Source organism: Amphiura filiformis, chromosome 15 (assembly GCF_039555335.1).
Source record: "Amphiura filiformis chromosome 15, Afil_fr2py, whole genome shotgun sequence".
Lineage (NCBI taxonomy): Eukaryota > Metazoa > Echinodermata > Ophiuroidea > Amphilepidida > Amphiuridae > Amphiura > Amphiura filiformis.
The window spans coordinates 31,230,943-31,303,031 of record NC_092642.1 but is presented as its reverse complement, the minus strand read 5'-3'; the positions used below and the strand labels follow the sequence as shown (position 1 = coordinate 31,303,031).

At 36.5% G+C, this 72,089-nt stretch overlaps 1 protein-coding gene and 1 long non-coding RNA gene across 2 annotated transcripts; one reads left to right on the top strand and one right to left on the bottom strand.

Annotated features, from left to right (window-relative positions):
- Nucleotides 1–34,473: 34,473 nt before the first annotated feature.
- Nucleotides 34,474–38,940, bottom strand: LOC140171514 (uncharacterized). Its single transcript, XR_011861611.1, has 4 exons — nt 38,677–38,940; nt 36,806–36,928; nt 35,872–35,999; nt 34,474–34,820 (listed from the first exon to the last, which is right to left on the bottom strand). It is a non-coding gene; the product is annotated as an uncharacterized lncRNA (long non-coding RNA).
- Nucleotides 38,941–50,623: 11,683 nt separating this feature from the next.
- Nucleotides 50,624–61,229, top strand: LOC140170867 (uncharacterized). Its single transcript, XM_072194075.1, has 7 exons — nt 50,624–51,779; nt 53,186–53,280; nt 54,461–54,527; nt 56,917–57,020; nt 57,720–57,914; nt 59,653–59,800; nt 60,254–61,229. Exons 1-7 carry the CDS (start codon nt 50,624–50,626, stop codon nt 60,301–60,303), a joined length of 1,815 nt encoding a protein of 604 aa, XP_072050176.1. The 3' UTR covers nt 60,304–61,229.
- The last annotated feature ends 10,860 nt before the right edge of the window (nt 61,230–72,089 follow it).

The window sequence follows — 72,089 nt, the reverse complement described above, 5'->3', positions numbered from 1 at the left end:
CACAAGTTGATTAGGGATTCCATAGGCCTTGTGAATTTGCAGCATCTTTCCTCTATGAATGGTATCAAAGGCTTTCCTGAAGTCTATGAAGGTTATTATTGCAGGCAGGTTTTTAGCCTTCAGTCCTTCAATGATCCTCCTTAAGGCCAGTATGTGGCTTACTGTTGTTCGGCCAACCCTGAAGCCATTCTGGTTGATCCTAAGAACTTTGTCTACTTCAGGCCTGATCCTGTTGAGTATCATTTTGTTGAATATCTTGGCAACAACTGAGCTTAAGCTAATCCCTCGATAGTATCCATCACTCACAAAATGTACATTCTCAAGTATCCATTACTCACATAATGTAGATTCTCAAGTATCCATTACTCACATAATGTAGATCCTCAAGTATCCATTACTCACATAATGTAGATTCCCAAAAATCCATTACTTACATAATGTAGATTGTCAAGTATCCATTACCCACATAATATAGATTCTGAAGTATCCATTACTCACAAAATGTAGATTCTCAAGTATCCATTACTCACAAAATGTAGATTCTCAAGTATCCATTACTCACATAATGTAGATTCTCGAGTATCCATCACTCACATAATGTAGATTCTCAAGTATCCATTACTCACATAATGTAGATTCTGAAGTATCCATTACTCACAAAATGTAGACTCTCAAGTATCCATTACTAACAAAATGTAGACTATCAAGTATCCATTACTCACATAATGTAGATTCTGAAATATACATTACTCACAAAATGTAGATTCTTAAGTATCCATTACTCACATTATGTAGATTCTGAAGTATCCATTACTCACATAATGTAGATTCCCAAGTATCCATTACTCACAAAATGTAGATTCTCAAGTATCCATTACTCACATAATGTAGATTCTCAAGTATCCATTACTCACATAATGTAGATTCTCGAGTATCCATCACTCACATAATGTAGATTCTCAAGTATCCATTACTCACATAATGTAGATTCTGAAGTATCCATTACTCACAAAATGTAGACTCTCAAGTATCCATTACTAACAAAATGTAGACTATCAAGTATCCATTACTCACATAATGTAGATTCTGAAATATACATTACTCACAAAATGTAGATTCTCAAGTATCCATTACTCACATTATGTAGATTCTGAAGTATCCATTACTCACATAATGTAGATTCCCAAGTATCCATTACTCACATAATGTAGATTCTCAAGTATCCATTACTCACAAAATGTAGATTCTCAAGTATCTATTACTCACAAAATGTAGATTCTCAAGTATCCATTACTCATAAAATGTAGGCTCTCAAGTATCCATTACTCACAAAGTGTAGATTTTGATATATCCATTACAAACAAAATGTAGATTTTCAAGTATCCATTAATCACATAATATAGATTCCCAAGTATCCATTACTCACAAAATTTAGATTCTCAAGTATCCATTACATAATATAGGTCATCAAGTATCCATTGCCCACATAATGTAGATTATCAAGTATCCATTACTCACATAATGTAGATTCTCAAGTATCCATTGCTCACAAAATGTAGATTCTCAAGTATCCATTACATACATAATGTAGATTCTCAAGTACTCATTGTCCACATAATGTAAAATCTCAAGTATCCATAACTCACATAATGTAGATTCTCAAGTATCCATTACTCACATGATGTAGATTCTCAAGTTTTCATTACTCACAAAATGTAGATTATCAAGTATCCATTACTCACTTAATGTAGATTATCAAGTATCCATTACTCACATAATGTAGATTCTCAAGTATCCATTACTCACATAATGTAGATTCTCAAGTATCCATTACTCACAAAATGTAGACGCTCAAGTATCCATTACTAACAAAATGTAGATTATCAAGTATCCATTACTCACATAATGTAGATTCTGAAATATCCATTACTCACAAAATGTAGATTCTCAAGTATCCATTACTCACATTATGTAGATTCTGAAGTATCCATTACTCACATAATGTAGATTCTCAAGTATCCATTATTCACATAATGTAGATTCTGAAGTATCCATTACTCACAAAAAGTAGATTCTCAAGTACCCATAACTCATGTAATGTAGATTCTCAAGTATCCATTACTCACAAAATGTAGATTCTCAAATATCCATTACTAACAAAATGTAGATTCTCAAGTATCCATTACTCAGATAATGTAAATTGTCAAGTATTCATTGCCCACATAATTTAGATTATCAAGTATCCATTTTCCACATAATGTAGATTTCTAAGTATCCCTTACTCGCGAAATACATATTCTCAAGTATCCATTACTCACATATGTAGATTGTCAATTATCCATTACCCACATAATGTAGATTATCAAGTGTTAATTATCCACATAATGCAGATTCTGATGTATCCATTATCCACATAATGTATATTTCTAAGTATCCCTTACTCGCGAAATACATATTCTCAAGTATATATTACTCACATGATGTAAATTGTCAAATATCCGTTGGCCACATAATATAGATTCTCAAATATCCATTACTCACGTGATGTAAATGCTCACGTATCCATTACTCACATAATGTAGATTTTCAAGTATCAATTACTCACATAATGTAGATCCACAAGTATCCATTACTCACATAATGTAGATCCACAAGTATCCATTACTCACATAATGTAGATTTTCAAGTATCAATTACTCAAATAAAGTAGATTATCAAGTATCCATTACTTACATAATGTAGATTATCAAGTATCCATAACCAACAAAATGTGAATTCTCAAGTATCCATAACTCACATAAAGCAGATTCTCAAGTATCCATTACTCACGAAATGTAGATTCTCAAGTATCCATTACTTACATAATATAGATTCTCAAGTATCCATTACTCACAAAATGTAGATTCTCAAGTATCTATTATTCACAAAATGTAGATTGTCAAGTATCCATTACTCACATAATGTAGATTCTCAAGTATCCGTTACTCGCATTGTGTAGATTCTCAAGTATCCATTGCCCACATAATGTAGATTATCAAGTATCCATTATCCACATTTTGTAGAATCTCAAGTATCCCTTACTCACATAATGTGGATTCTGAAGTATCCATTACTCACATAACATAGATTCTCAAGTATCCATTACTCCCATAATATAGATTCTCAAGTATCAATTACTAACACAATGTAGATTCTTAATTATCAATTACTCACAAAATGTAGGTTCTCAGGTATCCATACCTATATACATCAAATGATTAAAAAATTCCATTTTGTCTTGTCTGAGTCACGTGAATTTTAATTAATACAAAATAGTGATGAGTAATTTGCGGTACATTCAAACAGGCCATGTAAAAACCCGCATACTCTCACACACCTACGCACCTATATCGACCGCTTTCGTAGCAATTTTAATACAGAGAGATAACAATTTGTGTTCTTTTATTTATTCCAAGGTTATGTTACTTTCTTGACTCTACCTATTGACGCAACCTATCTCCGTATAAAGAATACCAACAAACATACTTATATGAGTAAGTCAAATTTGTTCCTTATTCTTTTATTTTCTATCTTGAGTAGATTCACTTATCATCAGTGGGCCTTGCATCGCATATCAACAATGGTAGTGTTTGTTTGAACCATACATATTAACATAATTAAAGTTTATTTAAAACCACAATGTACGATCGACGTTCTTATATATATATATTTCAATATTTTCAATCCTGATTTTTGGTATCATAAAGTTGACACGTTTTGCAAATTACACGTAAATGGAATCAGCCAAATTGGCAGAGGCGGCGCTAAAGGGGGGGGAGGGGACATTTCCGCCAAATAATTTTCTTGTCCCCCCCCCCCACGGTTGTTTGATGGGATCATTTATTAGTTAAACAAAACATCAAGTACAACCAAATTTTAGGCTTAAACAGCTAAATGTGATACCATACTAATGTATACAGGTGCTTTTGAGTCATTCTCAACTTTAATTTCCCCTCTTTTACAAACTTATTCATTTTTATAGCATTTTTACAGCTTTTTCGGATATAAAATGTATCTATTAATGACAAAATTGGTGGCGCTATTTAGTTATTGGAAATTACTCTTTCAAGCTTTTAATACAAATAATTCCTTTTATTGTTTGATAAAATATGTTTATAATCAATCAATCAATCAAATTTCCTTGTTGCTTGTTTCACCTATTCCAGCTGTTTTAATGGCAGTATTAATCACCTACCCCATGCAAATAAAGAAATATGATTTAGGATAAAAAGCGCCATCTATAGTTTGCATTTAGTTAATAATGAAGCCAATTCTATATACATCAAACAACCGTGCCCCAGTTTGCACCCTCCCCCCACTTTTGAGGCAAAAAACGCCAAATTACGTAAATTTTCAGTTTTTCGGCAATTTTGCGCAAAACTTGTCGTTTTGCTCCCACCCTAAATTCGTTTCCACCCCAATGCCCCCGTAAAATAAATCCTGCTGCCGACACTGCTAATTGGCTGTGCTAAGTCAATAGAGCAGTCTTGTCATAATGTCATATTAATTATGATATTTGGTCCCACATTAAACTCCACGTTAAAAATGACAAAATAGAAATTGTACATTACGGCAAACAATGCATCCACACCAAAATTATACCAATAATGTCACGCTAGTTTATGCTGCTCATATCAGCTGTTTCTAGCCTGAAAATAGGATGGAGTGCCCAATCTCTGCTGGTGGTGGTATTTTAAAAATATATCTCCGAGGGAAGCGCGACGGTTGGGATCCCTTAAAATTGGTTTAACCCACCAGAATCTGATCCTACGTCCAGAGACCTCAGAGAATTGTTTAATGCCTACCGAAGACAAGAGATATGCAGCTCAAGAAATACTTCTCGAGACCCTTTCAAAGAGGCATTATAATGGAGTGCACATCTGAATAAGGCTTCGAAGGTGACTGCGCTGGCAGGGGTGTAGATTTCTTTTTGACATAAGAAACTCATATGATACAGGCGTCAACATTGGGGCAGGGTGACTGTATGGACCAACCCAATAGCAAAATACTGAGGGGATATATCCTTCATCCCCCGGGATCTAAGCCTATGTGCGCTAGTAATCTACCAATGAATTACTTCTTTTTCCCCATTCATTTTTGCGAAAATGATGCGTCCCAACAACAACAAAAAAAGCGCTACGAGCTTGTCATAAGGAACAACGCATCAAAGGTTTTCTGTTATGTTATGTTATGTTATGTTATGTTATGTTATGTTATGTTATGTTATGTTATGTTATGTTATGTTATGTTATGTTTTAAGTATAATTTGATTTATAATTACTCTACCCTCATACTTATATTATTTTTCGTTTGTGTAGTGGCAAAAGTGAATGACAATCGTGTTTTAATGGGCGATCCTTTAGTAGTGGCTTCAGGTTGGCCTTTCATTGATCGGTATAGTGCTGGTGACATGATCATACGCTACAGCATAAACAATTTGGAGGAAACTATAGCCGTAGATGGGCCAACTACAGAACTTGTTGAATTTGAAGTTTATCTCCGGTATGACCCTAACAAATATGGCAACGTGAACCCTATGATACAGTATCAGTATTACGTACCGCAAACAGGTAATGCCCTTATTGTATATACTTCTGAATTGAACCGTTATTATAAAAGACCATGAAAAGATGAAATGGCTATATTTATTACAATGATCACAAAGACGTCGTTGGCTGGTTCAGTTCTTTTCCTAACATGGTTCTATTTACCTGAATGATTGCATGAAGCTTCAAGTCATGTGATATATCATAGTGTTAGTACAAGATGACCCTATCTGGCAGCTATATTTCAGATAGAGTCTCTTGCACTAACCTTCGACACATGTCATGCAGGAAGTTACATCGATTCTATCAATCTGGAAGACATTGATTAAAGAACAACATATGTGACCGTACAGCACGAATGAGCCGTAAATGTCCTCAATTGTATTCCGAGTTATAGTGTAAAATGGGCATGAAGGTCATATTCATAGGTATTTCAATTTGGTGCTACGTGTATCTCATTAAATGAGGTACACGTAGCACCAAATTGAGGTACCAATGAATACGACATTCATGCCCATTTTACACTGTAACTCGGAATACAATTGAGGACATTTACGGCTCATTCGTGCTGTACGGTCACATATTCAGAACAAGTATCCTAACCCCATAAGTGTGGGATATCGGATTAGTGTTTTTAAAAAGCACAGTGATTTATAGTACGCTAGGCACAGGCACAGATTGTTGCTGACCACTATTAAAGACCTGGATCGTAATTCTATAGATTATTCATATGATACTGATAAGAGCGGTATTTTATTCAATCTATGCTTGCAGACAAACACAGGTTATGAGTGCAAGTGCAGGGTGATATATTAAAAAAATTGTATTCACCTATTGCTATGGTAGTTAATCCTGTTACATCATCACTTCTACAGCGAATTTGAGATTTGTATTATAACACAGTGCAGTGTCCGTCAAAACCCAAGTGTTTCTAGAATGCTTTTGGAATAAAGTATATTTTAATGCTAATTTACTGGAAATGCTAAGGAAGCCTGATTACTTTTTTGAAATAGCCGGGTGCGAGGGTTTTCAATGAAATATTTTTGTGTAGAAACTGATGCATCCTATGTATAATAGAATATATGAATATTAAACGTACATCATATATAACGATTCGTGATACCAACTCGTGGTATAGTTGATATGGTTTTTTAAAAGTATTATACGCCAAACTTTTTTTTATTTTTGTGAAAAATTAAGGCTATAAAGATGGTGAAAAATCTATACATTAGATTTGTGAAGAATGAAGGCTATAAAGATGGTGAAAAATCTATGTAAAATTACATTAGACTGCCAAAGATTATTGTTTCGTCTAATCTTTTATTTTCTGAAATAAATTTTGGGGGTCTATAATGTGGACGCAATTTAATGTTATAGCAAGGCGAATGTGGTAAATCTGTTGAAAACTTCCTATCCAAGCACATATTTTGACCAAAATGTAAGTTTTCAAAGTCAAAACCTCAGATGTCCCTTACAATATTTTTCAAATTTTATGTCATTAAATGAGAAAGCACACTTATATTGTCCATATACTAGCGTCACTAGAATTAGCAATGGCCAATTCTCTTTAAATTGCAAATCTTGTGCAAAAAGTTACTATTTTCGCCTGTTATGTCATACGGCGGTAAATTCAATGAACTGTGAATTTGCTAAAATAGCGCTTTCAAATTGATTTGATATGTTCCAATTTCAAAATGGCTACACATAAGTCAGGTGGTGGACAGGTCTAGCGCGCTGAAAGTATAGTGTCGCCATGATAGCAGCTAGCTGCGTCGTGGGTTCGAGGCCCACTACTGCCAAACTAAATTTCCTTTTTCTAATTTCGTATTTGGGAAATAGGGCTATAGACGAATTTATGTATGGCGTAGGGTGGTGTGGTATTATAATTGACTGTATTGGCGATTTAAAATCGAAAAGTATTATGTTCGCTGTAGAAGTGATGATGCAACAAGATTAACTATAACAATAGGTTCAAACAATTTTTGAGTATATCGCACTGTATCAGTACGTCCCAAAATCACTGAAAAGGTACCCCAAAACAATGGCACACCCCTGTATACCTGCAACCATAGAGAACCCCCTCCGAGATCTTAGCCATATTGTGTTCAAGTTGAAAGCCAATCATTTCCCCCTTTTTAATTATTCTTGCTCCTAAATGTCAATATGAAAAATGATTGATAAGTTAAAACATTAATTATTGGGTTATGAACCTAACATTCCTAAATTATTCTCAAGTATTTTTTACTTTGTTTAATTGAATAGTGCCAGTGCCAGTAAGCTGTGATGGGATGTCGACAGAAGTAGAAGGAATAATTACTCGACTTGAACCCACACCCAACGGTCGCATATGCAGATGGGCGATTGTAGCACCCCCTGGAAAGGATATTGTCTTCGAATTTACTTTGATCAATGTGAATTGCTTACCACAAGGTATGTCATATGACGAACTCGACACTCTCATTTTCTGGCACATTCTACTATTAGTTTTACATTTTGTATTGATATGTGTGCATGTCATTAATATTTAAATTGTATATCCAATAGACATGGACATTTGGCCATATAATTTTTGTTTTTCACTATTTTTTTCATGTGCATTGGGTGCGCGATTTTTAGTGTAGGCCCTAAGCTTGTACCTTTCATACTTTTTTCTTTTTGTTCTTTTTAGTAAATTGCCTAAGTTGTAACTTTAGGCCGAGGACATTACGCCTCGCGCTCTGAGTTTAGCAGTGTCCTCATCCATCATATTGCTTATTAACGTTTTTCATAAAATTGTGTGCTCAATTTATTGTATATACAAAACAAGAATTTGTCTTAAAAAAAAACAAGTTCACGGATCAGGTGTATAGTCCATGTACTTTGAGCTACTTTGATCTAACATTTAATATTCATATCTAACCTACTCTGCACTTATTTGACAATAAATAAGTGATATGAGGCTTAATAATGATACCTGTGTCTTGACTCTGGAAAACAATATTTTTTAAAAACCTCATTTTGCATTTAGTTTTTAAGCCACCTCGAGAGCCACCTACAGGATCTCATTTTGCATTTAGGTTTTTATTGTGTTGCAAAGTAGCAAAACTTTCTTTATATATGGCCCAATTCGTGCCTGTAAAAGGCTATTCCCTCTTACAACCTCCCTCTTACGACGTCGCGACAGGTCTAAAATCTATAATGAGGTGTCACCGGGTTTACAAGAGATGATAATACCAAATCTAAACACCACATTCACCACATCAGGACCAAGCTCACATTGGGCGCCCATTCCTTTTTTAAAGGAATTTTATTAACTCTTGCTAGCTTTTGTCAGGGTCAGTGATATTTGTCTTTGTCAATATTATACAGGTTTATACACACGGGTTACTACAAGAGTCAATAAACATTCAATTAACTATAGATAATGGACTTAGTTTTGGGCAATGTAGTAATTGAACTTTATCTGAAATAAATCACCTGCTACACAGTTTTCTATACAGAATAATATGTTTACTTTGTGATGAGGCCTGATCTAACCCCTGCTAGTTTTGATTAACCAATCAGTTATGTGTATTGCCAGCATGTGATGGCCATAGGCCAATTGCAAACATGTTTCTAAAAAAGGCTAAAAAATTCCTACGCTGGACAGACTCTTGGACAGGTTAAGTGTTAAATAGTAAGTTGTCAGTGGGGCAAGATTAGATAAAGGCATACAAACTAAGGTATGAGATATTAGGAATTATTTCCTAGCCTCTTAACCACAGGGTGGTGTGCTATGTAGCTATTCAAGACACAGGATATGTAAGGGATAAACTGTGCATTTGAGATATGGGTGCAAGTGGCATCATTTCACTGCCGTGAAATTACATTTAAATTTAATTTTTCATTAATTGTAACTATATAATTAATATTGTATATAATATTATCACATGCTGAATATCAATTTCTAAGCGCTCGTTTAACAAAGTCATAGTTCATTGAATTTACAACCGTATGACAAAACGGACGAAAATAGTAACTTTTTGCACAAGAGTTACAATTTATAGAGCCATATCGGCCATTGACTCTAGTGACTCTAGTATAATGGACAATATAAGTGTGCTCTTTCATTTAATGACATAAAATTTGCACACTATTTTAAGGTTCACCCGGGGTTTTAAAACACAGCTGTTATAATGTTACACACTCAACCGTGTAGTGTAAAAACAGACTGTGAAGACTGTGCTAGACTTGCTGTGCTTAGAAAAAATGTGTGTACTCAGGTGTGTCGAGGTGGAAACTGTGCGTACGTAGATGCATTTATAAGAGAATCGTTTTGCAGCCAAACCTTTCGATATGAATGGATAAATAAAATTAATTGATTGATTATAAATGGTAATGGTATTATTTGTACTGTGCGCGCGTAGCGCCCAAATATTTTGATTTTGACACTATTTTCGCTCATGATCAATGTGCGCACGCAGCGCGCAGAAATTTTGTATTTTACACTATTTTGACCCATGATCGGGGCATGATGCAGTCATGTCTACAGTAGAATTAACCATGACCTTTGCAGGACTTAACCCCCATTAAAAACTATTAAACCAAGATAACACTCATTGAAAACAGCTCAACTGATTAAATCAGATCTTCTCTGGTTAAATCCGAACTACACATGTTTCTGTTTTACCTGTGCAATGAGCAATGAGCTGGTATAATCGTTTCAGTTGGGTGAACGATTATATTAAAATTAGCTTAAAATTCAGGACATGTTACAAAACTATATTTTCTAGAGTTTCAGAGAATATACTTTAAATATTGGCCGGTTATTTTTTACACAGTGACGTTAACTAGGCAATGCCCTATTACCTATAACATACATTAAAACACCAAAGTGCGAATATTTCCAAACACCTAAATTAGCTAAAAGTTTAGGACATGTTACAAAACTATATTTTCTAGAATTTCAGAGAATACTTTAAATGTTGGCCGGTTATTTTTCACACAGTGACGTTAACTAGGCAATTGCCTATACTTCTAACATACATTACTTGTAGAGGTCACGCGTCAATTGTGAGAGCTCTGTGTATTGTGTATAGGAAAACGGACAGTAACTGGTGAATTTACGGACAGTAAATTGTGAATTTTGATGGAAAAGGGGCTCCTTGTCCCTTTTCTTTTCCTTCGCCCTCCAGATGTCCTCTTTCATTTTTTGTCAGAGGGGCCAGTCTGCCCCCCCCCCCCTCCTTGCCACCTCACTGGCTACGCTACTGCCTGGAGGATGATCAATGGCAGCAAAGGGACGTCCGTCCTGAAACTGTAGATGTTCACTGTTCGGCGACAAAAACAAGAAACTAATACTTTAATTGCAAGAACATTATATGTCCCCCTTATATGATGTGATCTTGAAAGGTTCTTGTTTGAAATAAGAGTACTGGGATGTGGAACAGATTTGGGGTGCACTTTTAGTCATATTAGTTTAGATTCGGGGTACATTTTGATTTACTTATGGCTCTCATTTTCATATGGTTTTAGAAAGGACGTTTCTCAAAAATTTATCCAGAATTTAACAAATCTACCTTAGAATTATTATAACAACATTTTGATATGGTGCGTCTTACATTGATTTTTAACAGAAAATTCCTTAAAGTGGTATAAATTTTAGGTTCTTTCGTCACGGTTAATTTCTGGGTAAGTTTTCTGAGACCTAGTCGTATACTAACCTACCCAATCAAAATTAGAGAACCCCTGCACTTGGGTATGTGGTGCAAGGAATGATGCACACCTTGACTTCTGATAGTTTGTTTGATAAACAATAACACATTTTTACGTTTTATTATGGAAGTCTCGTAGACCGAAAAAAAAATACCACGCATGCCTTTGGGAATGAATGGTGTTTTATTTTATCCGAAAGTTAGTCTGACATGGGGAAAGAAAATAAATAAAGTTGCAAGGAGACCTTTACATAACTTTCTTGCAGTTTAATTTTGTCGTTTGATTTATTTTAATCGTCGTTGCTTGATGATAAATATTAAGAGGAGAACTTCAACTTTCTAACTCACTTTCCCCCAAAACATCTGTACAGATTTCCGTACGATACGACGTCACTATGTGATGAGCCCGACGATTTCTGTCGGAAATCTGTGCATGATATCATCAAATTAATTTAAATTAATGTTTCTTTTTTCTTAAAAATACAAACGGTATAAAAGTTTAAACGCTTTCATCAAATTGATTATTATTACATTTATAAGTAACATTATATTTGTTTGTTTTTATCATTATTCCAGCTTGCGTTAATAACAACAATCATTGTGAATACTGGGCTAGTATTGGTGAATGCATCGCTAATCCAAACTATATGCTCAATAACTGTCAGAAAAGTTGCGGTGTATGCCAAGACCACGGTAGGTATTTAGGTTAGGTCATTATTGCTTTGATTAAAAGACATAGTGCAGTTTTGTGGTGAACTTGGTAATTATCTGCTGCCTCGGCTTGAATTGAGGCACCTGTGTTGATGAAAGAAATACAGTATATTCATCAATGGCAAATCCTTCGCCATTTTCAACTCGAGGGGAGGGGTAAAAAGTTACGAACGCTTTGTGCGTAAGTGAAAATGGCAAAAATTAAGGATAACCCCACAAGAAAACACATTTTGTCGACGGCTGTTGGCTCACACATATATGTTCATGTCCAAGTATAAGCATTCCATTAATATAGACATTAGGCCTATTATTTGACCCTGAATAACATTTGATGACCACTAATTTATTTCATGAAAGATTTGTATGCTAAGATTACAAATATTTCATTCATATTACAGAAACTGTACCTTGAAATAACCCCTGAAATAATCTTATATCAACCCTTGACAATAATTAGAGCTCTGTGACGACTAACCTCCATTTGGTCTAATACCATTTGGTCTAATATCCATTTTGTCTATATCCATTTAATCTAAACCCATTAAGTCTATATCCAGTACGTCCAATAATCATTTGGTCCTATAACCATTTGGTCCGATTATCATTTAGTCCGATAACCATTTGGTCTAATAACCAATAAGTCTAAAACCATTTGGGCTAACAACCATTTAGTCTAATACCCATTTGGTCTATAACCAAGAAGTCTAATAGCCATTTGGTCTAATACCCATTTGGTCTACAAACCATTTGGTCTAACATGCCAATTAGTCTACTTACCAATTGGTCTATTAAGTGATTGGTCTAATAGCATGCGTGAGGCTGCATAGGCGCAATAACGCTATTACACATACTGTGAGTGTGAGGTCATAGTCCAGGGTCACCGTGGTCTTAAAGAAGGACGTTTCATAAACAGTGTAACAGGTCTATAGGCCTACATGTATTATCTACACATAACTCCATATGCAAATGACAAAAACATGAAAACTTAATTTGTTTTAATGTTGGAATGGCAATACTGGTAAATGCCATACATCCGTGGCACCCCAGGTGATGCGTGATGCACCTGGTCTATTATCATATTAACCTTTAAAAAGATCGAGGAAAGGACAAATAGCCCGGCACAATGTCACTTTCACTCGACAGGAATATTATACAATACCTGCAGGCTACATGTATTAGTTTTCATTTTTTGGATATATCAATAAACAATAATAAATCTACTAAGAATGCATAAGATTTGATACACTTAGTATGTTTGTTTACATCATTATACATGTATTTTCAGCCCGTATTCAGTAGTAGACGAAATGGCAATTTTTTTAGACAAATTGGTAAATAGACGAAATGGTATTAGACTAAATGGTTATTAGACCATAGGAGTATTTGACCTAATGGTTATTAGACCAAATGGTTTTTAGACTAAATGGTCATCGAAAAAATATTAGACCAAATGGTTATTAGACTATATGGTTAGTAGACATACTGGGTATTAGACCAAACAATATTAAACTAATTGGATATTAGACTATATGATTATTAGACTAAATGGCAATTAGCCTTTCTGGTAATAGACCAATTGAATATAGACGAAACGGGAATTAGACCAAATGGTATTAGACCAAACGGCAATAGACCTCTGTGACCCCTGTGTGATATTTGACCCCACGATTGCCATGTGACAAAGCGTGGTCACGGGCAGTGATGCCTTGCACGTAAACTGCACACTTCAGTTTACTATTTCTCATTGCAAAATTATTTTGTACACATACAATGTAGGCCCATGGGTAGATTTACCATAGGGCAGAGTGGGCACAGGCCCAGATACCACGATACCAAAATCTGTGTACATTTGAGTGACCAAATTAATCTCATATTTGACCATTTTAGCTTTTTGCATAAATTAGTTATAATTTTAACAATATTTGACCATTCAAGCTTCAATATGGCCAGAGTTTTTGCGCTGTTCGCGCGCATTTGCACTATCATTATAGCCGCGAATCCAAATTATGCTGATGTGCCTCCAAATAAATCCTCTATTTCATTTATCTCTGTAAAATCAGATAAACACCCTGATTAAGTATAAAATGAAAATGTCCTTGTGCTTGTATTTCATGCGCCATTGTCCCATCACTGGAAACAACACTATTAAGTATGTTTGCTATACGATTATTGGGGGAGTCAAAAGTTTTGTCTGTCAAAGAGGGGGGGTCAAAAAGTTTTCGAGTGAAAATTTGACCAGCCCCCTACCAAAGTATTAATGAACACTCCCTTAAATACACAAAATGACATTTTTTCTTGACAAATCCAAGTGAATTTTTACTCACTACAATATTTCGTCCTTTTCATCGGAGGACTTTCCCATCAAACACAAAACGTTTTCGACATCATTCGCAAAAGGTTATAAAAGGTTGTCAGAAAACGTTTAAATGTCGGGTTATATAAAGGGTACATTAATGGTATAAAACGTTTTCATATTAACATTAAATACCATTTGTGGGTAATTTACTGCACAGCAAACACAAATGTTTTACAGAAAACATTTAAATGTCGGGTTATATAAAGGGTATAAAAACGTTTTAATAACATTCCAAAAACATTTTTGAAAACTTGGTACAAATCATTCTAAACAGACTGTTATTTTGGGGTTGAAAAAATATTTTGCACAAAATGTTTGCCCAAAATATTTTCAATAACGTTTTTAAAATGTTTTCACGACCTTTATATAACCCGACATTTAAATGTTTTTAAAACGTTTTGTAAAAAATATTTTAAGAACATTTCTGTTTTTGCTGGGTGCAAATATTTTATCATAATGTTATTTAAGTGTTGACAAAATATTTGGCCAAAAATGTTTGCAAAAAATAGTTTAAAATGACATTTCGAAAACATTTTTAAAATATTGTTGTAGTGTGTTTTTATACAAAACGTTTTAAAACGATTTTCATGACCTTTATATAACCCGACATTTTAATGTTAATAAAATGTTTTTACCTAAACCAAAACCCAAAATATAACTTATTTAAAACGTTTTAAAAACGTTTTTGTGTTTGCTGGGTTATCAGGTACGACTGATCTCGTCATCTGATCCACTTTCACGGGAGACTGTTTCCCGGTGTTGTTTATACTATTTTCCAGTCTTTAAAAGTGAGTCGTATACGTGACTTATGTGAAGTATGTGCCATCCCAAAAGGTAAACGTGAGAAAGAAAAAAACAGGTAATTGCATTACGAAATCGGATGCCAAAACAGTGATCAATCTTATGTTGGCAAAACATCTCGCATGTTTGGAATTAGAATGGCAGAACACAAAGCTGAAGTCAACAAGGCCACAAACAAAACATATACCCGTTCTGAACGCAAGGTTTCCAGGATCCTTGGGCGGGAGCACAATAAAAAATCTAGAGATGTTTGAGAAACCAGAGATAAAGAAGAAGGGGGAGCAGGACTTTAAATAGAGAGGAGGGCACATACATTCTAAGCGACGTATACGACCCACTGGAAAAGAGTCAAAACAACACCGGAAACCAGTCTCCTGGGAAAGTGGATGAGATGACCCTATCAGCCATACCTGATGAAGTCCTCCGATGAGAAAGACGAAATATTGTAGTGAGTAAAAATTCACTTGGTTTTGTCAAGCAAAAATGTCATTTTGTTGTGGGTTTTTTTTTTTTTTTTTACTTTTACTTGAAACATTTCCAGCAAGTGAATCCGTTTTCGTACGGGACTTTGACGATTACTACGATCCGTATATATACTGTGCCGATATTCCATCGCTGTGGCTACCCACTGAAATTTGGATACAGGATAAAGTCCTGTGGATTGAACACAATGCTACCGAGGCTGGTCATGGGTATGAAGCTAAATACCACTTCGTCGATTCGCAAGCGGATACCCCAGGTAAGGGTAAACAGTACAGATAATGTCAGGGATAAACTTTTCCTTTATATATTCAAACATCAGTAGTTCTCAGATACATATATCCACGTATTTACCTTGTTGTATTTATTACATTTGGCAAAAGCACAGGCAATACCCAATTGTGCTCAAAGATACTAAATTAAAGGGAAGCCCTACATACAAAGCGAACAAAAAATAAACTGAAAAGCAAAAAAAAGTTTAAAAAAGACAACTATTGGAGTGCTTTAACTACAGCCTTGAAAGCGGACAATGTGGGACAACATACAACATTTTCCGGTAGCTCATTCCATAACATAGGACCAAGGTAGAAGAAACTTCTGAGTGTGAGGCAGCTGAAAGGTGGGTAGAGAGTTCGGGAATAGTTGAATGAGGTGTGAATACATTAGGAACAGATGAAAGGCCGGCAATAATTTGAACACATGTCGCACCGTAAAGGAGTCGCGACGGGCCTCAAGAGATGGGAGGAATAGTTTGGGAAAGGAGGCTGTCATGATCCAGGTCCCAAGATTGTAATATGACCCGGCAGGCAAACCTACATATTCCAGGCGGTTGGTTTGGGTTTTGGTGAGTGGGTGCCAGGTTGAGCTGCTGTACTCAAGAGCTGGAATGACCAGAGAAGAATACAAGGTGCGACGAAGGTGTTGAGGAGCAAGGTGGAAGTTCCTGTGTATCATGCCAATCATCCGACGAGCCTTCTTACAAAGGACATCAATGTGGATGTTCCAATTTAATTTACTAGAAATGTGAATGCCAAGGAATGTGATGTCTGTCACTCTATCAATAGGTTGGTTGTCAAGTTGTAAAAGAAGGTCCGGGTAGGGGTAGTATTTGGTGGAGATGATCATGGCTTTGGTTTTCTTAGCATTGGCCTGAAGTAGATTGCAAGAAACCAAACGGAGATTTTGGTGATGTCCTCTTGAAAATCGTCCTGATGGTTTTTAATTGGATTGTACAAAGTGGTGTCATCCGCATATAGAACGAATTTGCTACCTGCAGTAAATGATGTAGTTTGCCAAAGTTTTGTTCACAGTTACTATTGACATGTTGTCTGATGAAAGGAAACTATGAAAAAAAACCCAGAATATTATCATCATGATTTTTTTTCTGTTACTTATTGGGGAGAAATTTTTCTTCTTGAAAATAAATGGTCATTATTCAAAGTGTAGTATTTTTCTATCATTCGTGTCTGTTATGTAGAATGTAACCAAATTTACACCGACCAAGAAGGGATCCTGGAGACCCCAAACTACCCCGACAAGTAGGGGAGAGCGGGGAGTGTTCGCCCTAGGGGTAGGTTCGCCCACCCCTTGTTTCTCAGCACTACGGCCATCGGGGAATTTGGTGATGGCAAAATTAAGTGACAAAGGTCATTATAAACTTCTCATGTTAGCTACATGACATATAGGGACGTGCTCATCGAACTGCAGCCAAAACAAAAAATTTACACCAAAACGTAACTTTTTCTTGCATTAATAATGTTGTATTATCATTGATACATAAATACAGATGGTTTTAATGGAAATCTGTATTGGGAACATATGGGATTTGTCAAAGATTAAATGCAGTTATAAACTCCTTATTCGATTTGTATTTTGCATACCCTTAAGAAAATACAAAAATGTGCACAAGGGGCACGTTCGCCCTTTTGAGGATGGGGCATGTTCGCCCTATATCTTCCCCGGGCGGACTTACCCCAAACTGGAGGGCGGACCTGCCCCATCCGCGTATCATGCAAAATATTGATAATTATACCATTAAACAAGGTAAAACAACTGAAAAGCATGTTTTTTAAAGTTATCTGGTATCAGTATTGCTCATACCACCGTTTATTTCCTAATCCATAATCTCCCCGAAGCTGTAAACATGATACGTTTAAACTCACTTTGGACCCCTACATTTTACCCTGACCCGACCCTGCAACAAATTTAGTGACTCCCCAGATGAGAATGAATGCCCTGTATACCCTTGCTAAATGTTTGCATTGAATATGTTATTGTTATGCAATGTTTAAACCTTTTTGGGGGATTAGGGTGAACTTACCCCACGATATGGGCGAACCTGCCCCAATATGGGGCAAGTTCGCCACTTTGCAAAACTTTTTTGTTTGCTCTATCCTGTTGCTATTGTAAGCCCTATAGTTCTGGGATTGTGGCCGTATATAGCTAAGACATAGGGCTTTCACATGGGCTAATCAGGTCATCCCTAACCTTAAAATTGACATCGCTAGGCTGGTCAGAAAAAAATAGGGCGAACACTCCCCGCTCTCCCCTACCCAGCAAATGCCCTATGTCAAACTATCATCGTTGCACCTCCTGGTAAAAAAGTCGAATTAAATTTTCGTGGATTTCGATTGGAAGATGGATTATCAGATGGTCGCTGTCCAAATGATAGTTTAGAGGTAAATGTACCATGAGTCCAACTTGAGTTAACAGTACACTCTTTAAAAGGTTTTTCACAGATCATTTCAGCACTAGCCGCGTGCACTGATACTGAGTACAATCAGTACATAAGCTATTCCACCAAACTTTACCAAAAAAAAAACACGAAAAAACAAAAAAAAACCAAAAAAACAACAACAACAACAAAAACAAAAACAAAAAACAAAAACAAAAACAAAAACAAAAACAAAAACAAAAACAAAAACAAAAACAACACAAAAGGGAAAAACACATTTTTTTTAATTCCGAGATTATCTTGTATCTAATGGATTACATTAAGGGGTATGGTCGTGTGCACAGTATTTTAGTGGTACATGAGAGCACCTCGGACATATCGAATTACATTCTGAATACGAAGAATGTCCTGATATAAAATAATTTAGATTTTTTGAAATTCGCGATATAATACACATTTTTCGTCCTCGAAGTAAACTTTCTAAATCTACTGATATGTACTTAAATTGTATGTAGCTGAGATGAAAAGCCGACGATCAAATTGAAAATTTTGACCTTTCGTATTGAAGAATTGGACTTTTTTTACCAAAACACCAACAAATGTAGGTCTTTTAGGGCAAAAAAATCGTCGGTTTTTCATCCCAGCTACATACACTTCAAGTACATAAAAGTTTACTTCGAGGACTGTTTTAATTTTTGATATTTAAAAATATCAAAAATTTAAAAAATATTAAAATTTAATTTTGTATTATATCGCAAATTTCAAAAGATCAACAATATTTGATATCAGAAGAACATTCCTCGTATTTAGAATGCAAATCGATAGGTCTGGTGTACTCTCAGCTCCCACAAAAAATACTGTGAAAACGCGTAACATTAATATCCAATCCCTTTTAAGGGATTGGATATTAATGTTACGCGTTTTTCGTGAATGTCCTTATATTGTGAGTATTGAATATATATATTCACGGTTGATATTGCAGGTCGTTGATTACATATCAGCCGACGGACCTAAGACCAAGAGCTACTGTGGCTTGCAGGAACAAATGAAATGGGAATCAGGAAGCAATGTGGTTCAACTCAATTTCGTTACCAATTCAAAAATCCAGTACAAGGGGTATAAAATTAAATACAAAATGATATAAAATATTTCGCACAGCTTTGTAAACGCAATTTCGCATCACCTTTTCTGCCAACATGTGTGTACTTTGTTGCAATTGTAAGGGATGCATAGTATAGCTAATTATGGTTAGAGCCTGTTTTAATTTGGTATAGTTAGGAGTGTAGTGGAGCAGATGAGAGTTAAGTCTTAAAATTTCGTAAATAATATTCAGGTTGAATTTTCCTTAAAAACTAATTCATCTTCATTATCATGATTATCATAATTATACCTCAGAACTGGAAGCACATAAAGTTTCACCTTTCCTATGAAACCACAAAGGTCAGTTTACATTTAAAGCCCGGGGTGCACTCCCTACATATAGGTGACGGGGATGTGCGGCCACATTGACCCCCATTTTCAAACCGCCTGTCACTGAATGACCCCCCCATGACCCCCATTTTTTAAAATGCCTTCTCACCGAATGACCCCCATTTAAAAAAATAAATGAACGCTCTCACTGAATGACAACCAGGTTCCAAGATAAATGCTCGAGCACTAAATAAACCCCATTTTCAGGAACCAAAAATGCTCTCACTGAATGGCCCCATTTTCAAAAATATGCTCTCAATAAAAGACCCCATTTTTAGGAATAAATGCTCTCACTGAATGCCCAAAGTTCAAAAGATGAATGCTCTCATCACTGAATGACCCCCTATTCCTACCCCTATTTTATCATCCTTACCAAATGACCCCCTATTTTTTTGTTCTCTCACTGAGAGACCCCTTTTTCTTTATTTAGTCTGTCACCGAAAGACCCTACTTTTGGAGTCGTGGATTACTGTTTCCTAAATTAACCGTAATGTTTAATGTATATAAAGATGGTGGGCAGACACATTGTGGGCCGTCGAAATTAAGCATCAACGAATGAAAAATGAAGAAATAACATTAATTTCTGTAACCGTTTAAGTTGTGTACAAGAGTTGACTGGTGTACTATGAAGGGAGAGGGTTACGAAGAGGATAATGCCTCAATGTGACGCAGCCATTGGGTTGTTCAGGTGTTGTACCAACCGGTGAATGTTACCCCTTAGCTCAAAATACCGGGACAAAATTGGCCAAACTTGCGATATGCTTCATCCTGTCCGCCTACTTGAGCCTAAAAATGTATGTACTTTTGTCCCTGTAAACTTATTCTGAGCGAGTCAGTGGGACATATTTGCAATGTTTCCCCTTGGAAATTTCGACCAGACGCCATTGATATACAAGGGGTGGTATGAAAGTTGTCCTTTACATTAATTACTTTCTTTATCACATGTATATCTGTTTTTCAAATGTGTTATTTTTGACAAAAACAAGGCCTTTCTCTTGTAATATTTTGATATTGCAATAAATGAAAGCAAAAGTTTAGATTTAAGAAGTCTCGCCAGTTCTGTTGATTGTAATTCCCAAACATTAAAAATGGAGATTCCCAAGAAAATATCCCGTTCATTTGAGATTGATATTATCAATAATCAATAATCAATATAAGTCACATAAATTATTAAATTTCTATTTGCATATACGTACAGTATTTTAGTCAAATTGTCATTTTCAACGATCGTTGTTTGATTCGTACCAATTATCACTAACCATATACCAGCTTATACACTTGAACAGTAATTTGTATAATTTTTAAAGTAATCAATGACATCATAAATTTTCGACAATTTTTAGAATGATGTTGCTTCCCTTCAGGTCCTAAAGGTGTTAAAGTTTAAAGACATCTCGTTACACCCAAGTTTAATGGCATGTCTCTGATTTTTCCAGTGGCAGACTTAATGTCCAAAACTAGATATTATTTACGACGTAGATTCTCTGTGAGATATTTTTAAACAACACATGCCTTCATTTCAATTCACAAAACCCGCCTGTTTTGCGTGATTTTGCAGTGTCTGTAAGCTATTGATAATTATTATGCTAATAACGTTGCGTAATCAAGTATGTGGAATGATGTATACATATGTGATTTGAAAGACAAAGGTACACTCTTTTGTGATTATTAAGAATATTTTATCAAAATAATCCATATGGGGGTCAAAGGTCGACTTTCATAATGACCATACCTCGTAATTATGACATTGTTGTGCACCTTCTTAAGTCACCAATAAGGAAAATGGTAAATTTGGTAAAAAGCTAATTATTCTAGTTTCCTTGATTTCCTTGCTTTTCAATCCTTGTTTTTGACAAAACTTCAAGCAAAGAAATTAATAAAGAACCCATATTTTCAATACAAGTATTTGTGTACAATGCAAATCACCTAGCGTTTACTATGTGAAATCAAAACGGTTAACAGATTGACAGATCTAGTGTGGTAACTCATTAAGTACTGTCAAGTAACTGTCTTGTAACATCTCAGTCGTTATAGGATGTACGGACAAAAGCATGGATGTAAGCATGAATGAAGGAGCTGTCAAGGACTATCTTTCGTTAATAAAACAATAATTATAGTAAATATGTTAAGTACGGTACTATCTTTCTTTTGTAATCCCTTTTGTCATTTCCCTAACAACTTTCCTGTGGGTATTTATTTTTCATTTTTAGGTCTATAAACGATTGTTGCACAAGACTTTTCTTTTCAATGATTATTTTGACTAATGTGTTTTTATTATTGTTTATTATGATGCTGTTATAGTATGTTTTCTTGCCATGAATTGCAGTTTCAAGGTTCTATGATGTGTAATATTAAGGTTGTTATACTGTTATATTAATATGTTTATTATGTTTTCTTGCCATGAACTGTAGTTTTAAGATCTATGATGTGTAATTTTAAGGTTTGATGTAATTATTTTTCTGTATTTATATGTTCAGCGCTCAGAGGCTTTTGTAATGTGCGCTATATAAATCCCTTGTTATTATTATTATTATTATTGCATCCTGGTTTAAAAATGAAGAAGCAAAACTGGCTTCATGGTGATCATAATGGTAGTTTGCTTTAGCAAGGAGCTAAATCTTCAGGGTCGGATTTTCCTTTTGCGGGGCCCCCTGGGCACCTTGATTAGCCCATGGCTCTCTGATCGAAGTGTTACACCCAACCCCAAAACCTAAGTTTTTCAATAATTTAAGTTGCTTTAGTGTACTCAATATCCCCATATTAGACAGGTAGCAGTACTTCATAGTTTGCTCCTATAGAAATTTACTAAACATTGTGGTTAAAAGCTGGCAATAGGTTTATATAATAATAACTTGTCAAGCGGGCAGATCCGCAACAAACGCTCGTGGCGCATACAGAGCAAAAACAAAATATACCAGCAGGAAAAATGGAAACAAGGAACAAATACAAGCAATAAACGAATATTTCAAGAATAACAATATACATGAAGCAAAAAATAACAACAAAAAAAGCGTAGGTCAAAGGTCATAATGATGTAGAATGTTAAAATTACTAAAATTGCTCCGATCATATTTTTGTAGTATGTATAGTTCAGGGGTTATTTAGAATGCAAATCGATAGGTCTGGTGTACTCTCAGCTCCCACAAAAAATACTGTGCAAACGCGTAACATTAATATCCAATCCCTTTTAAGGGATTGGATATTAATGTTACGCGTTTTTCGTGAATGTCCTTATATTGTGAGTATTGAATATATATATTCACGGTTGATATTGCAGGTCGTTGATTACATATCAGCCGACGGACCTAAGACCAAGAGCTACTGTGGCTTGCAGGAACAAATGAAATGGGAATCAGGAAGCAATGTGGTTCAACTCAATTTCGTTACCAATTCAAAAATCCAGTACAAGGGGTATAAAATTAAATACAAAATGATATAAAATATTTCGCACAGCTTTGTAAACGCAATTTCGCATCACCTTTTCTGCCAACATGTGTGTACTTTGTTGCAATTGTAAGGGATGCATAGTATAGCTAATTATGGTTAGAGCCTGTTTTAATTTGGTATAGTTAGGAGTGTAGTGGAGCAGATGAGAGTTAAGTCTTAAAATTTCGTAAATAATATTCAGGTTGAATTTTCCTTAAAAACTAATTCATCTTCATTATCATGATTATCATAATTATACCTCAGAACTGGAAGCACATAAAGTTTCACCTTTCCTATGAAACCACAAAGGTCAGTTTACATTTAAAGCCCGGGGTGCACTCCCTACATATAGGTGACGGGGATGTGCGGCCACATTGACCCCCATTTTCAAACCGCCTGTCACTGAATGACCCCCTTATGACCCCCATTTTTTAAAATGCCTTCTCACCGAATGACCCCCATTTAAAAAAATAAATGAACGCTCTCACTGAATGACAACCAGGTTCCAAGATAAATGCTCGAGCACTAAATAAACCCCATTTTCAGGAACCAAAAATGCTCTCACTGAATGGCCCCATTTTCAAAAATATGCTCTCAATAAAAGACCCCATTTTTAGGAATAAATGCTCTCACTGAATGCCCAAAGTTCAAAAGATGAATGCTCTCATCACTGAATGACCCCCTATTCCTACCCCTATTTTATCATCCTTACCAAATGACCCCCTATTTTTTTTGTTCTCTCACTGAGAGACCCCCTTTTTTCTTTATTTAGTCTGTCACCGAAAGACCCCTACTTTTGGAGTCGTGGATTACTGTTTCCTAAATTAACCGTAATGTTTAATGTATATAAAGATGGTGGGCAGACACATTGTGGGCCGTCGAAATTAAGCATCAACGAATGAAAAATGAAGAAATAACATTAATTTCTGTAACCGTTTAAGTTGTGTACAAGAGTTGACTGGTGTACTATGAAGGGGAGAGGGTTACGAAGAGGATAATGCCTCAATGTGACGCAGCCATTGGGTTGTTCAGGTGTTGTACCAACCGGTGAATGTTACCCCTTAGCTCAAAATACCGGGACAAAATTGGCCAAACTTGCGATATGCTTCATCCTGTCCGCCTACTTGAGCCTAAAAATGTATGTACTTTTGTCCCTGTAAACTTATTCTGAGCGAGTCAGTGGGACATATTTGCAATGTTTCCCCTTGGAAATTTCGACCAGACGCCATTGATATACAAGGGGTGGTATGAAAGTTGTCCTTTACATTAATTACTTTCTTTATCACATGTATATCTGTTTTTCAAATGTGTTATTTTTGACAAAAACAAGGCCTTTCTCTTGTAATATTTTGATATTGCAATAAATGAAAGCAAAAGTTTAGATTTAAGAAGTCTCGCCAGTTCTGTTGATTGTAATTCCCAAACATTAAAAATGGAGATTCCCAAGAAAATATCCCGTTCATTTGAGATTGATATTATCAATAATCAATAATCAATATAAGTCACATAAATTATTAAATTTCTATTTGCATATACGTACAGTATTTTAGTCAAATTGTCATTTTCAACGATCGTTGTTTGATTCGTACCAATTATCACTAACCATATACCAGCTTATACACTTGAACAGTAATTTGTATAATTTTTAAAGTAATCAATGACATCATAAATTTTCGACAATTTTTAGAATGATGTTGCTTCCTTCAGGTCCTAAAGGTGTTAAAGTTTAAAGACATCTCGTTACACCCAAGTTTAATGGCATGTCTCTGATTTTTCCAGTGGCAGACTTAATGTCCAAAACTAGATATTATTTACGACGTAGATTCTCTGTGAGATATTTTTTAAACAACACATGCCTTCATTTCAATTCACAAAACCCGCCTGTTTTGCGTGATTTTGCAGTGTCTGTAAGCTATTGATAATTATTATGCTAATAACGTTGCGTAATCAAGTATGTGGAATGATGTATACATATGTGATTTGAAAGACAAAGGTACACTCTTTTTGTGATTATTAAGAATATTTTATCAAAATAATCCATATGGGGGTCAAAGGTCGACTTTCATAATGACCATACCTCGTAATTATGACATTGTTGTGCACCTTCTTAAGTCACCAATAAGGGAAAATGGTAAATTTGGTAAAAAAGCTAATTATTCTAGTTTCCTTGATTTCCTTGCTTTCAATCCTTGTTTTTGACAAAACTTCAAGCAAAGAAATTAATAAAGAACCCATATTTTCAATACAAGTATTTGTGTACAATGCAAATCACCTAGCGTTTACTATGTGAAATCAAAACGGTTAACAGATTGACAGATCTAGTGTGGTAACTCATTAAGTACTGTCAAGTAACTGTCTTGTAACATCTCAGTCGTTATAGGATGTACGGACAAAAGCATGGATGTAAGCATGAATGAAGGAGCTGTCAAGGACTATCTTTCGTTAATAAAACAATAATTATAGTAAATATGTTAAGTACGGTACTATCTTTCTTTTGTAATCCCTTTTGTCATTTCCCTAACAACTTTCCTGTGGGTATTTATTTTTTCATTTTTAGGTCTATAAACGATTGTTGCACAAGACTTTTCTTTTCAATGATTATTTTGACTAATGTGTTTTTATTATTGTTTATTATGATGCTGTTATAGTATGTTTTCTTGCCATGAATTGCAGTTTCAAGGTTCTATGATGTGTAATATTAAGGTTGTTATACTGTTATATTAATATGTTTATTATGTTTTCTTGCCATGAACTGTAGTTTTAAGATCTATGATGTGTAATTTTAAGGTTTGATGTAATTATTTTTCTGTATTTATATGTTCAGCGCTCAGAGGCTTTTGTAATGTGCGCTATATAAATCCCTTGTTATTATTATTATTATTATTGCATCCTGGTTTAAAAATGAAGAAGCAAAACTGGCTTCATGGTGATCATAATGGTAGTTTGCTTTAGCAAGGAGCTAAATCTTCAGGGTCGGATTTTCCTTTTGCGGGGCCCCCTGGGCACCGTGATTAGCCCATGGCTCTCTGATCGAAGTGTTACACCCAACCCCAAAACCTAAGTTTTTCAATAATTTAAGTTGCTTTAGTGTACTCAATATCCCCATATTAGACAGGTAGCAGTACTTCATAGTTTGCTCCTATAGAAATTTACTAAACATTGTGGTTAAAAGCTGGCAATAGGTTTATATAATAATAACTTGTCAAGCGGGCAGATCCGCAACAAACGCTCGTGGCGCATACAGAGCAAAAAACAAAATATACCAGCAGGAAAAATGGAAACAAGGAACAAATACAAGCAATAAACGAATATTTCAAGAATAACAATATACATGAAGCAAAAAATAACAACAAAAAAAGCGTAGGTCAAAGGTCATAATGATGTAGAATGTTAAAATTACTAAAATTGCTCCGATCATATTTTTGTAGTATGTATAGTTCAGGGGTTATGACGTTAAATAGATCAAAGGTCAACGACCTTTTACATTATTTTCAAATTTTGAAAATGCTCGTCCAAAACTTGTCTCAGATTGTTTCAAATTATTCATTTAGACAAAAGAAACACGAAAACCTTACACATATTGATCATCCCATTTTCTGATTAAACAAATGATCAAAATGTAAACATGTGCATGCTCTATATAGTTAATGGATGCAAAGGCCTATAATGTGTACCTGACAATAAGAATCACACAAATTATGAAATTATTACTTGTCTGGATCATTAAAGCAATGATTTGAGACAAGTTTCGGGCCAATCGGAACATTTTTTAAATTTGAATATTATGTAAAAGGTCATTGACCTTTGGTTTATTTGACGTCATAATCCCTGAACTACGCATACTACAGAAATATGACAATCAATTTTTTTGTGTTCCTTATGCTGAGAGGAAGAGTTTGGGGGTATCACGCAGCATGATTGGAGCAACTTTAACAGTTTACATCATTATTACTGTCATGGCGCTATTTGCTTTCCATAGCTAATTTAAATATATCGCTCCATGGCTCCCTCTCCTCAATTACCCTCGTCTATTATTCTGGGTAGTTGACAGCCAGCCGCTGCCGAGGAAGGACCTGAGCATAATTATTCAATCATCTATATTATGTTGTGATCACTTTGTTGATAAGGAATTAAAGTTTATTTGTAAAGTTATATTTTGCTCTCCGTATATTTCTGTTTGAGTCTTTTCCCCGTCTCACTGGAAGATCCGTTGGCCATGTATCTGGTTTAATTTATATTAACCAAGTAACTGGTTAGTGGATCTTCACATCAGTTCTGAGTCATATCATTACCTTTGACCTGGTGAACATACAGGGGACATGATATTTCGGACATGGGTATTCTTATATACAAGCTTATACATCTATACAATGTATCTAAACATATGTTCAGCTTTTAATCAGTATTACAAGCACTCAGTTTATTTTTTGGAGTTGCTACCTTTCTATATGACTTCTTTACCGAAACCAAAGGGCAAAGCGCGCAAAACTTTTTGAGGCGTGGCGCAAGTGTCAAAATCACTGAGCACCAACACTTGCGCAACGCCTTGAAAACGTGTGGTTACAAATACTGGGCAATTGACAAGGCCCTAAATCGTGGTGAGAAAGACGCTAAACCAGCCAGCGAACCCACCGCGTCTTCTGGTACCAAGACTTTTGTCACCATTCCCTACCATAGGGATGTTTCAGAGAAATTAAAAAGGATCTACTGCGATCACGGCATCACTACACACTTCAAGCCAACCAATACCCTGCGGCAGTCGCTAGTACACCCAAAGGACAAGCAGACCAAATGCCGTTTAAGTGGTGTTGTGTATGTGTCCAGTGCGCTGAAGATCAGGGGTGCCAAGAACATTACATTGGTGAAACCGGCCAACCACTGCAGAGTCGCATGTCCCAACATAGACGCACCAGTTCAAGTGGCAACGATTCAGCTGTCTACAGACACCTTGAGATCAGTGGTCAAAGTTTTGACATTGACGACGTTGTCATTTTGGACCGTGAACCCCGTTGGTTTGAACGAGGAGTCAAAGAAGCAGTGCGGGTACGCACCGAACAACGGTCCCTCAACAGGAGCGGGGGCGTTAGAGTTAATCTGTCACATGGTTGGGATCAGGTCATCAAGCAACTTCCTCATCGATTGACCTCGGATAACCCTAAATCATCCACCCAGCTGGAGGCCAAAAGTTTTGGCCGCAACGTCGGTGATTCCATCTGACCAAAAGTGAGTTTTTCTGGTTGACCAGATTTAATTATCTACTAATTGATCAAATCCCTGATAACTGAAAGTATACACAGTGTTATACTGAGGTTAGCAGAACAATCTTTCAACATCTCAATTTTCCAGGCATACGCACCAACAAAAACCTCATCAGAACCAAGAAATGCTTTTACCAGCAACTTCGTGGCCTAGAAAAGCCCAAGGATCCCGACATTGCTATCTAATTTGAGGCTAAGATTGGAGGCAGATTTGCTCCATTTATAGCAGCCATCGCCAACTTCGATATCGAAAGTTTTAACAACCAGTTGAATACAACCTTCACTGACACAGCACAAGAGGTACTGGGCAAAGTAAGAAAGAAGAAACAAGCATGACATCGACCATACCAACTACAACAGAATTAACAGGAAAGTAAAGAAAGCAACTAACGAAGCAAACGAGCTGGGGATCCATAATCACTGTGATGCAATCAATACCATAACAACACTGCAGCAGTACGAATTTGCAATTTGCGAGCTGCTAGTAGTATTCCAAGGTGCTTTTGCGAGCTATCACATTGGTGATACCTTCCATCACTAAAATATCAATCTTAGACGTGTAAGAATTCTTAGGCGTGTAAAATCTTAGGCGTCTAAGATTTCATTGGTCAATAATTGAATACGCCTAAGATGATTGGTTGTTTGGGATTTCTGGTCCTGTGATACGTTGATTTAACTCTACCGGGAAATTCTTAGACGCCTAAGATTTCATCTTAGACGCCTAAGGTTAGGCATAATTATCTTAGGCGTATTTTGAAGGTATCCGCCATCTATATGCAACGGGTCAGTACAGACTGTACCATCTATGGATGGAAGAATGTTTGTAGGGAAGACAGAATAGAACATTATTAATTCACAATTAGCCTAACAGTTGAATAAAAAAATTCCCAGATGTGAGAAATTACTCACCTATATTCAGTTAGGGAAGAGAAGGAACAAGGAAAATAAGGAAAAGTACATGTAGATAGCAACCAGCAATTAATTTTCCCTACACCCCTGTAGTGACTACAAATTTCACTAAATTAAAAATATGCATCAAAAAGTAAATAAATAAAAAAAATAGTGACTACATGTACAAATTTCACTAAATCAAAAATATGCATCAAAAAGTCAATAAATCAAAACTTTAATAGTGACTACAAATTTCACTAAATTAAAAAATATGCATCAAAAAGTCAATAAATCAAAAAAAGGGGCAACAAATTTTACTATATCAAAAATATGCATCAAAAAGTGAACAAATCAAAATAGTGACTACAAATTTCACTAAATCAAAAAATATGCATCAAAAAGTCAATAAATCAAAAATAGGCACTTCTAATTTTACCAAATTATAAATGTGTTTCAAAAACTCAATAAATCAAAAATAGTGACTACAAATTTCACTTAATCAAAAATACGCATCAAAAAGTCAACAAATCAAAATAGTGACTACACATTTCACTAAAATAATATGCATCAAAAGTTAATAAACCAAAATCCATATCAAAATGATGCACTTGTCGACAGCTACATGTGTCTCTTTTACATAATAGCTAGGAATAAATACCAGACACATCTCAAATGGCAGTCAATTAAAATCATCATCAAGAAACATGGTTAAGGAATACAGAGAATATTCCTTAACAATGTGACTTGGGGATGATTGAAAGTGACCTCTGCTTGAGATGAGTCTGGTATTTATTACTAGCTATTATGTAAAATGAGGCACATGTAGCAGCCGACAAGTGCATCGTTTTGATATGGATGTACATATTTCACTAAATTGAAAATATGTATCAAAAAGTCAACAAATAAAAAATAGTGACTACAAATGTCACTAAATCAAAATATTCATCAAAAAGTCATTAAATCATGAATACTCAATGCAGACGCTCCAACGATCAGGTCTTGGAACATGATGATGACGATGATTTTCGACGGTGACGATGATGATGATGTTGTTGATGATGATGATGATGATGATGATAACTTGATGATGGTAAAATATTGGGGGGAATAAATCCCCCCATCCCCCGGGATCTACGCCTATGGTCAGGAGTAAGGCAGGAAAAAAAAGAAAGAGAAAGAGAAAAGTAGCCTCAATCAAATCATACAGTATGAACGTACCCATACATACCCCACCTGGATATCAACGACCAACTTCCAGTGATTGTCATTTAACAACCTCTTCTGATCAATGTCAAAAAATACCAACGAAAAGAAAAATAAACAAAAGGATCAGCATAGCCTGAATCCTTCCAGGCCCAGAATTGCGGCGTCTTTATATTACCCACAATCCTTCACGTTGCCTTATTCAGGGCCTGAATTCGTAACATGAAAAATTTTGGTGCACTTTTTTCGTCTGGAGCCAGAATTCTGGCTCCACGAGCGTGCGCAGTAGGAAACTTTTTCTCATAGTCTCCAACACCGCCAGTTTTGTTCCGCTCAAACCATTGCAGCTGAGGCCCGGGTTGAGGAGACTATGTCATGAATAAGTAATGAGCTTGCGTCATAGCTTGCATATTGTCGAAATCTGGACAATCATAACTACAGCCAGCGGTGTATAGACAGCATTAATTGATTTTTGCGGGGATTTTTGGAAAAGCAACAGTTTAAGTTTTTAAGTTTAATATTTTTGTTTTTAATTTACTTTCATTGCCACAAATCATTATCATTCTTATTCTTTAATATTCTTCTTATTACCATTATTAGTAGACCTTTTTCCAAGGGGGGGGGTTGTGAAAAGTGGACTTTCTTCCTAAAATTTGGACCCCGGATTTGGACCTTCTTATTTAGACCAAAAGTTAAAAACTTGAATTTTGGCTTGTTACGCTCACAAATTGTAATATTTGGGGACTTTCTTTTTTTTGCAAAATTATTTTTTTACTTTTTGGTTAAAAAGAAAACCAATCACAAAATGCCGTTCTCTCGACTTTCAATTTAACTGATTCCCCAAAAACCCAGAAAAAAAAATCACGCTGTAGTCCTAGTACTTTCAACCAGGGTCCAGGGATGTTGTTTCATATCAGTCTCTAAATATTTCAACAAAACTGATTGCAGAATTTTGCCCTATGCCTTCATTAAGATTTCTCAAAAGCAACCGCAAAAAAGTCGGGTTTATATAAAGGGCATTCAACGTTTTAATAAATAAATTCAACTTTGAACTTAAAAAAAAAATACAAATATTTTGACAACATTTAAAAATGTTTTTCTTTTTTGGCAGAGTTTTTCATGTAAACACGTCTTCATGACCTTATGTTCTTAGGGAGTGTTCATGACTTCTTTGGTGGGGGTGGGGGGGGATCAAAAAATATTGGGTTCTAAAAAGGGGAATAACAACCAGTCCTTAATAGCGGAGGCCGGGGTAACAAAATTGAGGGTAAAAGTCCGGGGTAAGATGTACCAGAAGGCATGCACATTTTAATTCTTTTAATGAAAAATTATGTTTCATTTTATAAATTCTAATATTTACAAGTTTGTGTTTTTTTACTGGAAACGTATCACCGAATACATCAAATATTGATTAGTCCTGAAAACACACAGATACCGGCACTTGTTATATTTCTTTTCATTTTATTTTTCTAACACATGACTGATACAAAAAGGATAACAACTTGATATGGTCAATATGATTTAAACAAACATCAATTTATTTTAATTGAAAAATACACTAAGAAAAGTTGCATTAACAAAAATCAATAAAAAATTGGAGGAAATAAAACTGCTTTTAATATGAAGTACCTGATATCCAGATTACTCAGTTTACTTATTTTTGAAAGTTGCCACGTCCCCAACTTTTGTCCAATCTGCAACCCTAATAAACTATGACCAAAGAGGCCTAGCCAATTCTGAACACCTTTTCATGAAATTGTACATCACTCATCACTGTCAGGGCCTAGATTTCAACGAGCATCACAGAATCGATTCTCGTAATGATTCTTGTAAGATTCGGGTGCGAAATCAAAATCTCTCATTGTATCATACAGTAAGTGCAGTGACTAGGATGGATTTTGATTCTTGCAAACCAAGGCGAAATCTAGGTTTCGACTGTGCTGATTTATACAGAGCCCTCGAAGTGACATGGAAGAAAAAAACGGGGTCTGAGATAGCCTTGAGATAGTAACTCGGGGTCCAAGATAGTAATTTGAGGCCCGACTTAGTAACTCGGGGTCTAAGATAGTAACTTGGGGCTCAACTTAGTAACTCGTGCCCAAGATAGTAACTCGTGCCCCAAATAGTAGCTTGGGGTCCCCAAACTACTAGTCAGGGCCCCAATTTACTATCTCGGACCCGAGTTACTCTTGGACCCGAGTTACTATCTTGGACCCAAGTTACTAAGCCGCACCTCGATTTTTTCTTCCATGTCACTTTGGGGGCTCCGTAGTCAGTGCAGTTGAAATTGCTCCTTTTGGAAGTAAGGCATTTTGTGATTGTGATCCACAGCATCATACCCCCCCACTTTTTCTCAAAAAAGATTTTTATACCACTGGAAACCTCTGGCAACATTATGTTTATGTACAAAGAATTTCTTGCAGATTAATTTGTTCAGCAGAAATATCATGAAATTTGAATTATGTTCTGGTACACCAGAACAAAATTACAACAAATAATCATGCATACCTCGCAAATGCAAAATCGGAATCAACTGCAATTTTAGGAATAACCTTTTTGGGAGATATCTACCTAAAAATGATATAAAAAGAGGATGCTAGGATCACTAAAATTGAAAATTAACATTATCTAATTATTGTCCACTGTTTAGTACATACAGGTACATGTATAACCTACACCACATCCCTCTCTTCTAGGTTATTTATTATTTATTTATTACTATAATTCATAGTCTGTAAAATGGGTACATACATGTACAAAAGTCATAATGAAGCTTAACAGGGTAAGGGGACAGTTATTGGCAAGTTAAAAATGGGCGAGTAAGAGCGAGAGAAAATGGCGAGTCAGATAAGTTTAATATCCCTGGTCCCTGCAGAGGTTAAAGATTGATCCCTGCTGAGAATACGGGAAGTCTCGCCATTGAGTTAAGATTTTTTGGCAGACGAGTTACGACAAGTCCCATCGATTAGTTAAAATTTACGGCAAGTCCCATCAGCAAGTTATGGCAAGTCTTATCAGCAAGTTAAGATTACAATTTGATTTAGGGTAAAATGGATTTTTTTCTCATCATCATGAACCTCAACTATAGAAAAATATTAAATTTGTGTACATCGTGGAACATTCAACTACGCTTGTTACTCCGCAACTAATCATGCTAACTACACGCGCATACAATGCTACTCTACGCGTCCATATTAGCAAGGCTATCTGCGTACAAATGCTTACTACGCACAGCCACGCAAAGAGTATATTCCACGATGTACACAAATTTGATAATTTTTCTATAGTGAAAGCCATTTTCCATTCATCATTACGGCATTCCTGTAACTCTCTTACAGGACTTGATAGCATTGCTGTAGCTCGCCGATTTGATCGTGTTGTCGTAAATCGCCATTTGGACTTGATGGCTTTGCCGTAACTCGCTGGTGGGACTTTGATGGCTTTGTCGTAACTCATCTTTAGCTTACTTTGTGGGGGTAATTGAAAAAAAAACACCCTAATCTCTGTTGGGGGGGGTTACTTGCCTTTTCTTTAACTCGCCTTTTTTTTTAACTCGCTTTTTTTAACTCGCCTAGTTACTAGGCCTGGCATTTTCGGGTAATTTTGTACCCGGGTACCCGCCGCAATTTTCGGGCGGGTAACCGGGTTTTTTTTTTAAGTTTTATATTTTTTCGGTTTTGTAGTGTCTCTGGACCTAGACCTAAATGCCAGGATCATTCATGGTTGACCTAAAAAAAAAAAAAAAAAAAAAAAAATTTCAAGATATTTTGTTATTTTTATATGAAAATTGATAATTTGTATTCATGTCATAGTCTATTAATGATTTCAAAATGTATTGAATTTGAATGGATTTTTTTAATTTCGGTACCCGGGAGGGTATTTCCTACCGGGTAATGTAATCTCGGCGGTACCTGCCATCCCGACCGAAATGCCAGCCTTACTAGTTACCACTGTGTCCAGTATTTGTTGACTTAATTGTAGTCCACATTATCATAATTATATATTATGAGTTCCACTGTGTGGTAAAACATGTTCCAAATTAACAGTGATGGCTAGTGGCTACCAGCTAGCTAGTCCACTAAACCTAATTGATAGGTAGGCGTAGGCCGTAACAGCCATATGTTGACAATGTCTTTTTCTGTCGATAGTTTTCCCCTCGAAGTTAAATTCGCTTGATTTTTAGTTGAAGTGCCGACATTCTATATGGCACAGGTGATTGCTATGGAGCATTTACCTGTCTCTTGCTTAAGCTTGTTGCTGCAGGTGGTTCCTTCCAAGAAGTTCATATTTCATCTGTAAAGAAAAATAACCAAAATATCAATTAAAATATTTAGATTTTAATATTGAACAACCTACAGATCCCCAAAAGTGACATAGAAAGAAAAAAAATATCTTTGGGCCTGAATTAGTAGCACGGGCCTGACCAGGGTTGTCACCATGACCCAAATAGTACTGGTTAAAATATTGAAGGCAAAGCGTGGCGAGCTTAAGCTCTCAAGCCTCGCACTATCTTTTAGGCCCCCTAAAAAAATTTTCTTCCTCTTTTTATGATGAAATATCATCATCCACTTCCGGAAATATAAAAAAAAAAAAAATGAAAAAAAAAACTTAAAAAAACCCCAATTTAGTGAGTGCCAGACAGCCCAGTCCAGCGTGGTGATAACCCTGGGCCTGACTATAAATAAGGGCCCATGCTACTAAGTCAGATACTATCTTGGGGCTTGAAGTTACTATCTTGGGGCCTGAGTTACTAAGCCAGGCCTTATGGCCTAATCCTTTCATCAACCAATATAGCAGTTACTCATGGATTGTCTTTTGAACTTGAAGGAGAGCAATAAATAGCTCTTCATGAGCCTTCAAGGAGAGCTGTTTCACATGTCAAACATCACTCTCCTATATCAGATTTAAGGGGTACTACACCCTGGCCAATTTGGTGCCTAATTTTGCATTTTTCTCAAAAATTATAGCACATTTGATACAAGTAAGATATGTATATTATAGGGGCAAGGAGTACAACTACTGCACTGAAAATTCAGCAACTCAAGGCAAGTAGTTATTGATTTATTGATCAAATACTGGTTTTCCTCATTTTTGACTGTAACTCCACAACTGTTGTTTGTGCTGAAATAAAATTTCCAGTGCAGTAGTTGTAGTCCTTGCCCCTATAATATACATATTTTACTTGTCACAAATGCACTATAATTTTTGAGAAAAATGCAAAAATATGCACAGAATTGGGCAGGGGTGTAGTTACTGTAGTACCCCCTTAAGGAGAGCAGTAGAGAGCAATGCTCTCACTCTCCTCAAAAGGCAGTCCCTGGTTAATCATAGTACATGTACATACCAGCTTTTTGTTGTACCAGTACTGTTGAGTTCATCACTATACATTCTGATTAAAAGCCACCACCTCCTGAAAACAGTTGCTGCAACGTAACTGTACAGTTCACATCAAGTTGGCATCACTGGTATCACCTAGTTGGGAAAATTCAAGAAACAAAATATTAAAATGGAGAAACGTTTTACAAGAACAAGCATGTTTCACTGTGCCTCCAGGTTTCTGAAATTGGGCTGCTCCATGCTGCAAGCCCCAGAGTTACATATATGGGAGGCCTAAGCACGGTACCAATTCAAAATATATTTATGGAAATTGTTTTACCATTTATTTGCACACAAAAGTACACTGCGGATTTACTGCGCACCTTTTAGATAAAAATTTGATCATTGCATCTGTGTGTGACTTGTATGGCATGCGAGTTGTGTTGGAGATCAATGGTGGTGCATCCGTAGTGTACGTAGCACACGTATTGCAATTTGGCATTTTGCCCATTCATGCCTAAAGGCTAAACTATGATCAGCTCATCATCATGTGTGAGATGGGAGTCAGGACTAACTATAAAAAAAAGCCCAACATTTTCCGCTTTACAAATGTCAAATTCCGCTTTTTTCCGCCTTGTAAATTTTGCGATAAAAAATTTTCACAAAAAAAGCCTTACGCCTTAACATTGGAGATTGTCAATTTCGCACAAATATCATTTGATTTAAGCATTGCTTATGACCACCTGCATGGCAGTGCGTGCATGCCATTCTACATACACATATATATCAATACCATGTTGTTGCTTGTTACAAGTCTTATTTGTTCCACCTTATAAACAAACGAACAAACTTAAGGTGCCCTCAAAGATCATGTTGTCCGCCTGGGGTTGTCTGCATCCCAATTTAAATGCATGAATGTCACTCTCCTCAAAAGGCAGTCCCTGGTTACTCATTGTACATACCAGCTTTTTGTTGCACCAGTAGTACTGTTGAGTTCATCACTATACATTCTCATTAAAAGCCACCATCTCCTGAAAGCAGTTGCTGCAACTGTACAGTTCACATCAAGTTGACATCAGTATCACCTAGTTGGGGAAATTAAAAAGAAATAATATCTTAAAATGGAGAAAAGTTTTACAAGAGGGGCCTCTAGACTTCTCGCAGAATTCACATAATCATCGCCAGTCCTGCATTTAATACACAACGCACAACTAGCGTAAAGCATTCATACACTCCTATCAAAGCAGCCAATCAGAAAAGTATGAAACATGCATTGATTGTGTATATTGTGCATTCTGCGTAGTCTACGGCAGTGTTTCATGCGTGTTCGTGTCACATAGGATTGATTCATTTTTCGGGCGGGTTTATATTTGGTTCTAATTTCCAACATTTTGAGTGATAATTTGTTACATAAAAAAGTTAAAATTATGTGTTTTTTCTTGTCGTGTATGACATGCGCTTATTTTGGGGGCTTTGGGGTGCCAGCCCCCAGGGTAAAATCAGGGGCAGCGAAATTGAAGGGGCTGCAAAAACAGGGGTGGCAAAAACAAAAACAAAGGGGGTGGCAAAAGAATTAATAAATAAAAAGGCAGAAAAATTTGATAAAGCATACAAATTTTTGAAAAATGTTGCTATACATCAAAATGTGTTGCTTTTAGGGTGCTAGCACCTGAAATCTTTTTTTTTTTTTTTGGCTCTTCACTTTTTCAAACAACCGGAAAAAAATGGGTCAACCTTTTCGGGCTGTTGAGGAAGGGGCAGCAAAATTTAATTTTCTTCAGCCCCCGGGTTGGGGCGCCACGGTAGGCCCTACGCCACTGTATGAAATAGATTAATAAACACATACTTAGGCCCTATTGCTCGAGAAATTAGGCAAAATAATGCACTTGCGCTGATGTCGATTCGCCTAATTTTGTCTTCCCCTTTGGGGCTCATGCATTAGACGATCAGCATCAGCGCATATGCATTATTTTTCGAGCAGCAGTAATGTACACGCATTCATAATTACCTATAATTATTGAACCCCAGGCCTTGTTGTTGACTTTTTTTTGGTGAGCGATCGCCGCCACCGCCGCCTCAAAAAAAAAAAAATTTCTAGTGAGCGATTTTCCACTCGCCATGGCAGGGGGCTATTTTAACGTGCCTCACCGTCACGCTCGTGCAATGAGATAAAAGTGTTGATGAAGTAGAGTGCGTTTCAAAAATAAAAAATTGACATTTTACCTGAATGTGACCGTAAGAAAGGCTCTACCATTGTCTACTATAAAGCATATCTACACGGATGGTTAATTGTCACTGCACAAATATTATATCTCGTCACGTTACGTGACAGTGAGGCACGTTAAAATAGCCCCTGCGCATGGACACTAAATATTACTCGCTGCGAATCTCACAAAATCAGCCAGCGAATTAAGTGTTAAAACGATTTAGAAAGGTACAAATATTAGTGCCTTTCGCGTGCATTTGAACGTGAATTTTAAAACCGAAACTCTTATTTGAATATACCCCAATAAGTGTATTGTGAAAATTCAACCATTCGCGTACCATCATTCGCGTACATCATCAACCACTCGGCTTTAAAATCTAGACAGCAATGCCTGGCGCTCAACTGCGTGCATGCCATATCAAATCGATTGTCATTGATACAGGCATTACAGGTTGTTTATGACTGATGTTTTTCGTGGCCTGATCCCGGCCTGGCCTAGCCTACAATATAAGAGTGAATCAGTCATGAGTCACGACACTGCTCTTGTTTACGGTGTAAAAGATGGCCTTATAAACCATGCACACTACACGTGAAAATAATTGAAATAACTTCAGCTTTTATACTTACATTGTTTACCACCAGTGCCACTGCACCGCACCGTGAACGCCGAGGCTGTGCATAGTCAGTGCATCCATGTCACTGTGGTCTGAGCGGGGTCTGTGGCGACGAACTTTCCTTCTCAAAATCAAGTTAAATATTGCGATCTGACGGTGTGCAATGGACTCAATATGTTACAAAACCACAAAAGTTTCACCATGATGACTAAAAATCGTGCAAAGTTGATTATTTTGGTTTTAAAATGGGAAAATTGTAAAAACTACTAATGGCGGACGCATCAGAAAATTTTTTTTAAACATCAGCTACCAAATTTCACGAAATTTGCTGGCAAAGAGGTTTATTCCCTGCATCGGTACTCAGCTGTTTGTTTTCAAGCTCGCTTTATGTGTAGCGAACAAAAGCTACCCAAATCAGCCAAATGTCGGGCTTTAATCAGGGCTCCGTTTGTCTTTATATTCCCATGGTAGCTTCATGAACGAAGAATGGGGCACAATAGTAGCTGAAAGCAATGACGTAATCAAAATCTACTAAATATTCATATTTTAGCATTTTTCACTGCACCAATATTGGATTGCTGAACGATTCAGTCCTCACCCACACCACTCCACGCCATACATAAATTCTCCCAGTCACATTTCCCCAATATGAAATTTTTAAAAAGTAAAATTTTAATTTTAATTCTTTTAAAGTTTGGCAGAGGCGGGGTTCGAACTCACGGCTCACCGCTTTGGCTAGTATCACGTATACCATACGTCCAGCGCCTTAGACCGCTCGACCACGAAGAACTTGATAGTGCCATCGTGAAAATTTATACATATAATATTAATAAATCGCAACTTCATTACTGCATCATATTTTGGAATTTTATCTGCTTAAAACATTAATGTGTATTATAATAAAGCTACCATTATTTATATTGTTGAATTCTCAAGCGCATAGGGACAATTAATACGAGGGTCCTATGAATAGGCCTACATACACAATACATAAAATCGATTTTGATATCGGCCATGTGCTCTGCTGTGCATGTGGTTTCCCGCAGTGGCGGAAGTTGTATAATTACGAAGTGCATCCGAACTCCATTTTGAAGCAAATGATTTTGACAAGGCATTGGATTGTTCCAGTTTGCATCCTAAATCCACATTAGACCCCTAATTTTATTTACAAAATCAAAAGATTAGATTATCATAACAACAAAACGGTAATCTTTTGTCGGGTCTAATGTGAAAATTACATTAAAAAAATGTAGTTTTTACAGAATTAATTTTCACTTAATTCCAAAAAAAATGGCGTATATAAGATTGAAATAAATTCTCTACCTTCTATACTAGATCAATTGTGATGCAAGTTGTTATCAAAAATTGTTGTGATAGATGTACAGTTAATATTCATATATTCCATTACCTATCTGATGGTACAGTTTTACACAGAAAATATTTATTTGAAAAACCTGCCACTCGGCTTTTTCCGGAAAGGTCACAGGGTCGCCGTGACCTGTGCAATAATTACAATTAAAAATTTTCTTATTCTAACAGCAAGCGTTTCTAGAATATATTATGGCGAAATGTGGTGTAGTCCTCACCATCAGCACAACCCGATGACCGTGCGTAGATGTTGATAGGACTGGAGGATTCAGTCTAGGATCAGCAGGTAAAAATGTCTTATTTCGGCGATCCTGACTTTTAGACCACCCGAGCTATATAAGGTACACATTGCAAATTTATCATATTAAACTTTCGCAACAAGGTTAAACATGTTTTCAACTGTACAAACATACCTTTTATTCCATCAAACAAGCTTTATTTTGTTCCAAAATTCACATTTTTATAGCTATTTTTGACGTAAAAGAGCTGGTTACAAAACCGGTGATGCCAGCTCCGAAGTTTTCGCGTAGCACAAGCGCTTGATGTACGCTCATTTTGACGGTAATTTACGCTCGCGTATCATGCATTTTCAAGCGCGTTTGACATTGTTTTACTGCATGACGCAATTCTGCATTTAAAAGATGGCGAATTTCTCGAAAAACGTGATGTATTTTACCCCGTAATTTCCCTCATTACTCAAAACCCTGCCCTCTTTCACAATATTTTAGCTTCTTGGATATCATCGGAAACATAGATTAGTAATATTAGGTAGGTCACTGTATTTTTAAAGATTGTTTAGATGGTTTTTACAATGAAAAAATTGATGTTAAAGCTTCTTTTCAAAAATTGGTTTTAGCTTGTTAAAAAACGGGTAAAAATCGTTTTAGCTTGTTGGATATTGTTGCTTAATAGTTTAAAGCTGGACTCCTTAGATGAAACTTTTAGTTTAAGCTTGTTACAATATTAAATCTTGATGAAATAGTAATATTTGAGCCCTATATAGCGAGGGTGGTCTAAAAGTCAGGATCGCCCTTATTTCTCTAAAATAAAAGAGCAGAGAAAGTCAAAGCTTCCGTCAAAGCTACACGAGGACAGTTTTCGACGTTCAAATCAACTTCGATTGTTGAAATATCATAATATGTACGTGGGCTATTTCATTATAAATGACAACATTGAGTCCCAAAAGGGGTCAAAATTCAAACTCATTTATTTCATGCAAATTCATTATCATTTCAAAGTTCAGATGGTGTGTCAATAATTCTCAAAATATTAGAGCGTCAAACCCTCAGGAACCATTAAAAAATTAAATTGAATTTTTGCTGTGTAAAAACATAGCTGCCGCCTGAGGGGACATTTTTTAAACAATTTAATACACAACTTTGAAAGAGTATATGTAACCAACATTGGGTTCATACTTATTCATATTTAGTCTGTAATAATTGTTGTATGTTCCTTTACACTTCAGTGTCTTAAATATGCCAGTTTCAATATAAAACAATTAGTAAATTGATACTAATCCAGATAAATGGTGCAAAATTACTACATATTTTAAGGATAAACTTTATCTTCACATGAAAAATTCATGAAATAGTCATTTTGTCCTGCCCAATAACTACACTGATGCATAAGTGAGTATTCTGCGTCAATCTGTTGTACTAGTCATGGAAAACCTAAAATAAAAGACTTCTCCTGTGTCATTTGTTCTGGATAGGACACATTTTTTAACACATAATAAAGCATACTTTAACTTTAGAAATAGCTGCATCAATATTATTGCATCAATATTATTGCATAAAAGATCCCCAGCATTTAAAATCCACTACAAACAGGGTTAATATTCTGGTTAAATTAGGAATATTGCAATTTTTAGCTAACCAAGTTCAATGCAGAATAATATCATATGTGTTCTCAACAACTGGACAATAATTTGAACACTAAAGTGGTTTGTAAGCATAATTTGCAATAAAATGCAAAAATTTCTTGTGGGTTTGGCTCTTTGAAATTTTTATTTTTTAGTTTGTTTACCAATTCATGGAAATGACATAATTGTGCTGGAGAGGACATTTGTTAAATTGCAAACAGAATCGTGGATACAGGCTTGCAAAATGCAACAAATACCAAATCATGTGCCACCTTGGTAGAAGGAAGACCACTCTTCCTCTACAAATTTCACATTCTATGATATAATCCTTCTTATTTCAACAATTAGTAATTAACTTCAGTTCTGGAGAGGACAAATTTTTAACGCTGAACTGTGGTATCAAGAACAAGTGGTCTACTGTATGTAAATAAATGAATTCCTCAATCAGTGCCCTGTCCCATCAATTGGTAATATAACACAGATTATACAGGTAGGGTAAGGGTTTATATTTCCTCTTTAATGTTAACAAAAATGGAGGCATGAATTGGAGAGGACACTCATTTTCTTATTTAACGCAAAATGCCAATTTTGCAATACTCTCCATAATTTTAACATTTTTGCACCAATTTTCACCATTCAACTTGCATGATGTTCCACACATATCATATTTTCATTGCAACAAGCACATTGCCATAGAATGTACCTAATTTTTCAAAGAATTAATTCAGAATACATGGGCAAAATGAAATGGGACTCCAAAATTGGGTTAAAATGTACCTTTTGGCAATTTTTTTTTATACAAAAATAGACAGAATTCTGTAAAATGCTCATGTAGCTTGTAGTTTGTGGCATACTTAGAATTAAGTTAATAACACTGCATTATCACCCTAATTATATCAACCAGATATGATAAAAGCCATTTTTGTGAACGTGTCATTTATAATGAAATAGCCCACGTGTACTTCACGATAGCTTTCAAGATCGAAAAGTGGGCGATCTTTTACTTTTTAGACCACACACACTCGCTATTTATGGTCGTGCGTCATGAATTGGGTTATAGGAAAAGGTGGAGGCGTTACATTTTTTCAGTTTATATGGGACGTTTTTGGAGAGGGGTACTGAGTTAGTTTTGGTCTCATTTTGTTGCTAATTTATCTAGCTAAAATTGTGGAAAGTAAAAACTTCACACTGTATATACTTTTTGAGATATTGCAATTCAAACGATGCAGAATCAGGGGTGGAGGTGCCTACGGTTGAGGTGCCTACGGTTGAGGCATGTGTTAAAGTATAGGGAATATTGATTTTTCAGGCCTCCCGAATTTATTTTTTACTGCAACTTTGTAACCCAGCAAGGTATTGAGATGGATTAGGTACCATTGTTTTGGTATTGATGTCTAGTTTACAATTTGACCAGTTTTACTCCAAGCTAGGATAATTTGTTGTAAGGGTGCTGCATTCTGTGTCATGGGTTCTAGGCTTTTCCTATAATGCTACTGTGTTAACTATTCATTTATGCTCCAAATGTTCTGAAGGTCATATTTCTTGAAGGAGTTACTCCACTGCTGTAAAAGTTTACATTTTTTGGATGGAAATTTGATGAGGAATTCAAATATGCCACTGGCTTTTGTGTGAGGCATGGAGGAAAAAAGTTTTGATTGAAAATGTAATAAAAATCATAAAAATTATGTACGACTTTTGAACACCCTGTATCTCAGTTAGGCAACATAACTCATCATTACAAGTTTGCTTTTTTTGAAAGCCTACAATGTTATTAGCACATCTAAAAGGTTTTAGCAGAACAGGTGTTTATGTTAGTAAATAAGAGAGGAACAAAATAGTATACTTTTTGAACCAAAATTCAACTTTTCCACCCTATATGACATTTGTGGCACCCTGTATATTGACCAATTGTTTGTATGTGTGCATTCCTGGTACTCTAAGCTTTACAGTGATATATAATTTTATAGGGTTTTGATGAACAGTTTGTGAATTAGATCAGTTTAAGTACAAAAACATGTAAATTGTTCATTTTTTTAGTATGTAACGCATTTGGCCCCCAATTCATGGCGCACAACCTTATACTAGTATTATATTTTTATAATGGACTAAATAATTAGTACCCAGTACATTACTTTTGCATCAAGGTTAAACAGGACGTTGATAAATGAGGGAAAATATGGTGTAAAAAACAAGGTTAAAACAACTTTTTGTAAACAAGTAAAAACAGCTATTCTGCTCATGTGCTAGTGCTAGGAAGTTTTTGTCTCAAAAGTGTTAAGATTAAGTGAAAGAATTTGTATATAATGCATGCATGTATTTGGGGAGGGGGGCTTTGGGGGCGCCAGCCTTCCGGGGTAAAAGTAGGGGGCGGCAAAAAGAAGGGGCGGCGGAAGATAAAGGGGCGGCAAAAAGAGTAACATTAAAAGAAAAAAGGGCGGTACTTAAGGGGCAGCAAGAATAAATATGAAAATAGAAGGGCGAAAAATTATTGAAAATTAATGAAAGTATACATTTTTGACTGTCAACACGGCGGCAGCTCTAAGATCTGTGTGTATTAGGGGGGGTGTAACACCTACAAAATGTAGCTTTTTGTAGATTTTTGAGAGCCGTCCTGGCTGAAAAATAAATTGGGTCAACCTTTTCGGGCTGTTGCTGCAAGGGGCGGCAAAATTTACATTTGCGTAGCCCCCTGGGGTAGGAGCGCCACGATACGCCACTGAAATGAGGGAATTTTTTAAAGAAAAATATTTCATGTTTTTCGAGAAATTCGCCATCTTGAATAAATGCAGAATTGCGTCACATAAATATAGTAAAAATCTGTTAAACGTGCTTGAAAATGCTTGATATGCGAGCGTAAATCATTGTCAAAATGAGCGAACATCAAAAGCTTGTACCGTACTACGCGAAGTGTTGGAGTTTGCATCATCGACATCGGTTTTGCATTCAGCTCTTTTACGTCAAAAATGCGATAAAAATTTGGATTTTGGAAGAAAATAAAGCTTATTCGATTAATGGTTGTTATGCTAAAAACATGTTTATAAACCTTGATGCAAAAGTTTAATTTGATAAATTCTTAATTTTAACCTAGCCCTGCCAGCATGCCTCCCTGTCCTTAATAACATACCGGTACTGACATGTACTGGCCTGTTCAATAACATCAAAATGTTAAATAAAGATGCTTAGTTACAGTTACTGGAACTAAATGTTAACCATACATGTAGCTCGGGTGGTCTAAAAGAAAAGATCATCGAAAAGTCTATCCTCAATCCAGGCCACTGCATGACTGGTAACCGACGATGGATATGAGGATAGAATGTGGAGCTATCTCAAAACGTGTCAGAATCAGTTAAGCATGACACCATGTAAAGCAATGGAAATTTGGAAGAAAACAGTGCCAATCACGATGGGTAAAGTGGCCGTAAAAGTTGCATAAATGACACGTCGGCGAATTGTTAGCAAAACATTAGCAAACTTTGCTTTGAAGATACATTGTAGCCTACAGTATAAGTCATCAAAATAAATTTCAGTAACATTAAACTTCACAAAGAATTGTTTTAATACATTTAAAAATTGGCGACGATTGAGTGACTGAAGCAGTTACAGTTCCTCTATCCACACAGTAACTACATGTATCGTGGATAGTTGATAGATTTCTCGATCAACACATAGCCTGACGGCGAGGATGAAGTACTCACACCCTCCATCACGTCCCCGGTGTTGTCACTTAACATTGACTATGTGTACGCATGATCGTTCCCAATTTCGCGAAAAAAGGGGTTATTTTCGCGAATATTTTGTGTTCGCGATGTTTAAAAAATAGGGTTGTTTTTGACGACGGTGTACTCGAAATTAAAAAATAGGGTATATTTTTGTGAATCATGATAATGTTGAAATCCCAAGAAATCTTACAATTTCTCGCTCAATTTACTCCCGGATTTCACTTTTGTGAAACTTTTTTGCCTAATTCCTAATATCCCGGCCTAAATATTCAGCAACACGCTCGACTCGGTTTTATTTGTTTCATGGTTTATTTACACCGATTACGTCACTGGGGACTTGCCCAGTTTGGCCGCTGATTCCATGGGACTTTTTTCATTGGCTTTATTAATGACGCGCCCGGCCTCCGGAGCCTTGACAAACTGGGTACCCACAAACCGGGCCACAAACTCTTCGAAATGGCACCTGATCATAAAGGAATCCTTCTGAAGTTATAGTCAGCAGGGCAAAAACTGCAAATCGCTAACTATTTGGTGACCGGCAAGCTAGAGGTTTTTCTTGAAAATATCTAAAGATGGGGCTGATATAGTGGTTTGAGTGAAGGAATTCGTGGCAAATGCCAGAGTTTGTAATTTTTGTCAGTCAGTTTATGTATTGGTCACATTCAAGTTTTATTTTGCACCAAAAAAAAAAAAAACGGAGGAAAGATTACATTGTTGTTAACTATCATAAAAACACATGATGCATCCTATTGGATGTATTTGTATATATTTTTCTGTTATTTTCCTCATTTATATAAAAGGACAACAGAGTTCTCCTCAGAAAAGACACTGAATCAGAACAAGTGTTTTTGTGTGTGTTCTTGAAATGTTAAAAAAGGGGTACTTTTGTAATTTTAAGTGTACTTGAAATGCAAAAAATAGGGGTATTTTTAAAGGCTAATTTGTACCTGTTTTCGTGTAAAATAGGGGTAAAAAATTACGAAAATGTTCTTGAAACCGCGCAAAATAGGGGAGTATTTTTGACTTAGGGAACGATCATGCGTTACGCCTTTGAATGTTAAGTGACGACACCGGGATCACGTCACTACGATTTCCACTGAATTTGCCTGATTCATGATTTTGACATTGACATTGGTCATTGCATTGACATGATTGGTACTAATATTGTAAGCTTTGCTTTGATAATGAGCTAGCTAGAAAGTCAAAGAGCTATAAGAAACTGCCACTTGTGAAAACAGGAAAGTAAAATCCCTTTTAAGCATGGTTCATTACATTTACATGCATCATCAATAGTAGATTGTGTGTGTTGTCCATCTCTAAAAATTGAAATACTGGGTTTTGTGGATATCTGACTTTATCAGCCATGCCAATGAATATCATTAAGTCAGATACCAGGTGCACAGAAACTATGTATATATCATTAACAGGATTGTTACTGTTAGCCACTTCTCCAGCAGGAGTTGCGCATTTTGGTTTCTTGTTTAATAGTAATAATCTTACTATAAATCTAGGCAAATGTTGTATCCATGTATCTACATGTACAGGGTTTGAATTCGTTTAAAAATTTTGTGTAGCAGTTTTTGGCTAATTCATCATAATCAGGATACTTCCATATATAATATACTAAAGCACTATAAAAGTGCTATACAAATGCAAAATTGGGTAGCAGTTACTTCAAAATGTGGAGCAAACTGCTATGCGATACAGCCGAATTCGAACCCTGTACATGTATCTATCTATCCATCTATCTATATCTATCTATCTATGTGAGTCCATCAAAGGCTCAGTCAGTTTTTATCCAAATGACGCGGGAGATTGAGGAATATACCGAGACGGCAGGACGAAATTTGGTACATAATGGTGCAAGAATTGGCCTTAAAATCTGTAATCGGGCAAATATATATAGGCCTCCTAGCAGCTGTTTGTTTATGGGCTATGGCAACCAACGTGTCCATATAGCTAGCAGAAAGCGTGCCGTCGTTAGCGCTTCGGTGTACACGCCGCACTCCACTTGACTCGCACGCATTGGTGCGCATAGACAATTTGTGCACAGGTTATGGTATACGGGATTAGGTCTACTAAATATCGTAAAGGTACGGAAGGAAGGAAGCAAACATAAAGAAAGAAAGAAAGAAGAAGAGAATGAAAGAGTGGTAGGGTGCATCAGATGCCCCTCATGTCAATGGCTTCATCTGTCCGTAGTCTTAAAATGTTCCTATTGTCACAAAACTAACATGTGCCAAGTTTAAATTAATTCGGAGATCGTCCTGGGGGGCCACCGAGAGCCTATAGTTACAATGTGTCGGGCAATGTGTGTTCCTATGTAGTAAAGTTTGTTGACCCCTGTACAATTCCAATTAGAAGCCGATCGAACAATTTAAAGTAGCTGCCATATCAAAACCGTTAGGACTTAAATAGAAGCTCAAATCTTTTGCGCTTATAGTACTGATAATCATCTTCGAATCTGTGATAAAAATTAATCACCAACAAAATGAGCATGTGTGGAATTGGCACAAGCGCCTCGATACAAAATTTCAGTGAAATAGGCATTTTGTGGTACTTTTTACCTCAAATTTTACAAATGTTGATGTCCTGGTTGTCATTACACTTTTACAAAGCAGATTTTCTGAACTTTAGATCAATATATAATACATATTAACAACTTTCAGTGTGAAATAAAGTATTATAGCACTTGGTTAAGACAGAAATTATAGATTTTCCCAAGAATATGGACTGTGGGGGCGCTTTTGACAATAAAACACACACGGTCATTTCTTTGGAGATGGATTTTCATCACAGATTCAAAGATGATTATCAGTACGCTTAGCTCCCAAGATTTGAGCTTCTAAATTTATCCAAACGGTTTTGATATGGCAGCTACGTTAAATTGTTCGATCGGCTTCTAATTGGAATTGTACAGGGGTCAACAAACTTTACTACATAGGAACGCACATTGTAACTTTAGGCTCTCGGTGGCCCCTCTGGACGACCTCCGAATTAATTCAAACTTGGCACATGTTAGTTTTGTGACAATAGGAACATTTTAAGACTAGGGACAGATGAATCCATTGACATGAGGGGCATCTGATGCACGAGCTGAAAAGGAAGTAAAGAATGGACAGATTATTAACCTTTTCAGTGAAGGACGATACATGGATCTTAGGGTTTACGGGGTACGGGGTTATGGTTTAGGTATTTACGCTTAAGGCAATTCGGCGTGGTATTAAACACCATTTATTAGGCCCTAGGCTTATAATATAGTCTCTATCATCATGAGGCCTAATCGCTCCTGTTTACTCAACTAGCGGAGGCCCGTGCGGAGCACCCGGGGCGGAGCACGGGCATTTTGCTAGTGATGTATAACACACCAGTATGAAAAAACATAGCTTTACTGCTCAAATCTGAGTTGATTCTCATTGGGTCTAATCTCTTTGTTCATAACAGATATAAGGAAAACATACCTATATAGTACCTTTATAGTGACCTGACACCTCATTTAAGTTTTCGGTCATTCCATACACTGTAAGAGGTAAATGGAATTGCATTCAAACAACCAATAAAAATTGACTGGGCGGCGACAGACCATAATAACAAAACAATATGGTTTTCGTAATCAAATTGGACGCAATAACTTTCAATAAGCCTTTATTAGGTATTATTGATATTACTATAGTATTACAAAGACATGTTTGTGCTTTGCTCCTTTGCTGATATATATTTATATTATATTTACCTATATTCACTCAGTTTGGGATATTTATTATAGGCCTATCACATTAAACAGTTATATTTTGGTCATGATGAAATTATTACAGTATCATATTTTGGTTGTCCTTTTGAATATTCCCACTTTTAAGTATGTTTAAAATCCACATAACAAACTTCTTTCAAGTGTAACCATAAAACCTATTCATACCCATTCAACTGATTCATACTGTTGTGTCATACTCATAAATGATAACAGCTATGGGATATATCCCAACATTCCTTGCCGTAAAAACAACAAAAGTGCTTGTTCCGCAGTAAATACATACAAAGTACTTCACATACAAAGTTTAATTAAATTACTTGATTTGTTTAAGGGCTGGGGTATGAATGTTTGGACAGTATTTATTTTGGGACATCAGAGCACATCAGACATATCGAATTGCATTCTGAATACGAAGAATGTCATTCTGATATCAAATAATTTTCATTTTTGAAATTCGCAATTTAATACACATTTTATGGCAAATCATTAAAATTGATATTTTTGATATTTAACAGGACTTGAAGTAAACTTTATAAATCTGATGATTTATACTTAAAGTGTATGTAGGTGGGATGAAAAGCCCGTCGATCAATTGAAAATTTTGACTTTTTCAGATTGAAGATATGGATTTTTTTCCCAAAACACCAAAAAAAAGGTATTTTTGGGAAAAAAATCCATATCTTCAATATGAAAGGTCAAAATTTTCAATTGACCGTCGGCTTTTCCTCCCTGCTACATACACTTTAAGAATATATCATTAGATTTATATAATTTACTTCGAGGACTGTTATATATCAAAATTTGAAAAATATCAAATTTTTATAATTTGTCATAAAATTTGTATTATATTGTGATTTTCAAAAATGAAAATTATTTGATATCAGAAAGACATGCTTCAGATTCAGAATGCAATTCGATAGGTCTGAGGTGCTCTCATGTCCTACAAAAAATACTGTCGAAACGCAATAAACGCTCATTTTAGATCCCTTAAAAAAGAAGCTCAATACTTTCATTAAGTTTTCAGAAGCTATCCACATGCCCCAATATCTGTGTGGTCTTAGTTATTTTCAGTTTTGTACATTTACTCTTCAGATCCACTGCAATGCATGCAGGGATAGTACTTATTGCTGAGAGGATCCTCATCCCCATCTGATTACAAATATATCCTACCTATCTCAATATGCAAGAGGTGTCAGGCTAATATAAAAAATGCTATAATAATAGAATGTTTTGTTCAATTTTCAGTGTGAAGTAGGTGAGCATGGAAGGTGATGATTCTATGATAGACCAAGAAGTCATGACATTTTCTTCAGCATCATTAATAGACACCAACATGCCAATATCAACCACGCCAACAAATATCAATGCCATCATCCTCAATAGTCAGATACCTGGTGCACAGAGACTATGTACAGTCGCAGACTCAGACACATCTCCTGCAACCACAAGTCTTTCCTTAACTCATCAGGCTGGTATTAGCATGACCAATCAAGGCCAGGCTGGTGTAAGCCATCAAGACCATACTGCTGTAGGTATCACTCACCAAAGCCAAACTGGTGTAGGCATCACCCATCAAGGCCAGGCTAGTATGATAGGTATCTCCCATCAAGGCCATGCTGGTATGGGTGTCACCCGTCAGGGCCAAACTGGTATACGTAGAAGCATCACTCAACAAGGACAGGCTCGTATAATAGGCGCTGTCCATCAAGGCCAGACTGGTGTAGGCATCCCTCATCAAGGCAAGGCTATGGTAGGTGTTGTCCATCAAGGCCAGACTGGGGTAGGCATCCCCCACCAAGGCAAGACTATGGTAGGTGTTGCCCATCAAGGACAAACTGGTGTTGTTGTCACCCATCATGGGCAAACTGGTGTTGTTGTCTCCCATCAAGACCAGTCTGGTGTAGTTGTCACTCATCAAGGACATGCTGGTATAGGCACCCATCAAGGCCAGGCTGCTATTGGTATCAGCCATCAAGGTCAAACTGGTATAGTAGATGTCACCCGTCAAGGCCAGTCAGGTGTAGTTGTCACCCATCAAGGACATGCTGGTATAGGTACCAATCAAGGTCAGGCTGCTATAGGCATCGGCCATCACGGTCAAACTGGTATAGTTGATGTCACCCGTCAAGGCCAGTCAGGTGTAGTTGTCACCCACAATGGCCAGTCCGGTGTAGTCGTCACCCATCAAGGCCAGTCTGGTGTAGTTGTCACTCATCAAAATCAACCTAGTGTAGGTATTTCTCAAGCTCAAATGCCAATCATCAGTACTGCTGGGACTACTTTGAGATTGCCACAAATTGTAGCTGTTGAAGGAGGTATCAAACCAGATATATCATTATGTTCCAGAGTTTTGAAATCTTTCAGTGATCAGGACCAAGCCAGCTCAGATTTGGAAGTGCAATCAGTTATGTTTCCCGGTAAGGTTCTAGATAATTAAGTAATATAATACCGTAAAAGCTCGATAGTTTGCATATGTGGTTACTATCGAAGCGCTTTTTAAAACATGCAAACATGAAGTGCACCATCCACAAAAGTGTAAATGGTTTTGAGCAAATCATCGATACACATAGTTATATACTGAACAAGTAACCCTGCAAATGTGTGTCTCAACCCGAGCGCCAGACTTTGATACAATTTCATGTTTTCAAAAGCGCCGATAGTAAGCACATGCTAACTATGGAGTTTTCACGGTAATACATTAGGTAGAGTATGTCACTTATTATATAACAAATTATGAGAAGGATAATATAGTCTGGGTCATCTGAAGATGTGTGATCCAACACCTGAATAAATAAATCACTATTCACCCAAGAAATTATTGAATCAGTCCAAGATCGCAAATCAGAATAACAGAAAACCTTGTTTAAAAATAGTGTCAGGCAAACCTATATGCCTAGTTTACAAAACCAGAGACATGTTTCACAGTAATGCCCACACCATACTAGCAAGATCACTGTACCATTTTCCGACCTGATGTGGTGTGGCACACAGTGGCATGGACGCCAGTGCGCAACTACTGCACATTATATTGGGATGCAGCCTCAAATGCGAGCATTTGCTTAAAACGCTATACAAATGCACGACCTTATAGTTGCTGCATAAATGCTTGAGCCAAACAGCTGCCTCAACACGTTGAAGTCAATGCCACATCAAAGTGAAAAATGGTAAAGTGATGAAATGCTAGTAGTGCTACAAGTACAATACTCCCAACCTAATACATTTCAGTTGTGGCTAATGCAGGAATGAGAATTTTTAGTTTTAAAACTGAATTCAGTTTTTTCTAAGTTAAAATTTCCCCAACTTTATTTAATTTCAGCCTGTTTTTGGTACTTTTTGCCCAATTTCACACAGATTTTCACTTTTTTCATTTTTTTTTGAGAGTGCAGTCTCATGCCTGCTAATGATATCATTATACTGAAGTGATCTGGTTATGGATGCTAGGGTATACTATAATCAAATAAAACTGGAACACTGCGAACGCTAGTGGCTCCGTGATAAACACATACGAATATAGGGCAGTTCAGAAGAAAGTATGCACACGCCTTACACTGCGTACACGCTTAGTACACTACATGGACGCAACACGCATGTTCCAGTTTGGCCAAGAAATACATATATGTACTTAATTTGATTATAGCAACTTCTGATGTGATATATGATATCAAGGAGCAACAGATGTAGATGGGAATAGGCCATACAAATGCTACACTCCTTGCGATGATCACAAGTGGGTCCAGCTTGGTATGTAAACTTGTGCCTCTTATTGTTGTGTATAAACCAATCTCATGTTTACATTGCTGCATATTATTATTTTTTATAACAGAAACCAGAGGTTTGCTGCCAACAGTGAAACGCATCTGTCCCAGTAGATCATCATCATCAAGTAAATCAAGTAAATCCAGCTACTCACCAATGAGGGTAGGTATGGCTTGTGAGGTCAGGGGTCACATGCACTGTAACCCAGTGCTGTACGGTGCAAAACCTGATTGAGCAGCCAATGGCTCCTAACTTTATAAATTTAGGCGCCCAAATTTTGCTCCCAGGTAAAAAATCTGAGGTGCCAACTGAACAGCCATGTGCGTTGAATGTTCATAGCTGCTGTACTCAATCTACATACAGCATGTAGCCTACTAGTGTAGGCCTATATGTTTTCCAGGAAGTCCCCATTGAGACATGATAAATGCATATATTCATAGCATACATTCATACTCTTGAATGCTACATTACATACGGTACATGTTTTGCATTTGCTGGCGATTAAAAGCTTCAATAGTTGGTCGCCATTGGCGCCAGGGATTGAATATTTAGTCGCCATTAGAAAAAATCTAGTCGCCAATGCGCCTAAAATGGTCGCACCGTACAGCACTGCTGTAACCTCACAAAATCATTAAGCTCTAATTCAATTTATAGACCCTTTTTCCGCACTTCACCAATTGGTATCAATTTTCTTTTTTAACCGAAGCACAAAACACAGTTTAATTTTGCAATTATAATGTAGATCAACATCATGTAGCCAGTCATTGTTTAAATTTGGCAAAATTTTATTAAATATATTTTGCATTTGTGTACACTTTTGATATAAATACAACAGATAGTAGACTATCACAGGTCATAGTCTAATTTCTCCATCACCAATAGTTGTGACTTTAACAATAGTGTACTTAGTCAGGCCTTGCCGTTTAGATTTTAAAGGCGAGTGGTTAATCACTCGCTGGCATGAAGCTAGGTGAGTGGTTGTATTTTCACAAATACCACTTATTTGGGTATAATAATGTTGAAATGGCTGATTTTGGGAGATTCGCAGCGAGTGATATTTAGTGTCTGTGGCGAGTGGAAAATTGCTCACTAGAAATCAAGTTTGGGCGAGCGGTGGCAAGTGAGAGCGATCACACACCTCAAATGACAAGGCCTGCTAAGGTCATGTTACTTTAGTCGATATATTGTTGAATCAATACTAGAATATGCAGTATGATACTTTGAACCTGGTTCTCATTCACTTTCATTCTGTCTTGCCACTAACTTCAGCTAAATATTTTATTACTAATATTAAGCTATTTGGCTACATAATTCATCTTTTGATATTTTTTGGTATTTTCAGCAACCAACAACACTCACAAATGCCAAAAGAGGGAATGTTCAAACAACAACCCCAACATTTTTACCAGGTGAGAGTTGCTTAGCATCCATTATGTTTACAATGATACATCCTTTAACACTTGAAAGTTGAACGGAACAAGTACAGTCAAATGCAGAAACATCCTAGGAACAAGCAATATGAAATAAATGAAAGGATAATGGGACCCTTCCGTGGAATCATTGGATGGGAAAATGTACTTTTCCCAACAAAGAAATGCATAACAAATCTTGGCAATTTTGTAATCTCTGTTTAAAATTTGCCTCAATTTCCAAGTAACTCCATGTGTGACATTCAAGGATGTGGGATGTTCATTTTAGTTGTCCCAGGTAAACAAATAGCACACTTGAATGGTCAGGTAAGAAACTACCTCTGAAGAGTCCCTCATCATCATCATCATCATCATCATCATCAGTCGGCTGCGGAGCAGGCGACTACAAGCTTTCTCCAACTAATGCGATCTTGGGCAAGCAAAACAATTTTGTTTGGCTGCAGCATCCTTCAGTATCTCCCAGGAGGTGATGGACATACTGTAAGTACAGTGTGCGCGTCCGTCCCGGTTTCCTCTTCCCATGTGGTGGAATATAAAGCGCATATTCTTTCACAGGCTCGCCATCTTCAAGACGCAGTATATGGCCGAGAAATTTGAGTTGATGAATCTTGACTCTGGCAACCAGTGGAGTGGTGTTGGTCAGGTTGTAGATGGTTTCGTTTGGAATCCAATCCACACACTTGAAGTTTAACATGACTCTGTAGCAAGATGTTGCAAATGCATTGATCTTGTTTTCCATGTCCTTGGTAATTACCCATGACTCGCACCCGTACAGAAAGACAGTAACACACGTTGTCTGAAACAGCTTGATTTTTGTTTCGATTGGCAGGGACGGGCTTCTCCAAAGGCGTTCCAGTTTCCAGAAAGCTGCCCAGGCTAGTGCTTTTCTTCTTTTTAAGCTCATCATGAGTGTGTGTCCTCCATATTCTACTTAAGCAAAGAAGTTGTAGGCGGGAAACTTAACCCTCACCCACCTGCAGCTTCTCCAGAACAAATGTGCCAGACTCATCTTCAGAGAGCTCAAATATACTCATACTTCTCCTTTGCCTCACCGTCTGCACTGGTTTCCAGTTGCTAAACGTGTCCAGTTCCACACTCTTGTCCATGTTTATAAGGTTCTTGCTTCATCTACACCTGAATACCTGTCCTCTTCCCTTCACACCCGTCATTCTGGATACTCATTGCGCCTACTGCTGCCACTTGCCTTTCCATTCCCAGATTCCACAAGTTAGCTGGTGACAGAGTATTTTCCATCATTGCCCCTGTTTCACAGAATGGATTGCCTTCCCACATTTGTGACTCTGCCAATGTCCAAACCTTCAAGAAGAACCTGAAAACTCACATATTCACCTGATGTTTCCTAGCTCGTGTATTTTTCCTTTTCTATAGCGCTTTGTTTCTTCATTTAAAAAGTGCTCTTGAAGTCTGTGTATTATTATTATTTATTATATGTGACACGATCTGGTCCATGCATGGGGCCAAAGAAGGCATTTTTGACAATTGAGTTACTGTAAGTATTTCATTAAACACACAATAGGCCATCATATACTAAAAACACCAAAGGTCTAGCTTAATTGGTTCTAAAGTTCTTAAGTTTTTTGTCTATTTTCTTATTTATTTTATTGTTTTTACTCCATATTTTTACGTACAATGTATATCTCAGTTTCAAATTTGCCGCCTTTGACCCACATGGACCAGATTGTATCACATATGTTGAGGAGTACGTATATGGTATACCCATCATTAAAAATCAATTTATAGTGCACAATGCCAATCCCAGAAGGTGCAATATTCTATAAATCATTTAGTGTCATTTAAAGCGCCAGGTAAAAATCTGGAAAATAACAAGTTAAGACTGCGCTTGGAACCATCATGATGACAAGTGATACTTGTTTGAGTAAATTTTGTGGTCACCTTGAGATAAATGCTACTCATAGGCAGTGTCAAGGGTTAGCAACTTTTGTTTCATCAGCTAGTTATTTTAACTACATACATTGTAAACCAGACACACATTCCATTTGGGGCGCACAACGATCTAGCCCTTTAAGAATGCAGCATTTACACAAATATAGGAGCATAACCTTAATTTCTTACATGTAGAAATACCATCACACCCTGGATCAGTTTTCTGAATTTTTGTATGAGTAAAGTTGGATAAGCAGATAGAAATCATGTGTTGAGGAGAAACTTGAGAGCCAACTTAATTTTTCCACTTGAGCAAACACACAAATTCTGTGGGCCTGAATACATGTACATTAACACACACACTATTGCTCCAAAATTGAGCACCTAATGGATAGAGCTAACTTGACAGTTGGTAGCACTGTCAAATGCCTTCCCACCTAATGAATTGGGGTTTTTTTTGCAGAGGATATGACCATCCATCAGTTAGCTGCTCAGGGAGAATTGTCATTACTAAGTGAAAGAATGGAGAGCTTGGAAATGGAAAAAGTTGACAAAACTGATGTTCAGGTAAGTCAAACAGTAAAACATATATATGACAGAGGTGGATCCACATAGGACAAAATCCAGTGCACCTCCTTAATCATAGGAAATTATGCTAAAAAAAAGAAAAATCATTCCAAATCAGCTCAATTCAGCCAATTCTAACCTCTGCACCCCTCCCCCATTGACAATCCTGGATGCGCACCTGTATGAATATAGCAAATACTTTTTATTTCTAATGTACCCAAATTCTGCCCAATAACATTGATATTTTTTTTAACAACCTTTTAAGCATTTTTTGTTAGAAAATTGATAAAATTGATAGTTTGTGTCATGAAATATATGCAGTGTACGCTCGTATGTCTGTCTTTGTATGATTTTGTTGCATATGAAAAAGACTGACTGACAACTTTTTTAATAATATGAATAATAAAAAAATAATTTTAATGAAATGTGTTATACTTGTCTGATTTTTGATCATTTTAGAGCGTAAATAATAGTTCTTCATGTATTTACTGAATTTTTTATACCCCAGTCAACTTAAAATTAAATGAAATATAAATTTGCTGAAAGTATCAAGTATCAAGTTCACACAAAGTTATAATGTTGAGGCTTCAAATAGATGAAAATTATGTAATTATATTTCCTTGTATTCAGATTTGTAGTCAGTACTACTGTAGTCTGTTGTCCTTCGATAAAGTAATTAAAACTTTTTTTATTGCATAGGGTTACACACCATTAATGTGGGCCTGCGCACACGACCAAATAGACATCATTGAATACTTGATACGGTATGGTGCCGACGCATCCAAAGTAAGCATAGAAGGAGAGTGCGCCCTCTCATTTGCGAGTAGTAATGGCAATGTGGATGTGGTACGCTTGTTATTAGCAGAGAATATAGATGTTAATAATTATGACTGGGTAAGTTTAATATATGTTTATTTTTGTGATTTTGTTTACAGGCTTTTACCTATTACTGTACAAGTGGTGATTTTCACTGGTGTAATTTTTTGCTTTTTACTGACTTTGACCTACTTTCCTTGTTTTTAAATTCACATTTTGAAGATCTGGAAAGTTTTTCTCAACTTTCGTGCAAAGACTTATATAAATGAAGAAACATATTTGTGTGTTTTAACTTTTATGGTAGCTGTCTGTGATGGGAGCAAAAAATGTGAACATTTATATGGTCCACAAAAATGTCCACTTTTACAGTATTGTATTGCTGTGTTGTTGATGAGGTTGAAATGTTAGCTAATTTATTCTTACAGCATTTATTAGCTGTAATAATATTAATATTCATGTTCATCAGCTTCATGTAAATACAGTGGCATAGTGTGGGTCATCATATGGGGGGGGCACCGCACTGACCAATGATTGTGGGGGCACCTGGTCTGATTGGGGGGGGACACAAGCAGTCATTTTCCTATGGGATTTTAAAAATTTCAGACCGATGGGGGACACACCCTTGCCCTATGATGCTATGCCACTGTGTAAATATTCATGTGCAACAGGTTTTATCTGGGCACAATCAATAATGTACTACTACATAGCGGGATATTTAACAGGGTTAATTTGTCATGATTTTATTTTTAGAGGAGTTTTGCCATTTCTTGTATTGGTGGTTGTAAACAGCTGTACATAAAAGTGTATGGGTCAAAAATACTTTTGTGGGGTTTTGAAGTCGCAATTTTGAAATTTACCACATAAAGAGTGAACATAAGAACCTCACAAAAGTAATAGTATGTACATTTCAAGACTTGTAGAAGAAGCAATTTTTCATGATATTTATAGCAATGTGTGGATCCTGGGTTTCTCTCCCAGAAGTCAGGTTGACTGAAATTCCCTCCTACAAATCAATATGCAGGGTGCTAACAGCGTGTTCATTGGCACCCCACACATACAATCAGCAAGCAGAGCGTACAGTGTGTATTCGTCATGCAATGCACGATACAGGTTGTTCCAGGAAACGCAATGACAAAGTAATTTTGATATAAAATTGGATCGATCGAGCCTATATTTATTGGTCGAGCTACGAGTTTTCAAATATTGGACAAGACGTTGTCGAGTCCAATATTTGAAAACTCATAGCGAGACCAATAAATATTGGGTGTAAAGCATCCAATTTTATCATTATTATGTGTTGGATCCAATATTTTCACACATTTCGATTCATCAAAACATAATAATGGTTAAACTTGCTTCCGGTGCAAAACCCCAGGATCCATGTATACAATTTGATCATTGCTTTGTTTAGTCTTGGACAAGCATGCAAATACATTGATCATGCAGGTGTGTAGTTTAAAATAATCAGACTGGCATGTTAAGATTTGGTGAAGAAAATTCATGAACCCATCTTGAACCTTGATGGTCTGTAGTTTGGTCGAGATTGGTAGGGATGCCACCGTAACTGCATGTTTTGGGTTGCATAGTAGTGAAATGTGTGCACCAGTCTCAAAATCACGGAATAATACACAAAATTGTGCATACAGAGATGCTTTTTGACATGACTAGTAATATTGACTACTATACAATCTGAAGGTGAGAGGAATTATATAATAATAGTAGAACCATTGGATTCCTTGTCCCAATTCAAAATGTGCAGGTAAACTGTATACCATTACAGATTTTAGATTTGTTTTCATTGTTTGTCTTATTTCAGAATGGTGGTACTCCCTTATTATATGCTGTATATAATAACCATCCCAAATGTTGTGAACTACTGTTACAAGCTGGTGCTGATATGACGATAGAAACTGATGGTGGACATACAGCTTTAAGTCTTGCTCTGGCATTAGGACATAAAGGAGGTAAGAAGGCACATTGATTCCACACAATTTTCTCCTTAAATGTGGATGGATCAATATCATCATTATGCTGTTTTTTGCAGATATAGGCGATAATAGGAACCAAAATGACCATATTTTGTGGAATTATAAGTCCAATCGTAATGCAGTTTTTACCAAAATAAAACTCGAACAAAGATATTAAATGATAACAATAATAGCATGGACATTGCATTTCTATGCTTTGTTTCACCTCAAGTTTAGTAGTGAAGTACTTTGCTGGTTGAAATATTTTTAAATACTGCTAACATTTAAAATCGCAGCTCTAAGCTTATCCAGCAGAGTATACACACGGGTATAAGGATGCTTGCCTTGCCACCAAATAAAAGCACCAGTGTCACTACCAAACACAAGGGGTAATGAAGTGGAAAGCTGCCTCCACATCTTTAATGTATCCATTATTCTTCTTTATTTCAGTGCAACAAGTCATAGAAAAACACATGCTGGGATTACTGCAGAGAGTATAAGATACGGCCACAGGACATGTGCAAGGAAGGTGCTGACATTGAGTGAATGAATTTGTAAGAAACTATGACAGTATTATCAGTGCCCAGTTGCTCAGGGTGTAAAACTAGCCATCCATTAAAAACTTACTGCTGTTAGTTTATAAAAAAACGTCACCAATTTAATAATAACATATTATGATCTTAGAGGTCTGGGAAAAGGTTAATTACTACTAGACATCATAAGGTAAGCACTTGATATAAACAATGAGTAAGTGCTGGTTGTACTCCCTATTCTAAAAAAAAAATACAGTACTAATTTTTTGAATTAAAAAATATTATCCTGTTTTGCCAAATGAAACATAGCTAAAACCTAATCCATAACTTAGTTCTACCTGACAATAAAAGTCACATGTGAGGAGTTTTGTAATTTTAGGGGAAATGGGCCCAAAACATGCAATTTTGCATGATTTCTTACAATTTCAGCCACAAAATGCAAAGACTTGTGCAAGTCTAAGCATTCAAAATATGTAGTAACTAAAAGGGTATGAGTTGCTCATGAATTTAATATGTTATTTTAATAATTGGTTATAAAAGATAATAGAAAGTGCATTTTTCAAAAATTAAAATGCTTGTTACAGCATACGAAAAAAAAACACCTGAAGACTCATGTTTTTCACCCTTATTTCCAAAAATTGGCCAAATTATTAAAATTGCCTTTTTTTTCCAGTTAGAACTTAGTAAAGGATTAGGATTTAGCTATGTTTCATTTAGCAAAACAGCATAATATTTTTAGTGCTGTATTTTTCTAGAATAGGGAGTAGACCATGGTAAGCCAGTGGAAATGTGTGGAAAACAAAGCGGATTATGTGGACAAAATGGGCTATTCCATTTGAAATCCATACACCTATGGAAGACATGACCGTCCACACAAGGAGTGTAAATTTCAGATGGGGTTACCTGAATGGATGACTCTTATTTGAAATCTGGGGTTTTTTTAAGGCCCATATTTGGTATTTTCACCCCTTTTTTGTTCAAGATGTATGTGAAAAAAATTATTAAAATTAGCGCGTGCCACTTTGTGCACCACTTTGACTTACTCCAAGTGCCACATGTGACGTGTATGCCACCAGTGGGGCCACCAGTTGAGAGGGCCTGATCCAAATCAATATGAAATAAATTATAGTAAAATTTTTATTGCAACCAATGATTATTTTGCCTAAAACTGAAGAGCTTATTTCCAAACCGTGCCAAAAAGTCCACAACCACATGTGTCTCTTTTACTTGTGTGATACAACCACAATTACTTTGACAAGTTTGACATTAGCAACAATGAGTTGTACCATCAACAAGCCATTATTTACCATAACAATGCTGCATAACAATATGCAGACTATTGTTCTCTTTTGGGAAACAAAGCCTCACACAGTATTGGTACTGTGCATCCATCCACAGTTTGCTTTGTAATGGTGCATCCAACTGAAATTATAATACCCCCCATTGCGATATTGCACAGGTAAATCAGAAACATGGATTTGTGGACTTAACACAGTTTGGAAATAAGCTCTTCAAATGTCATAACACACAGACTCTTGTATGATTTATAATTGAGAGGGGGTCCCATTTTTCATGAAATAGCTTTAAATGTTAAACAAAGTTAAATTATCAAATTAAATTACTCAGGGTACATCACACTATGCAGCACCTTTAAGCATGTGCTTTGTACGCCAGTACTTTGAGCAAACGCTAGGCGCGCTGCGCCCAATGTAATACGCACTGCCACATCAGGGTGAAAAATGATACAGTCCATTTCTAGCACAACAGTGGGGTATCAGGGGGCAGTTGTCAGAGGGCATTGGGGCTGGGGGAAAAGATGAGATATTTCCCAGTGTGTATCATTTTTGCTGCCCAGTATAGGTACTAGTATATATGCTACCTAGCCATTTTTGAGATGGAGTGTAAAGTCTTCTAGCTGACCTATCAAAAAGAGTTCACTGGGACAATTGGTGCTATGAGCAGCTCCAGGCCAGGGCACAAAACAAGCCCCAGTACCATGTGGTACAGTTTGCCCAGAACTGGGTAGATAGGTCTCCCCGCAATGGCCTCCTGTCCCAGGGCCACTACACAAGACTAACAGGATATACACAAATGACCTATGATAGATAGCTATGTTGCGATCCCGATGCGGGATATGACCCAGCTCAGTACCCCCAGGATTTGACTATGCAACATGTAATTGCAAATGAACATGTAATTGCAAATGGTGGCCCATAATCAAGGTAAAATTTGATGTTAGGGAGCTGTAAACTCTCCCCTAAATTCATTAGTTAAAAATGCTGTATTTTTTATACCAAATCTGTGTTTTTATTTAGATTTCTTAAACTACTTTCCATTCCTAAAATGTATAGTTTAATTTGGGTGAATAATTAAGAAGTTAAGCACTTTCTTTATGCATTTCTGAGAGTGTAGCCATGTTAAACTTGCCAAAGCATTACATTTTGTTATCTGGAGATTTTTGATTATGTCTCACCTCCATTTTCAACCAAATCGATGGTAATAACTCTTGTAGTGAGAGATCAAGATTTAACCACAAATTGCCTCAGGCAAAACTCACTCTCTGGGAACCAAATACCACACAAGGTCATTTTTATGTAACTCATCGACCCATTTGTGCTATATACTGCCTCTGGCTATAATGACATCCTTGTGATCTGGTCAACTCATTGACAGATACGAACCTCAGGAAGGAATTGAATTTTTGATCAATTCTCTCCATGTAGTGAAACATAAAGATGGGCAACTTTGGTAGATTTTTGCCCAGAAGATCGAGATGGCCTGCTTGATAAAAGAATGTTGAGTATGTACAATGGTGCTGATGAAGTAGTTTTGCATTTGAGGAGATCAGATGCACAATATGCAAAAGCTGTCTTGTGTAACTGTTTTGTCAATATTGTTATTTTAACTTTAATGTGAGATACACTTGTAATGGATAGGTTAAAGGCCCATCCAGTGATTTGCTCATCCGAATGATCGTAAAAATCATCAAAATTCAGATTTTGGTACCTTTGTTATTGTCATAGATGTGGTTCAGCAGAAAGCTGTGTATGTAAGACAAAATTAGGCATTTATAGAATCTGTACTTTGTATTCTGACAGTATATAAATTAGCTACATGCATTTGAATGGGGCTTCAACTTCGTCAATACTGCCGTTTTCTTCATTTTTTGGCATTTTTTTCATTTCAAAAATTCCAAATGACAAGTTGAATTAGCATCACTTTTAAGCATTTTATTAACAATTTTTGGGATCACTGAATGGGACTTTAAATATGTTGTTTATAAAGCCATAATATACGATTTCCATCAAATCTTAATTTTATTCTTTACTCAAAATGCTGAAATACAATATTTGTAATAACTGTCAGGAAAGGTTTCTGTCCCTTTAAGCTGAAACAAGAAGTAAAGCGAAAAAACCAAAAAAAAACCCCAAGTTCTATGCCTATAAATGGGGGACTTAATATCGGAATATGACTTTATGTTGGGTTTGAAAAAAAAAAACCCACCAATTTGATAGTTTAATTTCATAATAGAATATACACCAAAAATATAATAATGCTAGTATCAATTATAATGTTAATAAAATAATACGCGGCAGGCATAGCGTATATTACATTTTTTTCACTTGAACTCTTCATTTGCAAAGGATATTTTTTGGGTGGGAATGTACCGAAACGGCCAATTCTTTACCACATGAATGTCTTAATAGTATTTGTTTATAGCACTCACATAAGCTCATTGTGTTTGTCAGATGTGTTCATGTAGCAGATTAAATAATATCAGTCAGACAGTGAAAAAAACATTGTTCCTAGTAAATTGAGTTATATATTTCATAACTCACATACTTGTTTATTTACTTTTTATTTATTATGAATAATAAAGTTTTATTAATAAAGTCAAATTAATTGTTGATTTGAATTTTACTATACAAATATGGATAATACCATGATGCGTATTTATACGTAGTGGTAAATGTAAATAGGAAGCAAAATTAAACTTGTATGGTACTCTTAATTTAGTACACTCACACTCACCACTCACCAGAGCACTTTCACCAGCTCAAGCAGCATCGTCACCGGGTGACATTGCTCTGAAGATAAGTTGTTAGTGTTGTTGGGATGCCTCCGATCCGATGTTATGATGCCCTCTTGGTTCCGTGAACCGTGACAAAGAGAATCTTGACCCTGTCAGGGACAACCTCCTGACCCTCGGGAGTCAAGGAGGCACCACAGATCAGGCTTCTTAACGCTTGGACTTGACACAGTACTGAAACCAACAAAGAAACAAGTATGTTTCCTGTAGTAGCTCGAAGCATGGCTAGTGGTCATGCTCGCTAAGCCATCAAGCTTATCCAGGTAGTCCTATATACCAGTGCTTATAATTCCACATCATAGATCACCTAGAAAGATAAATCAATATGGATCCACATTGGTAGGGCTAGCCTGCTGGCTTAGGAAGCTGGAAGCATGACCACTAGCCAAGCTTCGAGAAATCGGACCAAAAAGTCTACTGCGGAATGTGTTTTTGTGTTCCCAACATAACAGGACACATTTCTTGGACAGTGTAAACTGCCGCCAGAATACGACAGGTGCGCCAAAGGAAACATACTTATTAATTTGTTGACGTGATACCCAATTCCTTGAGTTTCAAAAGCTTATTATTACAAGGGTAAAACATGAATAGGAAAATACCTGTAGAATAGAATAAAATCAGAATAAAATGAGTACACTCTTATCATTTACATGCTATATCTTTCAATACCAGTGACACCCAGTGGTGGAGGGGGGAGGGGAATGCCTCCAGTCAGAGATCTTTCCCACAGTTCCCCATGCCCCGAAAAAAATTCTTGTCGATGCTGCTACTGGTGATGATCAACGCTATACGTTTATCATTATGATTTGCAAGTTAATCTTTTGACTGGACATCTATAGAAAGTCTGGCTCGATTCACACTGGATCTGAATTCTTCTTTTGCTTACAGTATATGCCAGTTCATTTGGGCTTGTTTACATGTTTGCCGTCGGATTAGGTTCCAAAAGATATATATATATATATCATTGACTGAGCAGCCCTGACTGAGTTCATAATTAACACTTTGAACGAGAAATAGTGAATTCAAATAATTATAGGAAGGACTTGTGTAATGCAATATCTGATAACTTCTATGTGCCCTATGACGTCAGAAATTGATCAATTATTGTCAACAGTTTCTAATTCCCTTCCTTCAATTGATCGTTCGTTTTCATGTTGTTCAACAGTAATTTTTGTAAACGAAGGCTCAGTTTTGAAATGCGTGACTATCCTATACAACAACACAATAATAACAGCGTCAACAAATATAAAAATACCAAATAAAGAAGGAAATGTCATAAGATCTCCAAACTGTGGACTGTCAGAAAAAGAGAGTAATATCAATGTCAGGGAAAGGGCGACATTCTGGCTACCAGTCTCGAAAGCGATGGTGCGACATTTCGTATGCGATTGTTTGAGAATACGAGCCAGGACATAGCCAAAAGTAAATCCAAAATAGGGCAGCATGATGGCAGCAAACCATACTTTCCAACCAGATGTAAACATTCTTGGATTGATGAAGCCGTTGAGGATAACACCGACTGATATGCCAAGGATTCCCAACACACTGCCAAGCTAAAAGAACAAACAAAACAAGCAAAATATACAACTTAGTTTTATCATCATTCTTATTTGCTTAAATGGGCATTTCGTGATCCACTTTTTTTCACACAAAATGTTGAGATTTTTATTCCACTTTTGCAGACGAATTCCTTCAGCAAAAATATCATCATTTTGTAGTCATTCTGGTACACCAGAACGAAATGCATAACTCGCAAACGCAAAATCGGAATCAACTGGCATTTGGGAATAAGCTGTTTTTGTGGATATCTACTGAAACAAAACAAATGTCATGAAAATACTCCCGTGACTTGTACAATGAAATCTAACTGAGTGATTTGTCTCCCTTCCAAACCTTTAGTATCTAAACTCCTCAACAAAAGTTTGGAAAGTTTTTTCAAGCATCTGTATCTCCAATTATTTGTGACATATTCATATCGTGTTGCATATCACTTGATAGCTACAATACTCCCCTTTACAATGACACCCCATTTGAAACAACAGCATTTTTCACGGCTGAGTACACGCCTTGTGAATGTAGTAGGGTCTCAAACAGAATTTGCCAAATTGACCATTATTCTGTGCTCAAACAAAGCTAGCCACTAACCTCAATAGCGGGTGGAAAAACCACAGGCAGCCACAATAGTCGGGCACCTTCTCATGCTGCTCACCGACCAGGTTACACGTTACTGTGGGATGGAATTCCATTCTTCAACAAGGATTCGTCGCAGGTCATTCAATGTGGTTGCATATGGACTTCTCTGGCACGCACAGCACGATCAAGCTGGTCCCACAAGTGTTCAATCAGGTTGAGGTCTGGCCGGGTCTGGCCTGATGGCAGGCCATTTTGACTCTACTCCCATATTCTGTAGGTAGTCGTTGACTACCGTGGCTATGTGGGGCGAGCGGTGTCATCTTGGAGGATTGCATTAGATCCCAGATTGTGAAGTTATGGGATTGCAGCTTGCTGCACAGAATAATGGTCAATTTGGCCAATTCTTTTTGAGACCTCACTACATGTACTACGTGTACTCAGCCGTGAAAAATGTTATTGTTTTCATTCATTCATTCATATTTTATTTTCATCAATCATCAAAATGCATGTAATACATAAAAGCCAACAAAGTAATACAAAATATATAAAGCTAGAATATTAAATACAATCAGGAATCAATAGTATCATCAAGCTTACGATTAAATCAATATAATGTAAGTCAATACAGTAATATAATAATGCATGCTTAAGCAGACTACATTTTAAATGACAGTAATGATAATAATAATAATAATAATAATGATAATAATAATAATAACACAAATAATAATAATAATGATAATACAATATAGTACTGCATGATTAATTATTAAGCAAGATTAAGCAAGCATTAGATTATACAAAATATATGAATGATCATTGATATAATGAATAGTCAAAATTAATACGAAATATGAGTCAAGAATTAATGGTATAATTATATATCGATACAATCAATTAGTAACAATTATATCAGTATTATATAAATAAATACAACAACATAATAATGCATGCTTATCAGAATACATTTTAAATGGTCATTGATACAATAAATACAAAGTATAGTAATACAATTCTAAACTAGGTTGTTGAGCAAAGGAAATTGAGAGGGAAAAGAGATGATTGACGAGGACTCTGCTAAACGCGGGGCGTGAGGTGCAGAGACCTCATGGACACACAAACATACACATACACATATCCGACAGAAAGAAAAGAAGAGAAGAGGATATGAAAGGGAAGAAAAAGAAAAGTGAAAGAGAAGAATAGTGAAGGTCATAGCTCAGTACTAATTACGTCAAGAGCATAATGGAGACAAACGCCTACGGTTTCTGATGATGATTCTGATGATGCAGTATTAATGTGAAGTTCGGTGGCTACTATTGTAGGAATGCAAGCAGTAGAAGATAATTAAAGCACACAAAGGGAACACATGGGGAACACAATACAAAGATTGGATAGCAGCTAAGTAGAATTAGAAAATCAAGCACAACTACCGTAAAGCTTCGAGGGTAAACATGTAGTGTCTATGCCAAATCATATTCACCGATGAAACATTTTTCAGCCTGCTTTTAAAGGCAACATGTGATACAGAGTGTTTGATGTTAAGAGGAGAGAGTTCCAGAGAAGTGGTCCTCTGGTTTTAGAGGTGTTACCAGCAAGAACAGATTTAGTAGGAATGATGAATGGCTCATTAGCATGTCTGGTGTTATAGGGGTGAGCAAATACATCAATGTTGAAAAAATTGTCATGAAGAAGATCAGGAGGGAGTAGACCATTATAAAACTGAAACATAAAAGAACCAAGTTGAAGCTTATAGATATCATAGAGTTTTAGAGTTTGAAGGGAGGAAAATAGAGGATCAGTGTGAGCAAGCCAGTGTGAGCAAGAGCCCTCAGTCTTATGCAGTGATTTTGAGCAATGCTTTCCATCTTGGAAGCAATAGCGATTTAAAGAAAGAATATTGTCGAAAAGTATTCACCTCAGGGGATTTACAAAATGGTCATATTTACCTTCACAATGTAAGGAGCCAATTTCTTGAGTTTATAGCGTATAATCATTCCAAATATCACTGGTACAAGAATACTGAGCAAAGTAATGACGATTTGAGTATATGGGATCACAGAGTCTTCATCGGTCCACGATCGACTGTAGATGAAGAGATTTAAAGGCATCATTCCAAAGGCGCAGATCACTGATGCTGTTGTCATTACGACGCTGGAAATGAACGAAACATGGTATATAATTAATACGAATGGACTACAAATCCGAAAATGACACTTAATTCAAAGATAATTCGGTACAGGATGTCAACAATAGTACCTTCGCAGCTTCACTCTATCCATACACTCTAAATTACAAGGATTTAAATTAGGGACCAATCAATTTTAGATCTAAAATTAATTTTATAGCCTAGAGCCTAGATTTGAATTTTAAATGTTAAAGATTTAATTCTAAATCTGCAGGATTTAATTTTAAATCTGCAGGATTTAATTTTAAATCTGCAGGATTTAATTTTAAATCTGTAAGATTTAATTTTAAATCTAATACTTGATTGGTCCCTAATCACAATCCTTTAGGATTTATTTTAAATCCTTGAAATTTGGAGTGTAGGATCATAACCAAACGACCACCGTCGCAATGTACTGGTACTGTAACACTGGCAACAAGTTAAATGCGTCATAATTATAACCATTTCAATACTTCATCGTTCTTAAATATTTAATTTGCTCGAAAAGTATCCAAATATTTTACCTAAGGCATACGTCTCCATCGGTCCAGTAGGTGAATAAGTTGGAGACTGTCCCTCCTGGTGAGCACCCAATAACCAACATTCCGATCGCAAACTCGGCTTTGATTTGTAACGCATGAGCCAAACTAAATGTAAGTAAGGGCATCACAAGAAACTGTGATATGAAACCGACGATAACTCCAACTGGACGACGGCACTGGTGAAGAAAGAAAGAAGAATCCGGGAACATTTTCAAACAGTTCCAATTTACCATGTTTACTGTTATTTTACTGTACTTGGTTATAATTTATGTACAAACACGTATAATTGGGACCATACCATATGCCCGTCGCATCTACGAATGACATATTTTCAGCAAATCATTCCAGAAGATTGCAGTTTTCATTGACAACTACCATCATGATTGGTCGAATACAAAATTCAAACATTTTTGCTTGAATGAAAGTATATACTCAGGACTTTAGATTCCGTCGTCTGTGCTGACTGCTTGATCACAAGTGATTTGGTCCACTGTTTTTCCTGCAAAACTTCTTGTTGATATTGCTGTGGCCCCTTCCGAATTTGGATAACATCCCTTATTTTTCTGGTGAATGGATTTGAGTCCTTTACGAGAATTGTTGCCCTTCCTATTTAATCAGAAAGGGCATCAAATCCCAAATCAACTGCGATAGGTTCACAGGTATAAAGGCACTCAGTACCTGTACTACAGGTCAGTTGAAGGGAAACACGTTCAAGGGCCTTCTTGGAAGTCCTCCTGGTATTTATTTCTATGAAGAACATTTTCATTTCCATGAAGAACCTTTCCATGAAATTCAGGATGGGGTTACTTCGTGCATTGATCACATCAATTTTCCTTTATGGGTGCGAAACCTGGAAGCTGAATGCAGAAATGAAAAAACGAATCAACGCGTTTGAGATGAACTGCATGCGTATACTCCAGGTGCATTACACTTCTCACACTTCAAACAAGCAGATACGGGAACTGATGATTTTTGTTTCAAGAGCCATCAGTATGTCGCCTCAAGCTTTGGGACATATATAGATAGGCCAGTCATAGATGAGCTTGATATTAAAGTGATATCATTTGACAGGGAAGAATACGAAGAAGCTAAAGCCTCTTTGGTACTGAGTGAAAGATCTGTGGAGAGGACAGTTATCTCTTGATGAAGTGCTGATGTGATGCGAGCAAGATGACACTGTGTTAGTGTTTTCCAACGACAAACTTGTCAAAGGGAAGAAACCTATCAATGATTCATACTTAACTACTGTTCCTATTTCCAAAACGGGAGATCTTAGTTTAGGAAGCAATTATCGCGGGATCAGTTCCATCGTAGACAACATAACAGCATGATTCTTTAGAATTAGACCGGGTGAACACAAAGACCTGAAAACTGTCGGGTACGTTCTTGCGCTACGTAGATTGAGGTTATAGGCACACAAACTGCCCGCGATAATAACATTCATCGACCTCAAGAAAGCCTTTGACACATAGGGGCAAGATGCTGAAGATTCTTCATTGAAGTTATTAGTAAAATGTATCAAAACACCAAAGCCATAGTGTTATCACAGATGGCGAGACAGAATTAATGGAAATCTTACCAGGGGTACTTCAGTAAATCTCCCTTGTCCCATGTGATTATCTTCGACTTTGGCCTGATAATGAATATCAATTGATGCGATCGCGCGAAGAGGCGCTGAGATTCCACCTGGAAAAGGGACGAAGCAGGAGAGTTGGACCAGACTTTGATTTTGCTGAAGTTGAGACCCCGGGGTTGAGACTTCAGCTGGAAATGTAGGCCAGAAGATGAACGGAAGTAAAATAAAAGTTCATCTCTTACAATAACAGAAAAGAAAGCATCACATCTCATTTCTCTCGATCACGGATACGATCCAATGCCTAAAACATCAGGGAAATGTCATCAAGGAAAACGTTAGGGGCTGTGCAATTTTTATGTGACCCCCGGCGTGGCGAATTCTCAAAATGGTCCGTCAAAAAATCTTTGCCTCCTATAATTCACCACCCCGGGCGCACATAATTACTGCACCACCCCTTTAAGGCTTTAAATTTGGGTTACCCAAAGTCGGTCATGCGTGAAAGAGGGGGGATTTTTTAGCACATGTGAAAAAAAGGGGTCGGGGCAAGCGAAATGTGGCAGACCATTTTGAGAAATCACCTACCGGGGGTGCACAAATAATTTATTGCACAGCCTCCTAGGTATACAGAAATGACACCAATATCGTGAAGAAAGCAATGGATATTAGTTATATTTCATGCTCAAAAAGTAAAAAGTACATACCGTAGTTTTGACATCTTTAATGCTTATCACAGACCCCATTGCCACCATTATAAACGCTAGGATAGAACTTTGAATGATTTTATTAGCCAGTTTCAACGCCTCGACATACGGTGGAGGTGGTAGCCCGTCATCGGTACTATTTAGCGTTGCCATCATCGTCGTTGAAATCGACTCCATGATATCGATTATATCCAAAATCTTCTAATACTTGTACAGTATGTAGGCCAAATAAATATTTAGCGTTGCTTTGTACAAACACTGAGATGTAGGCTATCAAAAATTCGAGTCAGTGTAGAATTAGCCCGGAGAATTTACAAATGTCCAAAGTACGTACATAGAAATCATCTGACTTTGTTGCACCGGGTATGTAGCTTTCGGAAACTAAGCCTATATGAATGAGCAGAGCTAGCCCGGCAACTGGACAACGTTGTTAATACCATTTGGTTGTCTTTTCATCACACCAATGTCAAGTTCAAGACTTTTGGCATAAGTTGACGATATGCTGCAGGAATTGGTCCCAGTAGGGCTATTTACATATAAGATA

What these genes read in the sequence shown, in the direction of transcription:
- LOC140170867 (XM_072194075.1), top strand. Translation starts at nt 50,624, where the DNA reads ATGGAAGGTGATGATTCTATGATAGACCAAGAAGTCATGACATTTTCT. An exon ending in TTGACAAAACTGATGTTCAG is followed by an intron (nt 57,021 to 57,719) that starts GTAAGTCAAACA and finishes TTTATTGCATAG; the next exon opens with GGTTACACACCATTAATGTG. An exon ending in GGCATTAGGACATAAAGGAG is followed by an intron (nt 59,801 to 60,253) that starts GTAAGAAGGCAC and finishes TCTTTATTTCAG; the next exon opens with TGCAACAAGTCATAGAAAAA.